The sequence below is a fragment of the Somniosus microcephalus genome, chromosome 6 (genome assembly GCF_052327205.1).
Source record: "Somniosus microcephalus isolate GS21.2 chromosome 6, FLI_Smic_1.0, whole genome shotgun sequence".
Lineage (NCBI taxonomy): Eukaryota > Metazoa > Chordata > Chondrichthyes > Squaliformes > Somniosidae > Somniosus > Somniosus microcephalus.
In genome coordinates, this window is record NC_140992.1 from 60,456,123 (window position 1) to 60,528,211 (window position 72,089).

At 49.5% G+C, this 72,089-nt stretch overlaps 1 long non-coding RNA gene across 1 annotated transcript; it reads left to right on the forward strand.

Annotated features, from left to right (window-relative positions):
• Positions 1-9,092: 9,092 nt before the first annotated feature.
• LOC147115748 (uncharacterized) lies at positions 9,093-41,115 on the forward strand. Its single transcript, XR_015078680.1, has 3 exons — positions 9,093-10,886; positions 12,823-13,010; positions 40,796-41,115. It is a non-coding gene; the product is annotated as an uncharacterized LOC147115748 (long non-coding RNA).
• The last annotated feature ends 30,974 nt before the right edge of the window (positions 41,116-72,089 follow it).

Sequence of the window (72,089 nt, forward strand, 5' to 3'; positions counted from 1 at the left end):
CAGGCGGAAGCCATGCAATGTCTTAGTGCTGTAATGCAGTCGATGCTTGGTGCCATCGATTCTCAGACTGCTCTCATGCAGTCTCAGCTTGATGCCATGCAAGCTCTGACTGCTGCCATCATGGCTGGGTCGACCACCAGCAATCTGTGCTCCAGCAGATTGGTAGTAATGCTGAGGTGCTGCCTCTGGGGAGTGGCAGTGGGTCAGTGGAGCAGGAAGCTGCTGTCCTCTCTTAGGATGACAGCATTCCTGCTCCCACCACTGGCACTCCGCCATTGCCCTTGTTGCTGCCTGTCATCCAGCCAGCCCAGACTGCTTACGCCCATGCTGAGGTGGTGCAGTGTACAGCCGGGCCTTCCAGGCCCAGAGCTGGTCAAGAGCATCCTACTAGGCCATCTGAAGTCTCCCTCAGGGACATTCAGCAGCTTTCCACCCGCCATGCTGCAGCCACTGGGCCAACACTTCATAGGAGCACTAGAATAGGCAAAGGCACTGTAACGAGGGGCATTAAGTGATTGCACAAGTGTGAATAGTTAATACTGTTATTGTAAATATGCGTTCACTGATTATTGATAAAATAATTAATTGGCTTTGGATGATTTTGTGGTGTCTCTTATTTCAGCTTTGCGCTGTGATATGGCCTGCAACAGGGATGGAATGATGGGGATGTGGTGAGCAATGGGGATCTGGGGTTTAATTTATTGGAACCACAGTCTGATGAGACGGTCACGGACCGCCCTTCCAGAAGGCCGATTGAGTGGCTGCCTCCTCCTTCGCCCCTATTCCTGCTCCTCCTCTCCCTCTTCCTCCTCCTCCTTCTCAGGTGGTCCTGCAATGCCTGGTGGCAAGGGCTGGGCCCTCATGATGGCCAAGTTGTGGAGCATGCAGCAGACCACCACAAAATGGGACACCCACTCAGCCGAGTACTGGAGGGCTCCTCCCGAGTAGTCAAGGCAGCGGAACCGTTGCTTGAGCACCCCGATGGTCTACTCGATGATGTTCCTGGTGGTGGCATGTCTCTCATTATATGAGTGCTGGGCAGGCGTGTTGGGGTTGCGGAGGCGAGTCATGAGCCAGGTGGAGAGCGAATAGTCCTTGTCTCCGACCAGCCAGCTGCGAGCTTAATGTGGTGGCTGGAAGACTGCTGGCACACGGATCTGGCACAGGATGAAAGCATCGTGGCTGCTGCCATGATAGCGGGCATTCACATTGAGGATTCGTTGTCTGTGGTCACACACCAACTGCACATTAAGTGAGTGGTAGCTTTTGCAGTTACCGTATTGTCAGGATTGTTATGTGGTGCCCGCAAAGCCACGTGGGTGCAGTCAATGGCGCCCTGCATCATGGGGAAGCCCGCTATCCTGGCAAAGCCACATGCACGTTCGTCCTGCTTCTCTCTCGTGATGGGGAAGGAAATGTAGTCCCTTCTCCTATTGTAGAGAGCCTCTGTGACCTCCCGGATGCAGCGATGGACGGCGACCTGCGAGATGTTCGCTACATCTCCTGTTGCAGACTGGATGGAACCACTGGCGAAGAAATTGAGGGCAACGGTGACCTTGATTGCCACTGAGAGAGCATGGTCGACCTGATCTGAGGCTGGAGGTCTGGTTGCAGGAGGTGGCAGAGTTTAGTGACCAGCTCCTTGCTGAAGCAGTGCCTTCTAATACACTGCTCCTCACTTAATTGAAGGTAGAAGTGCTGTCGGAATACCCTCGGAGGGTAAAGCCTCCTGTTGAGAGCCCTGATGGCACTCCTCCTCCCTCTGGCCACATGTTCCAATCTTTCTCGCTGCCTCTGCTCACTCCGCAGTAGATCCTGGAGGGCAAGGTCGACTGCCAGTACAGCCCCCATTAATGTAACAATGTGTAGCACTTGGAAATTTTGTCAGAATAAATGTATCAAATTTTTAGTAGCCACAACACTCCTGATATTATAGAACCTTTAAATGACTGAATTAAACTCTTGCACAATCTCAAACTGACAAGAAAGCAGTGAAACAGCACTAACCTGACAGCTGTGACTCATTCCTTTAAATAGCGCACCTGAAGCCGCCATCCTCCTGCTTCACACCTCCTCTTCCTGTCGTTGTTGGGACGAGACGCTAAGGCAAGAGGCGATAATCAATTTGGCAGATCGGGCACTCAGTGAGTGCTGCACACTCACTGACGTCACAATCTGCCTGACGCTAATTGTTAGTGGTGGCGCTAAGGGGTGACTGGGTTTGATGTGCTGCGCTGGATTCACCTCACCCCGGCCCTACTTCATTAGCGCCCCGTTAGCGCCCCCGCCAGGTGCTAACGGGAGGGGCTAACCAACTGAATTTCTCCCCCAAAGGGTTTTAGATCCACGTACACAATCACTAAAAGCTGGTGCTCAGATACAAATAGTAATCAAAAAGGCTATTGGAATGTTAGTTCTTATCTCAAGGGGGTTAAATTCAAAAACGAGGCAGTGATGGTTCAGTTGTACAGAGTTAATTGAAATTTTCAACATTGAGATTGATCGATTTTTGTTGGGTAGGAGTATCAAGGGATATGGAACTCCTGTTCCTATGTTCCACAAATGAACTGCATCTGCCCAGAGACCAACATTGATATTCATGTCAACTAACATTGCAGGGTCATCAGCTACTATAGGAACACAAAGATTTCAAAAAGGACTATCATTTGACTAGCTTACAGAAATTATCACCCTGTCTTAAGTGGTCTCTTACCTATTCTACTGCATCTATGAGATGCTCTCCCAATGTCTGCAGCATGGGAGCTGGAAGGCTGCTGTAGCTCAGTCTAGGACACATGAGATGTCTGTGGTCAGCAGCCTCTAGGAGCTCGGGCTTGAGGCCCTGTCTAGCAGGGCAGTCTGGCCCAGTTAACTTTCTGGCACCAGGATGGGCATTGGTTCAGGGGACCCTGAGCATCCAGACGTGCTGTCATCATGAGAGATGGCAACATGTTCCATGCTTATTGTATGACTGCTCCTGCTATGAGGCTGCAGCTCAGCACTCCCATTGATCTGTGAGAGAGTAGATTGTAGGACATCTGCAATCCAACTCAAGCCCTAAACCCATTCAGTCTCCCAGCCTGTCCAAGACTGAGGAGGTGGTTGAGCCCAGAGCCTGTATAGCCCTAGTAGGAGCATCCCTGAAAGATACTATTACTCATGTCACAGACTCCTGCAGGAAGGGCTCAGATGCAGCATCTATTGAAGTGACCTCGTGCTCCATGGCTGACTGTAGATTGTCAATGCAATGCTCCAGAACCCCAGACAGGTAGGTAGTGGACTACTCCACACTCTTTGACATGCAACCGAAGCATCCTGACAGCAGTAAAATGCAATCAGTAATTGCTGGTGCACACAAAGCATCTGTCCTTTAAGGGCTGGGCCCCTGAACTGGTATCTCTGTCCTCTTCAGCAGAGCTAGCATGTGAGCTGGCCATCCAGTGAGCTGTTTTCTGGGCCGTCCTTTCTACCTACAACTGCTCCTTCTCATTTGTGCTCAGTGAATCACCCAATGCATCTATCTCATTATCTATACCAAATGAGGTACCTATTTCTGTGCTGGTGCTTGCAATGGTGAGAACAAGTGATGGTACATCTTGTGAAGAGTTCTCCTCAGTCTGTGTAACTGCAATGCCTGAGTCATCTGATGAACCTAGAAAAAGGAGAGAGGGACAAAGATTAACATGTAATAGCAAGGGTAAGCAGTAGCAGATGAGTGGTAGCGCAATGCACCACCAGTTTGTCATGCTGAATGTGTGACTGTGAGAATGCATGAGTGAGAGAGTTAAGTAGAAAGAGAAAAGGAAGGGAAGATGCCCAAACACCCTATTGTGTCTGGCCTCCAGTATGGCCATCTCCAATGTTGTATGCCCTCTGCCAAGAATGTCGATGGCGGCATCGTCCATTGGTGTCAGTGTCTAGAGTGGCAGGATTTCCTCCTGTTCTGGTTATCTCCCTACTGCTGTGTTCCAGCTTCTCCTCATGAAAAGTGGAAGTGGGTTAATATGTGACCTGTTTAAGAGTTTTCAATATGTATGAGGCACCTTAGTATACTGTGCATCATGAGATGAAGCAGCAGCAAGTGAGGCCAAGACAGAGTAGTTTTGCGGGTGTGAGTGCAAGCAGAAAGGAGGTTCAATGAAGTGTTCCCTGCTGACTTGAGGAAACCCATGGGAAATGGGGAAGAGTAGGATTCATAGTGCTGAGGCTAAAGTAGGGTCCTGTAGGGCAGTGCAGAGAGTAGGAGAGATGTGAAAGAGAATCTCTGCAGTCCTGGTCAGATCATTACATTTTTTCCTGTACTGCAGCCAGGTCCTGGGAACAACGCTGATGGCATGCATGTTGACTGATCTGTCTCAGCATTATCACCCTTTGCAGGACCTCCTTCTTGCTGCTCACTTGTTCAACCCCATTTTGCCTGCTTCTGCGCGATCTCGCTAGTTGCTGTCCACCACAATAAAAAGCACCTCCCCATTAAGGCTCTGCTGCAGGTCTTTAAGTAGTGGCTGCCCTGCCTAATTTCCTGCCCTCATCAGTAAGCTGTCAATAGGGAGTAGTGGCAGCTCATCAAATTAATGTGAATTAGGCTCAGCCATGAAAATTGCCCTCGCCAACTCCTTCAGATGGGCAGAGTGCGCACGCTGCCCACCGCCCGCCCAATATACGCTCTACATGATAATCACCCTGTGTCCAAATTTCCTCATAAGGTGGGGATAATTTTGACTTTAGACGATAGAATAAAACATGCAATATCAGCTCAGCCACCCATTAAACATCTCACCCAGTTTTGACTTCAACTAATGTCTAAAGTCAAAATTAACCCCTGTGAGTTTGCAATCTCACTCAGACTGCCAGAGAAAATACAGAATGGAGGTAAGACATTTCATATAGGAAAGGAGTGTGGTATTTCTCTCTGGTTTTTAAATACGTTTAAGTCACTTACCTGATGGTTTACATATCGAAGTTTGACAGATGAGTGGAGGGCAAACTTGATCCTACGCAGTCTCTTGTACCACCTAGCAGCTGACTTAGCAAAGACATTGCCAGAGGCCTTGGAGCAGACTGCCTTGTAACATTAAGTAGGCCATAGAGAAGGATTTTTGCTTTTAAAATAAAGTAAATAAATAAAATTGTTAAAAAGGCACTTAGAGGGGTTTCCTAATCTTGTTGGCAAATAGGTGCTTGTGATCAAAGGGCAAATTGAATACCATTTCTTGATGTTGAAGGTATCCAGAACCAGCCATGTTAGCAGAGAGATTGCCTCAAATGTCCCATTGTAATTCCAGAGATCACACAACAACTTCTGTTGAAGCAAAACCACCAACATAGTTGTATTGTGGCAATCTATCACAATGCGTTCAACTACCTGAGCTCTTTGTCTGAGAGGAACCAGATTGTACTCCTAACCAGAAGTTTCCCCCAACATTTTATAAAATTAAAGCATGAGGGTCAAAAATGTGTATGTGCAGTGTGGCTATAGAATGGAGAAACATGAGTTTAAGCTAACTAAGCTAGTAATCCTCCACACTGACAGTTTGGCAATGTCAGTTGTACTGACTTGGTGAGGGACCAGGTAAAGTTCAGGCTCTTTGGGTGCAGCTGGTACATAACCTTGACAAAACAATTAAGGGGGCAGAGCAATAATTTTGGGGGGAAAATTAATAAACTAAGGTCCTTTGTTCAATTCAGTTTGGAATATCTGGGCCCAAAATTCCATGAGGCTTCTGCTAATCTCCTGCCGCAACTTTGTTGGGGGAAACATAAGAAATGGGAGCAGGAGTAGGCCACACAGCCCTTCAGCCAGCACCACCATTCAATAAGATCATGGCTGATCTTCAACCTCAATCTACTTTCCCGTCCGATCTCCATATCCTTTGATTAGAGTCCAAAAATCTATCGATCTCAGCCTTGAATATAATCGACAACTGAGCATCCACAGCCCTCCAGGGTAGAGAATTCCAAAGATTCACAATCCTCTGAGAGAAGAAATTTCTCCTCATCTCTTGCATTCTCATCTCAGTCCAAAATGGCCGACCTCTTAACCTGAGACTATGCCTCCTAGTTCTAAACTCTCCAGCCAGGGGAAACAGCCCCTTAGCATCTACCCTGTCAATCCCCCTCAGAATCTTATATGTTTTAATGAGGTCACCTCTCATTCTTCTAAACTCCAGGCAGTATAGGGAACAATCAACCCACCACCCACCCCCCAATCCCACCAAGGAAAAATGAAAAAGTGAAAACATATTTTATGTCAGGTCTCTGCCATTTCTGCTCCATTTGACTTGGAAGCAGAACTTCCATTCACCCCTTACAAAACAAATGACCCCACAAACTAGTGGGGTCCAGACCAGGCAAGCAGCCTGAATCCCCAAAGGAGGAAATTTAAAAAAAATCCTGGATTGGCCTTCTAGCTCAGGGGGTTGGACAACCTCCCACCCGCCCCCTTCCATTAGCATGGAGCAGGCAGGTGCCAAAGGAATGCCCAAAGTGGTACTTCTGTCGATCCAAATAAGGCAGCCTTCCCACTGACACCACAAACTCCACTAGGGGTCATGTTGGAGGGCACAATCCTAGCGCAACGCAGGGATCGTTGTCTGTGGAATTTCAGGGCCTCCAAATCTAATAAAGAATACTATTTGTAAATACTAATGTCAGAGCATGTGGAGTCAGGGGACAAGTAGCAAAATGATAATTGTCAACTGTCTACAAAACCGAAAACCAAGAGTAGTGAGTAAAGGTAGTTACTGAAACTGGGAAAGGGTAGGAAATGGTGCTCCCCAAGGATCGGTGCTGGGGCCACTGCTGTTCACCATTTACATAAATGATTTGGACTCGGGAATCGGAAGTACAATTTCAAAATTTGCAAACACCAAACTGAGGGGGTATAGTTAATATTGAGGAAGACTGACAAAATACAAGACAACATTAATAAACTTGCAGAATGGGTTTGAAATTGGCAAATGAATTTCAATATAGGTAAGTGCAAGGTGCATTTTGGTTGGAAAATAAGTTATCTAAGTGGGGTAAAGGAGCAAGGGGATCTAGGGGTACAGATACACAAATCAATAAAAGTAATTACACAGGTTAACAAGGCCATAAAAAGTGCAAACAAAACACAGGTTCACTACTAGAGGGATAGAATTGAAAAGCGGAGAAGTTATGTTAAACTTGTATAGAAGCCTGGTTAGACCACACTTGATCTGAGAGTTTATGGTTTAAATTCCAAAGGCACTTTTAATTGGCTGACTTCCTTGATAGCAGAATTGGTATCAATTATGCCCACTTAGCCTCACAAGAATGTCTGCAGGAGTTTCCACTTTATTGCTTGTAAGACAAGAGTCCTCTTTCAGGGAAGTCAGCCAATTAAAAGCATCTTTGGAATTTAAACCATAAACTCTCAGATCTATGTCAATGGTTTCAAACCGTTTAATCATAAGCCCAGAGATGAGAGTGATATTGTAAAATCTGTTTATTTTGAAATAGTGCACATAAGAACAGGTTAATCTTTGTATGCAAATATTACAAAGAGTAGTATCTGGACTATAGCTGCTAAATCCTGTGACTCAATCACTGGTCAATGGTGCTCTCTCTTGTCTTCATCCCTTTAAAGCAATTGCTGACAATTGTCAGCTGCAGCAAGACCTTGCGACACCATTAATGAGCAATAGTAGGCCCTTGCAAGTCCCAAGCACAAAGACACAGAAGAACCCACTTTTCCAAGTGTTGGGTTCATCTGAGACAAATGTTCACGACGAGACCAAAGTCTTGGACAGATTGTGTACCAACGCATTGAAAAAGAACATTAAGTTGCACTAGAAAAAACGAATTCAAACTCCTGGCGCAGGGAGGTGATTCCCAAAGGTCCCTTTGACTGAATGAAATATAGAGGCCAACTTTCGTTCATCTGACAAGGCTGGCTGTAGGAGGAAGATATAACTGAGCCCTGGCGTGTAGTATTCTGAAACAAATTCAGCGTTCATCATCTCCTACATTTGATCTTGGCGAGGTGCAAGCTAAGTTCCCCAAAAAGGGGAGGCGGGGTGCAGGGTGCAGGTCGCAAACTATTCATGCATACCATTGTGCTCCCAGCAGCAATTTACAATGTAGCATCGGCAGAGCCTCAGTATCTAGTTATCTCTCAAGTGGTAACAAGAGGTGAAGTGGTTGCTAACATGACATTGGAGACGAGACAAAATAAAAAAGGGCTTGAAAAACTACATGCTATAGATATCGCTGCTTGTTCATTCAACCATATCATTTCAGTACTGCAAATTTTACATTTGAAAGGTTTAAAGAGAGCAAGGGGAGTCTATAACGGACATGTTATATTCAGTGTTAATACTAGATTGACATTGTGCATTCAAGTGGTCGCCTTCATGTCCTGCAGCATTGGTGAATTTCTTGCCTCGCTTGACGTTAAGAAAGATTAAATTACTGCTGTGGTTTTCTTTAATGGTGTTTGCTGTCTGGCTGCAATATGTAGAGATACACAAGAGACATAAGGATGAAATAACCGGAAGGTTTTACATTATTAATCGTGGGTGGGTGCGATTGCTGGGGAAATTATCAAGAGTTTATTAAAACACGCTGCAATTTTCAAAATATAACAATTCTTTAATCTTACAACAGATTTATAAAAAAGTGTTCTCATCCCATCACTATAAAACCAACAATTTATGAAGCTCTGGTACTAGTATCTTTTACCAATTATTATAGCACATACTAAAATGGCTAGCTTCGAAAACATGTAAAAGTATCACATTTTAACAAATTGCTTTGAATCTACTAGCAAAAGCAGCAAGTTGTTTTGAAAACATATAATCACCCGAGAAGCGATCTGTTGACGGACATATGCGTTACTCTGCAATTTACCTAGATTTTCAAAAATGAGCAGCAGCCATTTCAGCTCTCAAAAAAACCCAGTCGCTATTAATTCTATTTCAAACTGATTTATGGAGACCTGGAGAAACAAGTTTTTTTTCCCCTAATTCACACATATACTCCTCAGCTGATGTATTTCAGAAGAGCGTTTAGTTCCTTTTACTTTTGGCTGCAGATGTGTCTTAAAAACAGGGTTGTATGGTTATGTTTCGCAATTTGTGTGACAAAATTATAATCATATGCTTAGACCTTCTAGAATGTTCTCTCAAACTGCCAGCTCACACAGGCAGGAAATAAATAGCCAGTAACTGTTCACGTCTGGTTGCTATTTGCACAGAGAAAGGCTTCTCTAGAAAATTTGCATAACCAGCTCTTCGCAGCAGCTTGGACTATTCCACTGGAAAGGGGCGCTGAAGGGAAAGAGACAGATTATCACGTTAATCATTAGCCAGTCGCCTCAAAAATAAACCAAAATAGCAGACAGTACACTCGACCGTTTTTGTGGCTAGGAATGACGAGAGTGTGGCGCGCGGGGGGGGGGGAAGCGAGAAAAAAAAGCTTTAAAACGCGCGAGAAAACTGGATTTTTCTCGGTGCTAATTTCCACGATTATTTATTGATAACTGCAACAATCTCCACATTTGCAGCTGGTGACATTGTGCAAGAGGCTCTCCCTGTTTTATACGCAAACAAAAAGCTTTCACCCCCACCCTCCCCAAATCGCCTACAGTACAGCTGCTACAGAGAGAAACCACCCATGAAGATAATCCGCATTATCTAAAGCAGCAGCAGCAGAAGCCATTTTGGTGCATCTATTGCGCGCCGAAATCTGCAGTTTCATCTTTAATCAATGTAATGGAATAAGATCATTTGCTGAAATTCGATACTTAGGCATTAACAATAAGAGACACTGAAAGGCTGCTGCGCACCCTCGCTGAGTAAAGTGGGATTATCAAAAAGGTATAACAACGCAGTTATGTGTATTTATGTTTGAAGGTCATATTGAAGGAATAGTCACTGCAGTCACCTTGTATGAAGAGGGCCATTTTAAAGCGATTTATAACTAGGAAAACAATGAATAAAATGGTTTCAAACTTAAACCCTTATTTCTGATTAACCAAGTTGCAATTTCCCCACCCATAACATGTCGACATTTTCTGTTCCCGGTCAATTTTCTTGGCACTGTTTGCCTATCTGCAAAAACAACGCATTTAGTATATAATCTCGCGAGAAACAGCTCAACAATAATTGATTCCTTACGGTGCCCCGTGCACTTAAAAGTCTGATATGACTGCGAATTTACATCGCAACCCTCTAAACAAAATTCAATTAATACATGCGAAATGCAAGCTTTAATTTTTGAAGAGACTTTTCTGTCGCCCACTCAACTCCTTCTCGGGGACAAGTGCTAATTCACCCCACCCGCGAAAACAAAAGCAGCAACTGGAAGAGAGCTCTCGTACAGCCCGCTCCCCTCTCTCCCATGTAAGATGATACAATCAAGTTCAACAATCCATGTAGCTATGTGCAGATAATTCATTAAGTGCAAAGGCTGTAATAGAGGCATTTCAGCACTGACTGACTGCTGATGTAAGAGTAATATTCGCTCTTGAACTGGCACTGCACCCGGTTCACGCCCTGGTATGTCAAGACTGTACTGTGAAAACTAAACAAGGACAGCAAGTCACTCCTTTGTTCTGGGAGCTTTTCTAAAGTCAGCTAAGCTGCAGCGTTTTTGCAGACGGGTCAGTGCTGGAGACATTGTGCAGCACACGAAAAGGACTCGCGTGCCCCATGTTCAGCATATTTCTGGTTTAATCATTAGCCTTCATTCCAGTTGGCAGACTTGCTGTGCCACAACACAGAAAGATCCTGACTCTGGCGCGGAACGCGGCAACATAAAGAGCCGCAAAGTCAGGAGGTGGGCTGCCATGGCAACGGGTTTCAGGTTTGATGTAACCGATAGTTTCCATAGCAATGAGCCTGGATTTCATGTCACAGCATGAGGTCAGTGTTTCCATGGCGATGTGCTGGGTGTGCGCTGATCCGACCCTTTATGTATTGTGTGCATTTTGTACGGGGGGGAGGTGAGGAGGGAGAAGGATGCATCATTAATATTTATTTTTGTAAAAACCAGATGCCTATTTTTTGTGTGTGTGAATTTAGCTTGTTTTGGAAGGAGAACTGAACTGCGCCATTCTTTGCACTGTGCGGAAGAGCCACATTTTAGTGAAGAAATAGGGGTTTGCAAAACGAACTAAAGGTTCGCCAAACAGACGCAAGATGCCGGGCTCCCCATCCGCAAACAACAAAGCTCGCCGAGCATTTCCTTCAGCGCAGCGCCGATTGTTCTCACATCTGAGGGCTTACTGTTCAAATAACATAATTTACATGAAAAAATGTTTTTAGCAATGAGGTCTTATTAGAAATGTGCGTACACAAGATATACTGAGGCAGCGAGGAGCGGGTGTTTCAGTGGGTGATTCTGAAAGTGCCATGAGAGCCTCAGTTGGCTTGATGCCACCAATTTGGCTGCTGCCCATGCACTCAAATCGCAGTGTCTCTTGGCTTTCAACTTTCTTTTCTTTGATTCTAAATTTAATCTGTTAGATTTAGACAATTTAATCTCACTGAAAACAACACCAGGAAAACATACAGAAGAAGTGTGGTTCTTTGTTGTGCTGATGGAAGCTTCGAGTATGTTCGAAATTGCCTGTGTCTGCTGCCACCTGGTGTCTTAGACACTTACATGCATTACATGCGACATGCATTACATTAATTGCCATTTTGAATGGGCTTTTACGAAGAAATAATTTGCATTTATATTGTGCCTTTAATGTTCTCAGGACATCCCAAAGGGCATTACAGTCAATTAATTACTTTTGAAGTGTAGTAATTTCTAGGCAAACACAGAAATTTGCACACAGCAACAAGATAAATAGAATCATAGAATTATTTTCTTAAATTTATTAATTCAAGGGATGTGACCATCACTGGCAAGGTCAGCATTTATTGCCCATCCCTAATTGCCCTTCAGAAAGTGGTGGTGAGCTGCCTTCTTGAACCGCTGCAGTCTGTGTGGTGATGGTACTCCCACAGTGCTGTTAGGGAGAGAGTTCCAGGATTTTGACTCAGCGACAATGAAGGAACAGCGATATATTTCCATGTCAAGATGGTGTATGACTTGGAGGGGAACTTGGAGGTGGTGGTGTTCCCATGCACCTGCTGCCTTTGTCCTTCGAGGTGGTAGAGGTTGTGGGTTTAGGAGGTGCTGCCGAAGAAACCTTGGCGAGTTGCTGCAGTGCATCTTGTAGATTGGGGTTCGCAACTGGGGGTCCGAGCCCCCCTAGTGGTCTGCAAAAAGATTTTAAGGGGTTCGGCATTAACAAAAACAGATTAAAAAAAGAAAAATAAACCGTCACGTAAAGGTGGGTCGAGCCGAGCAAACTGGCAGCTCTGGCTCCAACTCAGACCTCTGTTTCATCCCTCCCAAATGCCTGTGCGAGGACAGCGGCAGCTGCCGCTGAGCCCAGGCCCCTGCTTGCTGAGAAGGGAGAGAGGCGGCGGTGGCTGGTCACTGAGCGCAGCTCCCCCACCGCGGCTCAAACTCTCTGCCCTCCGCTCTTCCCTCGCCAGATCCCGCTGTATATTTCAGCACCCCCACATTTGTCTTAATGCCACGCTGCGCAGGTTGTTGACCCCCTCCCCTCGGGCTAATTGGGGCAGTTGCTCTTCTACTTTCACCCCTCGTTCCTTGAATCCTCTCATTGCCATCCGTCACCAGCAGCAACTGTAACCCATTCAGTTCAAGTACCCGCGACTATTGAAATCAGCCAATGGCAGCTCATGGCACACGCGTACATCGGTTCTGTTCTTTCAGATTTGAAATTGTTTTGGTCCTACTTTTGTTATTCGCATGGTCATGATTGTCAATCAAATGAAGAAGGGGCAAGGAAATAGACACAGACCGCAAGGTTCTACAGATGGTGGTGAAAGCTGCACAACATACTATAGGAATTAAACTACCTGCTGTCCAGGATATCTACCCCGAGAGGTGCCGGGGGAAGGCCCTGAGAATCATTAAAGACGCGAGCCACCCCAGCCACAACCTCTTCGCCCTGCTCCTGTCCGGTAAGAGACACCGAAGCATACGGTCTCGTACCAGCAGGTTTCGAAACAGCTTCTACCCCCAGGCCATAAGACTCATGAATGTATAATTTATTATTATTTATTACTGTTGTTTTATTTATTATTACTTTATTTCTATTAGTATTTTATTATTGTTATGCCATATTTATTCCAATGTTGGGAGGACTTGTAAAAATCAACATTTCATTGTGCAGTACACACGTCTGCTGCATATATGACAAATAAAAATTGAATTGAATTGAATTGAAATAGGCAGCAACTGCAAGGAGGATTTTGAGCTGCTGAGGTCAAACAGTGAGTCGCTGTCTTCCTGGAGGAAACTATTAGGATTGACACTTATTACCAGCAAAACTGAAACAGTTTGCAAACTCATTTAAATATTCTGCTCTGTCAAATTTTTCCCCCAATTTTTCTCCTGCTGTCTTCAAAGTGTTGACTCACATTGTAGTATAGTTACAAGGGTGCTGGCTGCCCTTTGGTGCATAACCTCATTCATACTTCACCTGCAAGCCTATACCTTGAGTGTTAGCAGTCTTATTCTACTAAGGAGGGCATCACAGACAGACCGGATTGTTCACTCCCAATGTTGGCCTCCAGCTAGGATTTGAACCTGCCAGGATTGTCCTGGAGTTGCCAGGAATAAAACATTAATCTGGACATTGCTGCCAGCAATTTGGGAGAAAAATCATACAGGCCTGAAAACAATTGTGTTTTTTTAATTTTCATTGTACACTTTTATTAGTTACTAGCTGGAGTGCCCGGCGGTGCCGAGGCTTTTTCAAGGGCATGTTGTTGTTGGAAGAGAGAGAGCGACTGGGGGGGAAGAGAGAGAGCGACTGGGGGGGAAGAGAGAGAGCGACTGGGAGGGGAAGAGAGAGAGCGACGGGGGGGGGAAGAGAGAGAGCGACTGGGGGGGGGGGAAGAGAGAGCGACGGGGGGAAGAGAGAGCGACTGGGGGGGGAAGAGAGAGAGCGACGGGGGGAAGAGAGAGAGCGACTGGGGGGGAAGAGAGAGAGCGACGGGGGGAAGAGAGAGAGCGACGGGGGGGAAGAGAGAGAGTGACTGGGGGGGAAAGAGAGAGAGCAACTGGGGGGAAGAGAGAGCGACTGGGGGGGAAGAGAGAGAGCAACTGGGGGGAAGAGAGAGCGACTGGGGGGAAGAGAGCGACGGGGGGAAGAGAGAGAGCGACTGGGGGGGAAGAGAGAGCGACTGGGGGGGAAGAGAGAGCGACTGGGGGGGAAGAGAGAGAGCGACTGGGGGGGAAGAGAGAGAGCGACTGGGGAGAAGAGAGCGACTGGGGGGGAAGAGAGAGAGCGACGGGGGGAACAGAGAGCGACGGGGGGGAAGAGAGAGAGCGACGGGGGGGAAGAGAGAGCGACTGGGGGGGAAGAGAGAGCGACTGGGGAGAAGAGAGAGCGACTGGGGAGAAGAGAGCGACTGGGGAGAAGAGAGAGCGACTGGGGGGGAAGAGAGAGCGACGGGGGGAAGAGAGAGCGACTGGGGGGAAGAGAGAGAGCGACTGGGGGGGAAGAGAGAGAGCGACTGGGGGGAAGAGAGCGACGGGAGGAAGAGAGCGCGACTGGGGGGAAGAGAGCGAGCGACTGGGGGGAAAGAGAGAGCGAGCAACTGGGGGGGAAGAGAGAGCGAGCGACGGGGGGAAGAGAGAGCGAGCGACTGGGGGGGAAGAGAGAGAGCGACTGGGGGGAAGAGAGCGCGAGCGACTGGGGGGGAAGAGAGAGAGCGAGCGACTGGGGGGAAGAGAGCGAGCGACTGGGGGGGAAGAGAGCGAGCGACTGGCGGGGAAGAGAGAGCGAGCGACTGGGGGGGAAGAGAGAGAGCGAGCGACTGGGGGGGAAGAGAGAGAGCGAGCGACTGGGGGGTAAGAGAGAGCGAGCGACTGGGGGGGAAGAGAGAGCGCGCGACTGGGGGGGAAGAGAGAGAGCAACGGGGGGAAGAGAGAGCGACGCGGGGTGAAGAGAGAGCGATGGGGAAGAGAGAGACGGGGGGAAGAGAGAGGGAAGGAGAGAGAGAGGGAAGGAGAGAGAGAGGGAAGGAGAGAGAGAGGGAAGGAGAAAGAGGGAAGGAGAGCGAGAGAGGGAAGGAGAGAGAGAGAGGGAAGGAGAGAGAGAGAGGGAAGGAGAGAGAGAGGGAAGGAGAGAGAGAGAGGGAAGGAGAGAGAGAGGGAAGGAGAGAGAGGGAAGGAGGGAGAGACGGAAGGAGAGAGATGGAAAGCAAAGGAGGGAGAGAGGGAATGAGAGAGGGAGACAGAGACGGAGGGAGAGAGAGACAGAGTGGGAAGGAGAGAAAGGGGTGGGGGAGAAATGGGTGGGGGAGGGGAGAAGGGAGGGGTGGGGGAGGGGAGAAGGGAGGGGTGGGGGAGGGGAGAAGGGTAGGGTGGGTGGGGGAGAAAGGGGTGGGTGGGGTGGGAGCAAGGGGTGGGTGGGGGGGGTGGGGGAGAAAGGGGTGGGTGGGGGGGAAGGGGGGTGGGGGTAAAAGGGGGTGTGGGGGAGGGAGGGGTGTGGGGGGGGAAGGGGGTGTGGGGGGGGAAGGGGGTGTGGGGGGGGAAGGTGGAGGGGAGGGGGGAAGGGGGTGTGGGGGAAGGAGGGGGGAAAGGGAGGTGGGGGGGAAAGGGAGGGGGGGGAGCCAGCAGACCCTCTCCCAGTGTTGATCCCTTTCTGGGCCGGAAGCCTGGGACTGGAGTTGCGCTGCTGGCCGTTGGAGAAGCCTAGGCCTCGGGCCCCTGCACTGACATGGCAAGGGGTGGGGAAACATGAAACTTAAAGTACTTATAAAACATTTTTGGTAAACCTTTCTATAACATACACTTTACAACCTCACCAATCTTTTTATTTAAAAAGGGGTCCTCACCTGTCAGTGTGTTGTATCACAAACAATGGCCGCCGCTTGCTTTTCAGTTGGAAAGATTAGGCCCCGCCCACACAGTCGATTGTCTGTCTCGGTCACCAGGACCCGATTGGGAGCACTGAAGCCCCACCCACTCTATGTTCCTGTACTAAGATGGCCACGCATGCACTCTGTTACACACTGAATCAAAATGGCGTCGCACTGAAACTTTTTGCCCTCCTTGACAAAGATGGCTGCCGTTAACCTGGGGCTGTCAGCAGAAGAAATTTCCTCAGCTGCAAACACAGGATCTTCAGATTATTATTCGGGGCTTACGACCTACCCCAGTTGCTTATGAAGCCTCCCCACCTACTGACCCCGGGAATGGAGCTGAGGCAGCACACCCTCTCCCCTCTGCCAGTGTTTGTCTCTGTCTAGGCCGGGAGCCTGGGACTAGAGTTGCGCTGCTGGCAGTTGGAGAAGCCTAGGCCCCGGGCCTGGAAAAATGGTGAAAGGTAGGAAAATTATAGAGGTTAGAGAAAAGATTTACAAATTAATTAACTTTTTTTAAAAACAATTTGTGTTTTAAAAGCAACTTTTTTTTTTGCTGGAAATGTAGATTTGAAAAGAAACACGCAGAAAGTGGGGAAAAAGAAATGAACAGTTTGTAATCAAGATGGCGGCCACTCACCTCGGTTCAGAACGATAAGGCCCGCCCACACATGCACCAATTGGTCAACCGTCATGTCACCGCAGCGTAGGATTGGTCAATCGTCCTGTCACTCGACTCTGGGAGGGCCCGCCCGCACGCGTGACGAACCCGCCCCCGCGACACAGCGATTGGTCGACCGTCGGGTCGCTCGACCGTACGATTGGTCGACCTCGACGTCACTCGATGCTAATGAGCGGAATTTTGAACGTTTTTTGGATACCGCGGGTGCAATATTTGTCCGGCCGAAACGTAAATATGCTTATAACCGTTCTGGAATCGTAAGCTTTCTTTTGATGTAACGCACGTGTAGGTACGCTCTATAACTTTAGAGTGTATAGCCGGACAGACACACCGCAGGACAGACAGACAGATCGATCCTTTTATATATATAGACTAGCTGGAGTGCCCGGCGGTGCCGAGGCTTTTTCGAGGGCATGTTGTTGTTGGAAGAGAGAGAGCGACTGGGGGGGAAGAGAGAGAGCGACTGGGGGGGAAGAGAGAGAGCGACTGGGGGGAAGAGAGAGAGCGACTGGGGGGGAAGAGAGAGAGTGACTGGGCGGGAAGTGAGAGAGCGACGGGGAGAAGAGAGAGCGACTGGGGGGGAAGAGAGAGAGTGACTGGGGGGGAAGAGAGAGAGCGACTGGGGAGGAAGAGAGAGCGACTGGGGGGGAAGAGAGAGAGCAACGGGGGGGAAGAGAGAGAGCGACTGGGGGGAAGAGAGAGAGCAACTGGGGGGAAGAGAGAGACGGGGGGAGAAGAGAGAGACGGGGAAGAGAGAGACGGGGGGGAAGTGAGAGATGGGGGAGAAGAGAGAGAGAGAGGGAAGGAAAGAGAGAGGGAAGGAGAGAGAGAGGGAAGGAGAGAGAGTGAAGGAGAGCGAGAGGGAAGGAGAGAGAGGGAAGGAGAGAGAGGGAAGGAGAGAGAGAGGGAAGGAGAGAGAGGGAAGGAGAGAGAGACGGAAGGAGAGAGATGGAAAGCAAAGGAGGGAGAGGGAATGAGAGAGGGAGACAGAGACAGGGAGGGAGAGAGAGACAGAGGGAAGGAGAGAAAGGGGTGGGGGAGCAAGGGGTGGGGGAGAAACGGGTGGGTAGGGTGGGTGGGGGAGAAACGGGTGGGTGGGGTGGGTGGGGGAGAAACGGGTGGGTGGGGTGGGTGGGGGAGGAGGGTGGGGTGGGTGGGAGAGAAAGGGGTGGGTGGGGTGGGATGGGAGGGTGGGGTGGGAGAAAGGGGTGGGTGGGTGGGTGGGGGAGAAAGGGGTGGGTGGGGGGGAAGGGGGGTGGGGGGAAAGGGGGTGTGGGGGAAGGGGGTGGGGGGGAAGGGGCTGTGGGGGGGAAGGGGGGTGTGGGGGGAAGGGTGGAAAGGGAGGGGGGAGAGGGGTGTAGAGGGAGGGGAGGGGGCAAAGGGAGGGGGGAAAGGGCGGGGAAGGGGGTGTGGGGGAAGGAGGGGGAAAGGGAGGGGGGAGCCAGCAGACCCTCTCCCAGTGTTGGTCCCTTTCTGGGCCGGAAGCCTGGGACTGGAGTTGCACTGCTGGCCATTGGAGAAGCCTAGGCCTCGGGCCCCTGCACTGACATGGCAAGGGGTGGGGGAGCAAGGGGTGGGGGAGCAAGGGGTGGGGAAACATGAAGCTTAAAGTACTTATAAAACATTTTTGGTAAATCTTTCTATAACATACACTTTACAACCTCACCAATCTTTTTATTAAAAAAGGGGTCCTCACCTGTCAGTGTGTTGTATCACAAACAATGGCCGCTGCTTGCTTTTCAGTTGGAAAGATTAGGCCCCGCCCACACAGTCGATTGTCTGTCTTGGTCACCAGGACCCGATTGGGAGCACTGAAGCCCCACCCACTCTATGTTCCTGTACTAAGATGGCCGCGTATGCACTCTGTTACACACTGAATCAAAATGGCGTCGCACTGAAACTTTTCGCCCTCCTTGACAAAGATGGCTGCCGTTAACCTGGGGCTGTCAGCAGAAGAAATTTCCTCAGCTGCAAACACAGGATCTTCAGATTATTATTCGGGGCTTACGACCTACCCCAGTTGTTTATGAAGCCTCCCCACCTACTGACCCCAGGAATGGAGCTGAGGCAGCACACCCTCTCCCCTCTGCCAGTGTTTGTCTCTGTCTAGGCCGGGAGCCTGGGACTAGAGTTGCGCTACTGGCAGTTGGAGAAGCCTAGGTCCCGGGCCTGGAAAAACGGTGAAAGGTAGGAAAATTATAGAGGTTAGAGAAGATTTACAAATTAATTAACTTTTTTAAAAAACAATTTGTGTTTTAAAAGCAACTTTTTTTTTGCTGGAAATGTAGATTTGAAAAGAAACACGCAGAAAGTGGGGAAAAAGAAATGAACAGTTTGGAATCAAGATGGCGGCCACTCGCCTCGGTTCAGAACGATAAGGCCCGCCCACACATGCAACCGACGGTCAACCGTCATGTCACTGCAGCGTAGGATTGGTCAACCGTCCTGTCACTTGACTCTAGGAGGGCCCGCACGCGTGACGAACCCGCCCCCGCGACGCAGCAATTGGTCGACCGTCGGGTCGCTCGACCGTACGATTGGTCGACCTTAATGTCACTCTATGCTAATAAGCGGATAATGAGCAGAATTTTGAACGTTTTTTGGATACCGCGGCCGCAATTTTTGTCTCGCCGAAACGTAAATACGCTTATGACCATTCCGGAATCATAAGCTTTCTTTTGATGTAACGCACGTGTAGGTACGCTCTATAACTTTAGAGTGTATAGCCGGACAGACACACCGAAGGACAGACAGACAGACAGATCTATCCTTTTATATATATAGATAAAAATTTTGGACATAAGAACAAAAGAATTAGGAGCAGGAGTAGGCCATTTGGCACCTCGAGCCTGCTCCGCCATTCAATAAGGTTATGGCTGATCTGATCTTGGCCTCACCTCCACTTCCCTGCCCGCTCCCCACAACCCTTGATTCCCTTATCGTTCAAAAATCTGTCTATCTCCACCTTAAATATATTCAATGACCCAGCCTCCTCAGCTCTCGGGTAGAGAATTCCACAGATTCACGACCCTCTGAGAGAAGAAATTCCTCCTCATCATTTTAAATGGGCGACCCCTTATTCTGAAACTATGCCCCCTAGTTCTAAATTCCCCCACAAGGGGAAACATCCTCTGTGTATCTACCTTGTCAAGCCCCCTCAGCATCTTATATGTTTCAATAAGATCACCTCTCATTCTTCTAAACTCCAATGAGTATAGGCTCAACCTTTCTTCATAAGACAACCCCTTCGCAGTACTCCAGGTGTGGTCTCACCAATACCCTGTACAGTTGTAGCAGGACTTCCCTACTTTTATTCTCCATCCCCCTTGCAATAAAGGCCAACATTCCATTTGCCTTCCTAATTACTTGCTGTACCTGCATGCTAACTTTTTGTGTTTCATGTACAAGGACCCTCAGATCCCTCTGTATTGCAGCATTTTGTAATCTCTCGCCATTTAAATAATAATTTGCTTTTTCGTTTTTCCTACCAAAGTGGATAACCTCACATTTTTCCACATTACTCCATCTGCCAAATTTTTGCCCATTCACTGAGCCTCTCTATATCCCTTTGCAGATTCTTTGTGTTCTCTTCACAACTTGCTTTCCCACCTATCTTTGTATCATCAGCAAATTTGGTTACATTACACCCGGTCCCTTAATCCAAGTCATTAATATAGATTGTAAATAGTTGAGGCCCCAGCACTGATCCCTGTGGCACCCCACTAGTTACAGTTTGCCAACCTGAAAATGATCCATTTATCTCGACTCTCTGTTTTCTGTTAGTTAGCCATTTCTCTATCCATGCTAATATATTACCTCCAACCCTGTAAGCGCTTATCTTGTGCTGACTGACAATCAAGTAGAGAACCGGGACCGGCTGATATGCCGGGAACAGTCGGTAAGCGAATTGGGGGTTGCGGGGGAAAGAGGGAGACTGGGAGTCAGGTGATTGGGGCTCGTGGAGGGAAAGAGGGAGTAGGATGGGCGTGGGGGCCAGTATTTTCTGCAGTGCCAGGATAGCAGCAGCAGTAACATGGTAAGTGGGAGTGACGCTGAGAGAATTTTTATACAGAAAAAATACTTGTGTTGTGTGACAGAGGGTCTGTGGAATTTTTAAAACATGGTTGGGGTGGTGGTGGGGGGTGGGGTGGTGGTGTGGGGGGGCCTCAGAAGCAAAAAGCTTGAGAACCCCTGTTGTAGATGGTACACACTGTAGCCACTTGCGCCGGTGGTGTAGGGAGTGAATGTTTAAGGTGGTGGATGGAGTGCTGATCAAATGGGCTGCTTTGTCCTGGATCGTGTTGAACTACTTGAGTGTTGTTGGAGCTGCACTCATCCAGGCAAGTGGAGCGTATTCCATCACACTCCTGACTTGTGCCTTGTAGATGGTGTAATAGCTTTGGGGAGTCAGGAGGTGAGACACTCGCTGCAAAATATCCAGCCTCTGACCTGCTCTTGTAGCCACGGTATTTATGTGGCTGGTCCAGTTAAGTTTGTGGTCAATGGTAACCTGTCCCCCCGCAAGATGTTGATGGTGGGGGATTCGATGATGGTAATGCCGTTGAAAGTCAAGGGGCGGTGGTTAGACTCTAGTTGGAGATAGTCATTTCCTGGCATTTGTGTGGTGTGAATGTTACTTCCCACTTATCAGCCCAAGCCTGGATGTTGTCCAGGTCTTGCTGCATGCGGGCACGGACTGCTTTATTATCTGAGGAGTTGTGAATGGAACTGAGCACTGCAATCACCAGACATCCTCACTTCTGACCTTATGATGGAGGGAGGGTAAATGCTGAAGATGGTTGGGCCTAGGACACTGCCCTGAAGAATGCCTTCAGCGATGTCCTGGGATGTCATCTTAGGATGATTGGCTTCCAACAACCACACTATCTTCCTTTGTGCTAGGTATGACTCCAGCCATTGGAGAGTTTTCCCCTGATCCCCATTTACTTCAATTTTACTAGGGCTCCTTGGTGCCACACTTGGTCAAATGCTGCCTTGATGTCAAGGGCAGTCACCCTCACCTCACCTCTGGAATTCAGCTCTTTTGTCCATATTTGGACCAAGGCTGTAATGAGATCTGGAGCCGAGTGGTCCTGGTGGACAACAAACTGAGCATCAGTGGCCAGGTTATTGGTAAGTAAGTGCTGCTTGATAACACCGTTGATGACACCTTCCATCACTTTGCTGATGATTGAGAGTAGGCTGATGGGACAGTAATTGGCCGGATTGGATTTGTCCTGTTTTTTCTGGACAGGACATACCTGGACAATTTTCCACTTTGTCGGGTAGGTGCCAGTATTGTAGATGCACTGGAACAGCTTGGCTAGAGACATGGCTAGTTCTGGAGCATAAGTCTTCACCACTACAGCTGGGATGTTGTCAGGGCCCATCACCTTTGCTGTATCCTTTGCACTCAGCCATTTCTTCATATCATGTGGAGTGAATCGAATTGGCTGAAGATTTGCACCTGTGATGGTGGGAACCTCAGGAGAAGGCCAAGGTGGATCATCCACTCAGCACTTCTGGCTGAGGATGGTTGCGAACACTTCAGCCTTGTCTTTTGCACTTAGGTGCTGGGCTCTGCCATCATTGAGGATGGGGATGTCCATGGAGCCTCCTCCTCCTGTTAGTTGTTTAATTGTCCACCATCATTCATGACTGGATGTGATAGGACTGCAGAGCTTTGATTAGATCCATTGGTTGTGGCATCGCTTAGTTCTATCTATAGCATGCTGCTTCCGCTATTTCGCATGCCTGGTGCTGCTGGCATTCTCTTTTACACTCATTGAACCAGGGTTGGTCGCTTGACTTGATAGTAAAGGTAGAATGAGAGCTATGCCAGGATATGAGGTTACAGATTGCGGTGGAATACAATTCCGCTGCTGCTGATAGCGCAAGCATCTCATGGATACCCAGTTTTGAGCTGCTAAATCTGTTCTCAATTTAGCACGGTCTTATTGCCTACACAACATGATGGAGGGTGTCCTCAGTGTGAAGACCGAACTTTGTCTCCGCAAGGACTGTGCAGTGGTCACTCTTACCAATACTGTCATGGACAGATGCATCTGCAACAGGTAAATTAGTGAGGATGAGGTCAAGCAGGTTTTCCCTTGTGTTCGACCTGCCGCAAGCCCAGTCTGGCAGCTATGTACTTCAGGACGCAGACAGCTCGATCAGTGCTACCGTACCCGATACAGCATATAAAGAGACCATTTGGGCTATTGTGGCTGTGCCTGCTCTTTGAAAGAGCTATCCAATAAGTCCCATTCCCCTGCCCTTTCACCGTAGCCCTGCAAATTTTTCTCCTTCAAATATTTATCTAATTCCCTTTTGAAAATTATTATTGTATCTGCTTCCAACACCCTATCAGGCAGTGCATCCTAGATCATAACAACTTGCTGATCCCGTTCTTTTGTCAATTACCATAAATCTGTGTCCTCTGGTTACCGACCCTTCTGCCACTGGAAACAGTTTCTCCTTACTCTATTAAAACTCTTCTTGATTTTGAACACCTCTATTAAATCTACCCTTAACCTTCTCTGCTCTAAGGAGAACAATCCCAGCTTCTCTAGTCTCTCCACTGAAGTCCCACATCCCTGGTACCATTCTAGTAAATCTTCTCTGTACCCTCTCTAAGGCCTCGACATCCTTCCTTAAAGTGTGGTGCTATACTCCAGCTGAGGCCTAACCAATGATTTATAAAGGTTTAGTGTAACTTCCTTGCTTTTGTACTCTATGCCTCTGTTTATAAGGCCAAGGATCCCGTCTGCTTTTTTAACAGCCTTCTGAACTTGTCCTGCCACCTTCAAAGATTTGTGTAAGTACACCCTGCACTCCCTTTAAAATTGTACCATTTAGTTTATTTTGCCTCTCATCATTCTTCCTACCAAAATGCATCACTTCACATTTCTCTGCGTTAAATTGCATCTGCCATGTGTCTGCCCATTTCACCAGTCTGTCTATGTCCTCCTGAAGTCTGTTACTATCCTCCTCACTGTTTACTACATTTCCGAGTTTCGTGTCATCTGCAAACTTTGAAATTATGCCCTGTATACTCAAGTCCTTGTCATTAATATATAGCAAAAAGAGCAGTGGTCCCAATACCAATGTCCCTGGGGGACACCACTGTATACTTCCTGCCAGTCTGAAAAACAACCGTTCACCACTATTCTCTGCTTTCTGTCCCTTAGCCAATTTCGTATCCATAAGAACATAAGAACATAAGAAGTAGGAGCAGGAGTAGGCCATACAGCCCCTCGGGCCTGCTCCGCCATTCAATAGGATCATGGCTGATCCGAACCTAGACTCACGTCCACTTCCCTGCCCTCTCCCCATAACCCTTAATTCCCTTATCAGCTAGGAAACTGTCCGTTTTAAATTTATTTAATGTTGCAGCTTCCACAGCTCTCTGAGGTAGCAAATTCCATAGATTTACTACCCTCTGAGTGAAGAAGTTTCTCCTCATCTCAGTTTTGAAAGGGCAGCCCCTTATTCTAAGATTATGCCCCCTAGTTCTAGTCTCACCCATCAGTGGAAACATCCTCCCCGCATCCACCCGATCAAGCCCCCTCACAATCTTATATGTTTCGATAAGATCGCCTCTCATTCTTCTTAATTCCAATAAGTAGAGGCCCAACCTACTCAACCTTTCCTCATAAGTCAACCCCATCATCTCCGGAATCAACCAAGTGAACCTTCTCTGAACTGCCTCGAGAGCAAGTATATCTTTTCTTAAATATGGAAACCAAAACTGTACGCAGTATTCCAGGTGTGGCCTCACCGGTACCCTGTATAACTGACCTGGGTTCGGAATGGTCATGGCCCTGTGGGTAGTGGAGCGGGCCCAGGGGCCGTGTAGCCTTGTTCTGCTCCTACTGTGTTCTAATTCTGTTAGATTTCAGGAGATGGTTTTATTCCTGTTCCTGGCTGGGGTGGAGATCGCCTTTACAGAAGGTAAGTACTGTAGAAAATATAGGGACAGAGTGATCTCCTGGAAGAATTTCGATCGCCTAGATGGGTCGGAGAGGAATTTCCCAGATTTTTTTCTCCCAAATTGGCCATTGGGTCTTTATCTGGTTTTTCGCCTCTCCCGGGAGATCACATGGGTTCGGGTGGATGCAGAGTGATAGAAGATTTGAGGTTAGGATCAGATCAGCCATGATCTTATTGAATGGTGGAGCAGGCTCGAGGGGCCGATTGGCCTACTCCTGCTCCTATTTCTTATGTTCTTATGTTCTTATGAAGCAAGACTTCCCTGCTTTTATACTCCATCCCCCTTGCAATAAAAGCTAAGATTCCATTGGCCTTCCTGATCACCTGCTGTACCTGCATACTAACCTTCTGTGTTTCATGCACCAAGACCCCCAGATCCCTTTGTACTGTAGCACTTTGTAGTTTCTTTCCATTTAGATAATAACTTGCTCTTTGATTTTTTCTGCCAAAGTGCATAGCCTCACACTTTCCAACATTATATTCCATCTGCCAAATTTCTGCCCACTCACTTAGCCTGTCTATGTCCTTTTGCAGGTTTTTTATGTCCTCCTCACTCACTGCTTTCCCTCCCATCTTTGCATCGTCGGCAAACTTGGATACGTTGCACTTGGTCCCCTCCTCCAAATCGTTAATATAGATTGTAAAGAGTTGGGGTCCCAGCACTGACCCCTGCGGAACACCACTAGTTACTGATTGCCAACCCGAGAATGAACCATTTATCCCAACTCTCTGTTTTCTGTTAGATAGCCAATCTTCCACCCATGCCAGTATATTACCCCCAATCCTGTGATTTTTTATCTTGTGCAGTAATCTTTTGTGTGGCACCTTGTCAAATCCAAGCTTCCACAGCCCTTTTAATCCCATGGGCTTCAGTTTTGCTAACAAGTCTTATGTGGTACTTTATCAAACGCCTTTTGAAAGTCCTTATGCACAACATCAACCACACCACCTCCATCAACCCTCTCCATTACTTCAGCAAAGAACTCAAGTTAGTCAGAGACGATTTGCCGTTAACAAATCCATGCTGGCTGTCATTTATTAACCCATATTTTTCCAAGTGACAATTAATTTTGTCTCAGATTATTGTCTCTAAAAGATCCCCCACCACCGATATTAGGCTGACTGGCTTGTAGTTGCTGTTTAAATGAGGTAAAGTGGCATTAGGCAGGGTAGCTGGCCAGCACTGGCATTGTGTGACCATGCTCTTACCATTATGAGCACCACAGTCAAACCAACTGAGCTAACCAGTTAAACTGTTTTGATGCTGTTGGTTGACAGATAAATGTTGAGCAGGACAGCAGGAGAACTCCCCTGCTCTTTGCTGAATACTGCCATGGGTCTTTTATTTTCACATGAACAGACAGAAGGGGTCTCGATTAATTGTCTTGTCCAAAAGGTGGCACCTCTGAAAATGCAGCACTCCCTCAGTACTGCACTGAAGTGTCATAATAGAGTGGGAGTGGGACCTGAACCCTAGACCTTCTCACTCAGGCAAAATCTGATCTAAGCTGACACAAGTAGTGGAGAAAATCAGACACCCTTCAAACTCAGCAGAAGCAATCATGTCAAGTGGTTTTTGCATGAAATATAGAGCCAAGGAAGTCTATTCAGCCTATCTTAGTTCATCCATCCCAGAAGAAACTGCAGTCTTCAGTGCTTCAGTAACTGTAACAGAATCTTAGAAATTACAAAACAGGTAGCAATTTGTGACATCACCCCTATGCTGGTGCTACTCTTTAAATCCCATACTCCACATGCCCTGACTTTTGTCACGACTCTCTTATGTGGCACATTATCAAAGATCTTCTGAAGGCCCCTGCAAACCACATCCACAGCATTGCCCTTGTCTACTTTTTCTGTTATTTATTCAAATAATTCAATAACATTGGTTTAGAAATCCATACTGACTATTTTTTATTATATTCTCAGTTCTAGATGTTTTGTTATTGATCTTTTAGCAAAGGTTCCAGTATCTTTCCTACCACTGACATTTAGCTAACGGGTCCATAGTTCCCTGGATTAGTTCTATCTCCCTTTTTGAAGATAGAGATTACATTTTCTTTTCACCAGTTCTCTGACACTATTCCTTTTTCTATTGAATTTTTATATATGGATATGGTTCAAATCCGGCCTCGGGTGACTGTCTGTGTGGAGTTTGCACATTCTCCCCGTGTTTGCGTGGGTTTCCTCCGGGTGCTCCGGTTTCCTCCCACAGTCCAAAGATGTGCGGGTTAGGTTGATTGGCCATGATAAAAATTGGCCCTTAGTGTTAGGGGGGATTAAATACGTGGGGTTACGGGGATAGGGCTTGGGTGGGATGGCTGTCGGTGTAGGGACCGGGTGCTAGGGTTTGGATGATCAGCCATGATCTCGTTGAATGGCGGAGCAGGCTCGAAGGGCCGAATGGCCTACTCCTGCTCCTATCTTCTATGTTTCTATGTTTCTATGTTTCTATGATATCTCTTCCATAGTTTATTTTAGTATTTGCAAGTGCAATCCATCTGGACCCGGGGATTTATCCTCATTAAGTTTGACGAGTTTGTTTCCTTTTTTCTATCTTAACTGTTATAATATCCCTCTTAACTTGTACTGTTGTCATGTCCTCTTTGATAGCCTCTTCAGTGGAGACAAATTATCTATTCAGTATCCCTGCTATTTCAGTATCATCTTCTGTGAGTTTATCTTCATAGAATCATAGAAATTTACAGCACAGTAAAGCGCCGGCCGACAAAGAACTATCCACCCTAATCCCACTTTCCAGCACTTGGTCCGTAGCCTTGTAGGTTATGGCACTTCAAGTGCATATCCAAGTACTTTTTAAATGTGATGAGGGTTTCTGCCTCTACCATCCTTTCAGGCAGTGAGTTCCAGACCCCCACGACTCTCTGGGTGAAAACATTTCTCCTCAACTCCCCTCTAATCCTTCTACCAATTACTTTAAATCTACACCCCCTGGCTATTGACCCTCCTGCTAAGGGAAATAGGTCCTTCCTATCCACTCTATCTAGGCCCCTCATAATTTTATACACCTCAATTAGGTCTCCAGTCAGCCTCCTCCATTCCAATGAAAACAACTCCAGCCTATCCAATCTTTCCTCATAGCTAAAATTCCCCAGCCCAGGCAAAATCCTCGTAAATCTCCTCTGCACCCACTTTAGTGCAGTCACGTCCTTCCTGTAATATGGTGACCAGAACTGCACGCAGTAATCTAGCTGCGGCCTAACTAGTGTTTTATATAGTTAAAGCATAACCTCCCTGTTCTTATATACTATGCCTTGGCTAATAAAGGCAAGTATCCCATATGTCTTCTTAACCACCTTATCTAACTGTCCTGCTACCTTCAGGGATCTGTGGACATGCACTCCAAGGTACCTCTGATCTTCTGCATTTCTCAGTGTCCGACCATTTATAGTGTATTCCCTTGCCTTGTTAGCCCTCCCCAAATGCATTACCTCACACTTCTCCAGATTGAATTCCATTTGACACTGTTCTGCCCACCTGACCAGTCCATTGATATCTTCCTGCAGTCTGCAGCCTTCTTCTTCGTTATCAACCACACAGCCAATTTTTGTATCATCTGCAAACTTCTTAATCATACTTCCTACATTCAAGTCCAAATCATTGATATATACTACAAAAAGCAGAGGGCCCACTACTGAGCCTTGCAGAACCCCACTGGAAACAGCCTTCCAGTCAAAAAACACCATTCGACCATTACCCTTTGTTTCCTGCCTCTGAGCCAATTTTGGATCCAACTTGCCACTTTGTCTTGGATCCCATGGGCTTTTACTTTCGTGACCAGTTTGCCATGCGGGACCTTATCAAAAGCCTTGCTAAAATCCATATAGACTACATCAAATACACTACCCTCATCGACCCTCCTTGTTGCCTCCTCAAAAAATTCAATCAAGTTCGTCAGACATGACCTTCCCTTGACAAATCCATGCTGACTGTCCCTGATTAATTCGTGTCTTTCTAAATGAAGATTTATCCTGTCCCTCAGAATTTTTTCCAATAACTTTCCCACCACCGAGGTTAGGCTGACTGGCCTATAATTACTCGGTCTATCCCTTTCTCCCTTTTTAAACAATGGTACCATGTTAGCAGTCCTCCAGTCCTCTGGCACCACACCTGTAGCCAGAGAGGATTGGAAAATGATGGTCAGAGCCGCTGCTATTTCCTCTCTTACTTCCCTTAACAGTCTGGGATACATTTCATCTGGGCCTAGGGATTTATCCACTTTCAAAGATGATAAACCCCTTAATACTTCCTCTTCCACTATGTTTATTTCATCCAATATTTCACACTCCTCCTCCCTGATTGCAATGTCTGCATCGTCCCTCTCTTTTGTGAAAACAGACGCAAAGTATTCATTAAGAACCATGCCCATGTCTTCCGCCTCCACACACAGGTTACCTTTGTGGTTCCTAATAGGCCCTACTCTTACTTTAGTTATCCTCTTGCTCTTAATGTATTTATAAAACATCTTTGGGTTTTCCTTGATTTTACTTGCCAATATTTTTCATGCCCTCGCTTTGCTTTCCTAATTTCCTTTTTAATTTCACCCCTGCACTTTCTATACTCTCAGCTTTCTGCAGTATTGAGTCTTCAGTATCTGTCATAAGCTTCCGTTTTTTCCTTTATCCTACCCTGTATGCCCCTTGACATCCAGGGAGCTCTAGATTTGTTAGTCCCACCCCTTTTCTTTAAGGGAACATACTTGCTCTGAACCCTCACTATCTCCTGCTTGAATGCCTCTCACTGCTCCGACACTGATTTACCTTCAAGTTTCTGTTTCCAGTCCAATTTGGCTAAATCACCTCTCAGCTTAGTAAGATTAACTTTTCCCCAATTGAGAACTTTTATTCCTGGTCTGTCCTTGTCCTCTTCCATAACTAAATCTAACTGAATTATGATCACTACCACCAATACGCTCTCCCACTGATACCCTTTCCAGCTGCCCAGCTTCATTCCCTAAAATTAGGTCCAGAACCGCTCCCTCTCTTGTTGGGCTTGCTATGTACTAGCTAAAAATATTCTCCTGAATGCATTTTAAGAATTCTACTCCCTCTATACCTTTCACAATAATTTTATCCCAGTTAATTGGCCAGATATTCCGATCTCTACGGGTGTGTACACGCTGTGTACACACCCGTAGGAACATCGGAAATGCCGGTTTCAGGCATGCGAAGCGCATGTGCTTAAAACCGGCATTTCTGATCTGTCAAGAAAGCTCTTGACAGATTGAACGCCTGCCCTAGAAAAGGGCCTCTGCAGGCGGTTGGTTCCGCTTTCTGGAGCACCTCCGCCCGCAGAAAACCCTTAGAATTCTTATGCCTGGTAAAAGCAAGCATAAGGCCTGCTTTTACCAGCATAAGATTTGAAAAAAGTAAAAAAAAATGTTTTCACTCATTTAAAAATACTTTCAAAAAAGTAAGTTTATTTTTAGCCCCGTAAAAAACTTTAATAATTTTTTTCAAAAAATAAAATTTTTGTTTAAAATATTTAACTTATTGTAATTTCAACTAATTTTAAAAATGTGATGTTTTTTAAATGTTATTTAATGTTTTAAAGTGTTTTTGGGGTGATCTCCATTCATATATTTGACAGGTCTATCTGTCAAGTGTATGAAGGGAGATTCCCTTCTCCTATTGGCTCCCCATGGCCCACGTGATCCCAGGGACGTTTGCGAACCGCATGCGCCTCTGGGATACGTGGATCCTGCACATTTCGAGTTGGAGAGGCCCAGGAGCGGAAGTGTCCGGACCTCGAGAGCCCTCAGGTAAGTACGTAGATTCTTTCCAGATCGGAGGCCTCCGCACGCAGGAAGCCTCCGATCGGAAAATACGGCCCAATATTAGGGAAGTTGAAATCCCCTACTATTACTGCCCTATTTTTGCACGTCTCAGAAATTTGCCTACATATTTGCTCTTCTATCTCCCTCTGACTGTTCAGAGGTCTATAGTACATACGAACATACATATTAGGACACTCCCAGCAGTGTGATTGTCCCTTTTTTGTTTTTCAGTTCAACCCATAGGGCCTCATTTGATGATCCTTCTAAGATATCCTCCTTCCTCACAGCTGTAATTGATTCTTTAATCAATATTGCAACCCCCTCCTTTTTTATCCCCCTCTCTATCTTGTCTGAAAACCCTGTAACCAGGAATATTGAGCTGCCATTCCTGCCCTTCTTTAGCCATGTCTTAGTAATAGTTATGTCATACTCCCACGTGTCTATCTGTGCCCTCAGCTCATCTGCTTTATTCCCTGGACACCTTGGCCTAGAAATTCAGTTGGTTGCGCCAGCCGGTAGCGCCTTAGGAGGAGTAGATGTCGGGCACTAGGCGGCTAGCGGCCGGCCGCAGCGTGATCTGCGCCTCGCCCCAACTTCACTCAAGATTTAGCGGCGGCGCAAAGTCTTTGCGCGCGCTCAGCTGCGCGCGCAGATCCTGACGTCATTTCCTCGTGCAACGCCCTTTGTGCGCCCCAAACCGGAAATTCAGTCGCTTCGCCCCATTGTACGCTTGGCGCCCCTAGCGTCTGTTACAGTGGAATGGTGCTCAGTCGATGCGGGGCACGGGGGGCGCAAATTAAAGGGCACTCCTCCTGAACTATAAAAGGCTGCCATTTCGCAGCACTCCTTCTTGAGAGACGGATCTTTGCAGAGAGACCAAGGTAGAGAGCTTTCTGCTTTGGCTCATCACTCGGACCGGTACTTGTGGCTTCAAGCCACAGCTTTCCACTTGTCTTTGCCTTCATTGACATCTCATTGTTTGCCAGCATATTATGAGGGCTGCAATGGGTGTAAACGCTGGCTTTCTCAATTACATCCAAAGGGCTCACAGACGTCATGAGAGAGTGGCAGCCCTGGCTAGATGGAGAGGGGGCAACAGGCGTCGGCAAAGGAGGCCTTACCCACCCAGGGTATACCGCCAGCAGTTCTCCTATCTCAACATGTCTGAAGAGCAGTGTGTTCGGAGGCTGCAATTCCGAAGGGAGGTGGTCACAGAGATCTGCCACCTGCTTGGCGGTGATCTGCAGCCACAGCTGAGGTGCAGGACGTCTCTGTCGGTGGCAGTGAAGGTGACGGTGGCTCTCAACTTCTATGCCACCGGCTCCTTCCAATCCACTGCTGGGGACATTGCCAACATCTCCCAGTTCGCCGTGCATTGCTGCATCCGCCAGGTCACCAATGCCCTTTTCCAAAGGAGACGTCAGTTCATCTCCTTCTCCATGGCCCTTGCCAAGCAGCAACAGCGTGCAATGGGCTTTGCAGCATTCGCGGGCTTCCCCATGGTGCAGGGCGCCATTGACTGCACGCATGTGGCTTTGCGGGCACCTCTGGAGAATGCCGAGGATTACCGCAACCGGAAGGGCTACCATTCGCTGAACGTCCAGCTGGTGTGTGACCACAGGCAGCTCAACCTAGCTGTCAATGCCCGCTTTCCAGGCAGCAGCCACGATGCCTTCATCCTGCGACAGACTTCTGTGGCAGACATGTTCCAGGCACAGCCTCACCCACGAGGATGGCTTATCGGGGACAAAGGCTATCCTTTGTGTACCTGGCTGATGACCCCGCTCTGTGCGCCCAGCACCCCTGCTGAAGAGGGATACAACGATAGCCATCAAGCGACCAGGAACATCATCGAACAAACAATCGGCGTCCTGAAGCAACGGTTCCGCTGTCTGGATCGTTCCGGTGGAGCCCTACAATATTCGCCGGAGCGAGTCTCCCATTTCGTGGTCGTTTGCTGCATGCTGCACAACCTGGCTATCCGCAGGACTCAGCCACTGCCACCAGAGATTGGAGGACCACCTCAGGAGGAGGAGGAGGACCAGCACAGGAGGGAGGCAGAAAGTGCAAGGGCCGCCCGTCGCCGGCTTATTGAACGTCAGTTCTAGGCCCCCTCTCAGGGAATGGCTTGTGCCAATGTCAGCAGATGAATGTAGCCGCTCCACAAGCCCTCAGCCGAGCAGGCCAACCAGGACTTAACCAAAAAACCATGCACAGTGCAATTTAACAACAATAATTTATTGCAAACCTCTGCCCTTCCCACATTACATCCTCATGTGGAGAAGCCCCCTCCAAAAACACAAAACTACCAGTCTCGGCCTTACAAAAAGAAAGAAAGACACCAGTCTCGGCCTTACAAAAACACAACAGGCATTTGAGCATACCTTCTACTTTTTGCCCTGCAAGGGCGATGCCTTTCGCATCCTTGCCTGGCCCCTGCCCGCCCTGCAGCTCCTCCTCAATGGGAGCCCAGTGGCTGCAGCAAGGCTGGGGGAAGGCTGCTGAGGGGCAGATGGCGTGACGGCAGATGCCCTTGGGGGTCGGCCTGCACCAGCTCTGGCCTTGGAGTGGCTGGCTGCTGACTGCTCCAACTCTGGCTGGGCGGCAGCAGTCTGCCCAGCGGCTCGTGGCAGCTGCAATGGCGGAGTGGCGGTGTCGGCTGCAGGAATGGTGCCAACCTGGCAGATCGCAGGTGCTCGCTGGTCGCCTGATACAGTGGCACTCGCACGGGCCAGCACTGCAGCATGTGCAGCAAACAGCTGAAGGACAGACTGCTGGGCTGCTGCTGCGCGGCGGGTGCCGTGGCGATGCCTGGCTGATCCAGCGAGGGTGGCAGCAGTTAGTGCCCGTGTGGCCCTGGTCTGTGTCCGCATGACAGCAGCCAGTGAATGGACGGCACGACTGAGCACTTGGCTCGAAGCCGCCTGTGCTGCCGCGAAGTCCTGCAGACTCCTGGCCTGTGCTGCTCCAAATTGCTGCACACTCCTTGACAAAGACTCAATGGAGTCAGGCATCCTTGCCACTGCAGCCATGAGCTCATTGTGCCTGCGCTCAGCCTGGACGGCCATTTCCTCCAGGAGCCGCACCTCCTCTGCGCTCACCGTCGCAGGACTGGAGGCCGCACTCACCCTCTGGGGAGAAGTCCGCCGAGCTTCCCCACCCCTCCGCCGTTGCTGCAGGCCGCTGGGCCCCGGAGCTTCACTCTCCTCCGACCCTTCCCCCCGGCTCCCCTCCAGGGAAGACGTGTCCCCTACATCACCATGGGCTGGCGCGGCTGAGGGTGGCACTGATGGGCCGGCTTCCTCTTCCTCCTCCTCGTCTTCCGAAGGGCTGACAGTGGCAGCTTGAGGGCCTGCCTCCTCACCTGACGATTTACCATCTGAAAGCAGGAAGGCACAAGAGTAGCTTTAGAGTGAGGACAGGGCGGCAGCGAGGGAGGCATGAGTGCTGCCATTCACCGCATTGGTCGGACAGTGGCAAAGGATGCTGATCTCATGCGCAAGTGGAACGAGAGAGGTCCAAAAGGTGATGCCCTTACCATTGGTGCCCAGAACAGGGTCGGCATCTCCACTGGCGACGGGGCCAATCAGCCGGCCTGCCATAATGCGCTCCACATGCTGGTCGAGGTCGGAGAGCTCTTTGAGGTCAGGACGGCCTCCCCCGGTCTCAGTTCGGTTGCGCTGGTTGTGCGCCACCTTGGCCTGCAAGAGAAAGGACGGCCTCTAAGTACAGTGTGAAGCCCTGATCTTGTCTGCACTGCCTCCCATGGTCGAATAGCTTGTACAGTGTGTAGCCCTGATCTTGTCTGCAATGCCTCCCATGGTCGAATAGCTTGTACAGTGTGTAAAGTGCTGAATGTGCAAGTGATTTTCATGCCAGTCCCATAGCTGCTGGATGAGGGCTGGCCATTAGGGCTTTCATGTCCCTTTGCCCATAAAGTGAGGTGCACATGCAAGGATGAGGAGGACACTGGAAAGGGTACTCACCCTGACAACCCGAGTGAGGTCGTTGAACTTCTTCCGGCATTGCACAGGAGTCCTGGCAACCACGCTGTTGGAAGACACCCTGTTGGAGACCTCCCTCCAGGCTTTCCGGTAGGCGCTGGGCAGCGGCCTCTTGCCACCTTCTGGGAACAGAACATGGCGCCTGCGCTCCACTCCGCCAACCAGCAGCCTCAGGTCACCATCGCTGAAGCGCTGCGCTCTCTCCCTGGCCTTCTCCATAGCCCTGGGCATTGTGCAGGTGAAGCTGAAGTGGTCAGGCCTAGGTTGAGGGCTGCAGTGTGCAGGGCGTGGCAGGCAAACAAATCGACCCTCCCCCTTTAAGAGCTGACCGGCGCCAGAGTGTCTGCCGTCAATCAAGAACTCGCCGCACCGGCGCTGCGCCAGCCTCGGGGGTATCGCTCAGCAACGCCGGCTTAGCACCTAAAGATAGTCGTGCATCGCCTGTTTTAGCGCAGCAGCAACCTCTTGGGGCGATGCGACTGAATATCGGCGAAGGGGGCGCGACTTTGCGCCGGGCGCAAACTTTAGCGGCCGCCCGACTTTAGCGCCCCAAAAGTGGCTATACTGAATTTCTAGGCCCTTGTGTTGAAGTATATACCATTTAGCACTGCCAAACTCCCTTGTTGTCTATTTTCTAGCCTTTGTTTCCTCTGTCTTCCAAACTCGCTTACTAATTTTCTGCCTACCATTTCCAGCTTTACTTTTCTCTCTTCTGAATCCACTCTCAGGTTCCCATCCCCCTGCCAGGCTATGTTAAACCCTCCCCAACAGCACTAGCAAACCCCGCCATGAGGATATTGGTCCCAATCCTGTTGAGGTGCAACTTGTCCAGCTTGTACAGGTCCCACCTCCCCCAGAAACAGTCTCAATGCCTCAGGAATCTAAAGCCCTCCCTCCTGCACCATCTCTCCAGCCACTCATTCATCTGCTCTATCCTCCTGTTTCTGTACTCACTAGCACGTGGCACTGGGAGTAATCCTGAGATTACTACCTTTGAGGTCCTGCTTTTTAATCTCTTTCCTAGCTCCCTAAAATCTGCCTGCAGGACCTCATCCCTCTTTCTACCTATGTCGTTGGTACCGATGTGAACCATGACCTCTGGCTGTTCACCCTCCCCCCTCAGAATGTCCTGCAGCCGTTCAGTGACATCCTTGACCCTGGCACCATGGAGTCAACATACCATACTGAAGTCACGTCTGCGGCTGCAGAAATGCCTGTCTATTCCCCTAACTATCGAATCCCCTACCACTATTGCTCTTCCACTCTTCTTCCTCCCCACCTGTGCAGCTGAGCCACCCATGGTGCCGTGGACTTGGCTCTGGCTGCACTCCCCAGAGGAACCATTGCCCTCACCAGTATCCAGAACTGAATACTGGTTAGCGAGCGAGATGCACTCAGGGGACTCCTGCACTACCTGCCCGGCCCTCCTCTTCTGTCTGGCAGTCACCCATTCTCTCTCTGCCTGCACACTCTTAAGCTGTGGGGTGACCACTTCCAGAAACATGCTATCCACGTAACTCCCAGCCTCGTGGATGCACTGCAGAGACTCCAGCCACCGCTCAAGCTCCAAAACCCGGAGCTCGAGCTGCTGTAGCTGACGACACTTCCCACACACATGGTCATCCAGGCCACAAGATGTGTCCAGGACTTCCCACATGGCACAGGATGTGCATTCCATGGGACTGAGCTGCCCTGCCATGCCTTTACTTTATAGACTACTAGCTGGGGGTGCCCGGCGTTGCCAGGGCTTTTTTGGGCCTGGTCGATGTCTGGGCCGGGAGCCTGGGACTGCATTTGGCCTGTCGGCAGTTGGAGAAGCCTAGGCCCCGGGGCCTCGGGTATTTTCCACTGTTTTTTAACCTAAACATTTCTAGCTTTTAATAACTTCAAAGATGAAAGTTAAAGTACTTATAAAACATTTTTGGTAAATCTTATTTTTTTTGAAAAAGATACTGACCTCGATTACCATATTTTTAGCTTCATGCCCAGCTGGTGTGTAATGGCTGCCAGATCCCTGAGCTGAGAATGATTAGTCGTGCCCACACATGCACCGATTGGTCAACCATCAGGTGACTGAACTGTAGGATTGGTCAATCATGATGTCACAGGATTGGTCAACCTTCACGTCACTGAATGCTAATGAGTGGATAATGAGTGGAATTTTGAAGGTTTTTGAAGGGTTTTTGTATACTGCCTGAACAATTTTTGTCTGAGCAAAAAGTAAATATGCTTATGAGGTTTCGATAATCATAAGCTTTCTTTTGATATAACACATGTGTTGGTACGCTCTATAACTTTTGATTGTATAGCCGGACAGACAGAAAGACAGACAGAAAGACAGACAGAAAGAAAGACTGTTTTATATATATATATAGATTAACTATTAACTAGAAACACTTACCAACTACTTACCAATCAGCTCCTTCCCTTGTGTCGAAGTCACTTTTTAATTCTGACCACACTCTTTCCAATTCTGCCTTTGCTGAGTCGCTCCCGCTCAGGTCCACTGCCTCCGCTCCTCTCACGCTGTTTATAGCGCTGCTGAGCCCGCTCCTCTCGTGCTGTTTATAACGCTGCTGCCTCCGCTCCTCTCTCTGCTCCTCTCGTGATGTTTATAGTGCCGCTGCCTCTGCTCTGCTCACCGCTCCTCCCCTCACGCTGTTTATAGCGCAGCTGAGCCTGCTCATCTCTTAGTGGCCCTATCCCCATTTTAACTCTCATTTTGTTACTTAGATGCCCATAGAATACTTTACTATTTCTTTTTATATTTGTTGATATTTTTATTTCATATTCCCTCTTTGCCTTGCTAATTGTGTTTTTAACCTCTTTCCTAATATCATCATATTCTCTTTTGTCATCCTTTCCTTTATTGATTATATACTTTGCGTATGCCTTTTTCTTCAGATTCAATTTTATCCTACTTCTGTTTATCCATAGCATTTCATTCTTGGCTAGTTTGCTCTTTTTTTAGTGGAACACATTCTTCGCCACCAAATCACAAGGGAACTCTCTAACACCTCTCCTTTTTATTCCAAACACAGTCAGCTTTTGTTTGCTGCCTTCACAGCAGGTACCAACAGCATTCTGTTCTCATGGTAGCAATTGCAAAACAAGGAAGTCCTCTGATAATTCCTTTCTTACTTCACACTTCAACCACTTGCTTTCCATTGAACACTGCCTTGTCCTGCTTGCAACTTGTAACTTCTCACTCTCAGCATATGCACTACATGAAGAAGTCCCACAAGTACATATTCCTCTTCAATAGCACTCAGCAACACTCTCCCTCTCTTTCTGCAGGAAAAAAATGGCTCACACTAGGGAGAGGAGCAAGAGTGAGGGAGGACCATTGAACATCCAGGCCCTAAGCGAAATGGAGCAGATAGCCTGGAGATTGTTCAACCAGCTTCACAACATTATGCTGCATAGTGAAGTCTCTCAACTCCTACTGTACAGCCTCTCAGTGCCATGCTAAGGCAATCTTTGAGCCTGTACAACCTATGGGCTGAGTAAAGTGAAAGGAATGTTGAGAAGAACTATACTCACACTTGCTGCTTTTGTGAGGTTGTTGAACCTCTTCCGTCCTGGGGGTGATGCTGCTGGCACTAATCCACTCAGCCAGCTCTGTCCAGTCCTGCTAGATAGTTGCCCTGGGGATGCTCCTGCAGGTGCTGGGAAACAGTACCTTTCTTCTTGACCTGACCTCCTCCATGAGGATCTCTGAGCAGACATTGGAAAACCTGGGGCCAGCTCTGTGAATTGTTACAGCAACAACAATTCTGTCCACATTGTTGAAAACAGAAATCTGCATCAGGAAATGAAATCTCACCTTAAGAGGTGCATTCCTTTTCAAGATTGAAGATATCAATGGACAGGTCAGGTAGGCAGAAAACTGCAACTGGAATTCAATCTGGAGAAGTGTGAGGTAATGCATTTGGGGAGGGCTAACAAGGCAAGGAAATACACAATAAATGGTAGGATACTGAGAAATGTAGAGGAACAGAGGGACCTTGGAGTGCATGTCCACAGATCCCTGAAGGTAGCAGGACAGGTGGTTAAGAAAGCATACGGGATACTTTCCTTTATTAGCTGAGGCATAGAATATAAGAGCAGAGAAGTTATGCTAGAACTGTATAAAATATTTGTTAGGCCACAGCTAGAGTACTGTGTACAGTTCTGGTCACCACATTACAGGAAAGATGTGATTGCACTAGAGAGGGCACAGAGGAGATTTACGAGGATGTTGACAGGACTGGAGAATTTTAGCTATGAGGAAAGATTGGATAGGCTGGGGTTGTTTTCTTTGGAACAGAGGAGGCCGAGTGGAGACTTAATTGAGGTGTATAAAATTGAGGGGCCTAGATAGAAAGGATGTATTTCCCTTAGCAGAGAGGTCAATAACCAGGGGGCATAGATTTAAAGTAATTGGAAGAAGGATTAGAGGGGAGTTGAAGAGAACCTTTTTCACCCAGAGGGTGATGGGGATCTGGAACTCACTGCCTGAAAGAATGGTAGAGGCAGAAACCCTCATCACATTTAAAAAGTACTTGGATATGCACTTGAAGTGCCATAAACTGCAAGGCTACGAACCAAGAGCAGGAAAGTGGGATTAGGCGGGATAGCTCTTTTGAACGGTGCAGACAAGATGGGCCAAATGGCCTACTTCTCTGCTTTAAATGTCTATGATTCCCGCTTTAAATAGGCGTTGGGTGATCCACCAGCAATTGCACCGTGACAATGAGCGGGCTGCCTGTCTTGTGAGCAAGGAGGCAGCCTATAAATCCTATCACAATGACAATTGGGAATTAAAATAACCCAGGACTCACACTGGCAACATCATGGGAGCTTGCCACTCTTCCCGCTCTCCGCCTGCTCAATTCCTACCCTGAATTAAAATTGAGCCTCTACCCTGTAGGATTCTCAAATTTCCCACACCTCCCAAGTTATTAATAAGGGACCCTGAAGGACAAGTTATTAGTAAGGGTACCCTAAAGGGAATGGCTTTTGGTCTTCATGGAAAAACCTGCAAGGTTAAAGCAGGACCCTGCAAACAGCATGTCAAGTTCAAAACCTTAAAACCTGACATGCCTGGGCCTGTGGGAGACAGCTTTGATTTGTTATTTCAAACCAGACAGCTAAAGGAGACAGAACATGCATTCTCCCCTTTAAAACAAATCAACTCAGGAAATGACTTAATCTTGCACAAACCTAAAGCCCATCAAGACTATGCATATATAATCGCTTACAGTTTGAACTAGCTACCAAGCCAGGAAGATACAGATTTACATTATGCATAACAAACACCGAGACATTAAAAACCATTAAGCAACGGGACAACCGCCCAAAAATCAGTTATGGTGAACGACTATAATCACCTTAACAACAAAGAACTAGCCCTGATTTGGCGCGCAGATAACAAACTCAAAACCAGTATAATTGTAGGCCCACCAGTAACCAAAAGAAAGAAAAGGCATCACACAGAGGCAGAAGCTTGCAGGACACAGGGGCATTCAACTGGAAGGCTCGTGGAACATCACAGCGAGGGGATATGGTGGGGCAGGCTCAACTGAAAACAACAAGGCCGCAGCCGCAGCCCGACACGAGGACCGACCACGAGCACCGCGGTAACAAAGGGCCATGTAAACCATACCTTCAGATCATTACCACTACACAGGTAATGATCTAGGCCACCGCGACCGAGCCGACACTGAAGACCGCCAACCGAACCCCAGCCACAACAAAACTCGACGACCAGACCACCACCAGAAGAACAAAACCCGAAGTTTTCCACTCTACAAGCTAAAGTACCCAATAAAAACTTTATTCCCTATTTCTAACTGTTCTGGACATTTTACATGCAGATAGCACCCTCTGGTGGTAGCTATTGTATAGCAGTGATGTTCTGGACTGATGAACCATTTTATATGCAGATAGCACCCTCTGGTGGTGGTTATCATGTTTGCAGTTTGTATGAAGCAGAGGTCATTTGACCTTTCTACCTTTCTTCCTGTGAGAGGTCATTTGACCTCTCTACCTTTCTTCCTGTGTGACCCAGGAAGTGAAATCCCAGGAAGTGGAATTCCAGGAAGAACCTGAACTGAGTAATGGAGAATTCCATGAGGGTTTCACAATCCAATGTAATCTGATTTCATATGTTAGGCCAAGCGCAATATCTGTGAGTATCTTTGTTTGTTAGCATAATAGCAACGTTGTCAGAGTAGTATTTTGATAACACTATGTTTATAAAAGGTTAATATTTGATAGTTACAGAAGTGAGTCCAAATGTTAGTTAGTTATACAATTAGTCTATTCTACTGTTGTAAATATGTTTATATCTTATGTAATATCGAATGTATAGTACTCAGTTTATGTGCAAAACATACTTTTTCTTTGTTTACAGTTTCACAAATTTGTTCAAGTAAAGCTTCAAACAGCAAACGGCTTCACAAAGAATTAGTTTGAATAAGTGTTTAACTTGCTGGATAACTAGATAGGAGCACGTCTAGCGCGGCCAGTACACTAATGAAGGAAAGAAGGTACTTACCCAGACAAATCCACAACCGCGCCCTTACCGCATCTGCGGACTCCACCCAACTGAAGAACCTTTGCAGATTCTAAGACTGGGACCATGTGGCGACGGCAGGCCCCAAAGGACACAAAGAGCAAACCCCAAAAACGCAACCGGCTTAACTGACAGGATTCGAACTGTCAAGAAACCCCTATTGGTGAGCATAATCCCTGGCCCCTTTTAGTACAATTTAGTTAGGTATTGGGGGTGGGACAAGGGTAGGGGGATTATTAATGTGATTTTCCCTCATTGTGCCGTGTGTTCCCCATTCTTAATTAAGTGTACTCTTGAATGTCTGTAACTACTCCAATAATCTAAGTGTGTAATTTTATTGTGACTCTAATAAACACAGTGTTCTTGTACCAAACCAGTTGTCTACTCCAATTTTGTATCGCAGCCTGTACCTAAGTCCGGAGTCTAGAACCCAGGGGTGTGGGAGCAATTCGAACCGCTCAAAACAGTCAGGGGAAAAGCTGACTCCACACACCACCCCCTACAGAATGGTGACCGCGGCAGGACTCCGGCATCAGGGGTGCGATACAGTAGACACTGATTCGGAAGAGCAAACTGTAATGGAAGATAGGATTTCAAATTATGTCTTCAGTAAGGTGAATATCACTAAGAAGTGGATCACTAATCTGTTAAAAGCTGGGCGTCCAGTAGATGCTGCAGCTAAATGGATAGAAGGGAAGGATCATAAGAAATCCATAGAAAAGGCAGTCTGGCTGATGTGCTTCAAGAAACAGATCCAGCTTTTGGACAGGCTCGTTGAAACACAGGCAGCCGAGATACGGGAGTCAGCCCTGGAAGTCCAAACAAGAACTCTAGCAGGGGAGAAGGTACCGGCAGGATTGCAGGCTCTGAACCAGGAAAGGGTGCAGTTAATGGGGGAGCATAAGGCCAGGCAGGAATATTTACAGTGTCAGGTCACTGAGGCCAAGAACAATGAGCTGAGGTTGCGGGAAAAGAATGCCCGCCTAGCAAGACAAGTAAGAGAGCAGGAGGAGAAAGTAAGAGACATAAAGGCAGCCTGTAAGATAGCGAGCGCACAGGGGTTTGAAGATGCAGATCATGGCCCCTGTCAGGAACAGATAGAGAATCTGAGCCTTGCTCTAAGGAAGGCAAAAAGGCCTCATAAGCCCGAGTGCAGCCCAGGTCGACTTTACAGGGAACGAGAAGAGAATGGTTCAGACACCACGGGTAGTGCCAAGGGACGACCCGGTTGAGCAGTAGGAGGACCCACGACCACCACCCATAGCGCCAGGTTTCAGCGAGATTTGGCAGCAAGGGGGGGGGGTGGAGTTAGGGGTAGAAGCTGAGGTGGAAAAACCCCCGCAAGAGAAGCTGGGACCGGGGCCAATGTGCCCGGCCCGGCAGCGAAGGTTTGGCCCACCCGCTGATGAAGGAGAGGAGGGACCCCTCCAAAACCAGTTCGTAGTTCCCTACGGCACCCAACAGCCTAGGGCCATGGTAAGCCATATACCAAAACTCACAGAGAATGGGGACCCCTTGGTCCACTTCAGGGAAGTGGAACAGGCAGCCAGCATCAACAAGTGCGATGATGCCGAACAGGCCAAAATGCTGCTATTCTCCCTGGAGAGTAAGCTCCTCCAGTCCCTCTCTGACCAGTATAAGAGGGGACAGTGCGAGTATGGGGAGCTCAGGGAGGAAGTTCTTGAGGCCATGGGGATGAATGAGGGAAGTCCTTTCTCCCGAGTGGTGAAGACAGTGCAGCTTGCAGGGGAAACCCCGCAGGCTTTCGCAGACAGGTTGTGGCCGGTGTATAGGAGTGCCTGTACTGGGGCACCTAACCGGGCTAACCTGGACAGGATCAGCTGGCCCACTGGCTTCGTTGCCTGGTGGCAAACAGCTTGCCACAGGTCAGGGCCAAGGCAGGAATGTGGTTTAACCCAAAGCATCCCCTGACTACCGAACTGATGGTGATCAGACAATTGACCCTAGCTTACTGGAATGGTAAGGGAACCGATGCACACCCACCCAAGGGGAAGGTGCATGAAATGAAACCTGGCCAGGGTAGGAAGGAGTGGCATCAGGAAGGGAATAACCCCTCCAACACAAAGCTTAACTGTTATGGGTGTGGGAAGGATGGACACTGGAGGAAGGAGAGTAGAAATCCCTGGAAGGATAACAAGGGAAAGAATTCCTCAGCCCCAGCCCAAAAGACAGAGACAGGAATCCCTGCCGCCACGGTCGAGTCCTTTTTGGACGCAATGAGGACCCTATTGACTGGCCCAGGGAAGGTAGCAGCCACTACTGGTGCTCTGACCCCATCCGCCCCATCCAACCCACAGCCCTGACTAGAGCCAGTGCATCCTGTTTACCTGTGTTCCCTTAAGTACGACTTATGGAAGAGACCCCTCATTGAGATGAAGGTAGAAGAGGTGAAAGGGACCTATCTGTTGGACATGGGGGCATCATGCACCGTGATCCATTCAGCTAACCCCACCACCTCACCTCTATCTAACGGGGTCCCATACAGTCTGTCGGGATTCACAGGTAAGGAACAGGCAGGCTCCTTTTCCATCCCGCTGTCCATTCGCTTGGGAACACTCCGCTTGAAAGGATTCGCAAATTTCATGTCTCCCCCGAGGATTTACTTTTGGTTTATTAAAGGAACCCTGGTTGGACTGAGTTTAAAATCCAGGGCACAACAAGATGGCTGCAGTCAGCCTCATGGCCAAAGCCTGTAAGTTTCAGTTTGGACTGACAGCTTGTATTCTGATGACTGTGAGAAGGAACTTTCCAGAACTTGAATGCAGACAGACCTTCTGCATTTATGCATTAGAAGCAAACCCAGTGGCATTCGGGCCTCTGATTAAAAGCCATCAAGGTTGTTTGCACAAACAATCAAAAGCAGACAGGGTCTATTGAATATGTAGTGGGACAAGCTCAGCTGCATTCAGGCCTTCATTTAGAGAACGTCAACATTGTTTACCTAAGTACTTCAAAACGATCAACGGGGCATTCAGACTGGAATAGCCCCATCACGAAACCAGTTAGACAAAGGGGAACACTGATGAGACCAGTAAAACCGATTACCGGCCATCCAGGTCGATGGGCCCAGATCGGTACCTTTTGTATGAGTTTCAATACTTCCAGATTAGACAAAAGAAATTAGCTGATCTGGTGAGAGATAAGGGCTACTGGGAAGGGTATAACTAGTCCCTCGGGAGGCCATTTCTCTCTCTCTCTCCCGCCTCACCTCTGGTGCCCTGCCTTACCATCAACCCAGCAAGAGGATTGTTGACGAAGAGCCCGTCCAGGGAAGTAGAATACCCGCAGTTACGTTTAAATTACTGGGGTATCTCTGCTGTGGGCGGTGAAAACCTAAGACATTGGCAGGCAACAGGGCACGGAGCAGGCGTATCAACATCCTAGACTGGTGAGCATCAATTTTCTGGCCTATCACAAGATAATCTAGATAGGTGTAAAGGGTGGGAGTTAAGGGGAATTGCTAAAGTGTCATTTTAGTCATTTTCCCTCGATGTGTCCGTTTCTCCTCCCCCCATTAAGTGTAATTGTGCTGCATCGATAGTGATTTTCTCTGTATAGTAATTGTTCTCTATTTTAATAAACATTGGTTTTCTTTGCACCGAACCACTGGTCTTGTTTGTCTATATCGCTACTTGTAAATAAGTCCGGTGGTCAGAACCAAAGGGGAAGTGATTCAAACCGCACGGGGCTGGAACAGCTCAGACACACGACTGACTGACCAGACACAAACCCCAAACCAAAACCCCCTACAGAAATGGCGACTGCGGCAGGACCATCGGCGACAGTATGCTATACGACAGACAGTGGTGCAGAGGGAGAAACCGCAATGGAAGAGAGGTTGTCCACTTACGTGTGCAGAAAGGTCAATATCGCCAAGAAATGGGTGGGCGCTATGTTAAAGGCCGAGCGTCCCATAGACGCCGCCGCCCAGTGGACGGCGAGTAAACAGCATAAGAGGGCAATTGAAAAGGCAGTCTGGTTAATGTGTTACAAGAAACAAGTCCTAGTGCTGGACAGTGTTGTAGCAGCACAGGCTGCCAGGCTCAAGAAATTGGCCCTAGAAATGCAGGATAAGGTTTTAGCGGAAGAGAAAGTGCTAGTGGCGCTTCAGGCGTTAAGCCAAGAAAGAGCGCAGATGGCAAAGGAACACCAGGCAAAGGTAGAGCGCCTGGAGGCCCGAGCCGTCGAAATGCAACGGGAACATCAGGCAAGGGTAGAGCGCCTGGAATACCAGACCGCTGAAATTAAAGCCAGCGCTAGGCGCAAGATGGAGCTCTTGGAATACCAGGTCAGAGAGGCGAGGGGCAGCGAGATAAGGCTGCAGGACACGATTTGCGACCTCACCCAAGAATTAAAAGAGCAGGAGGAGAAAGTAAGGGAGGTAAAGGCAGCATACAAGCTAGCCTGCGACCGGGGGTTCGAGGAGGCAGATCACGGGCCCTGTAGGGAGGAGATAGAAAGCTTGGGCATGGCCTTATCGAGGGCGAAGGGCATGGTATGCCTCATCAGCCCGAAGGCGGGCCAGTCGAACTTTACCGGCAACCCAAACAGAACCGTCCCACAGGCAGCACCCAGAACAAAGTTGGCTAGGGAATCAGAGGTCCCATGGCCGCCACCCATATCTCCGAGTTTTCAGGAGTTCTGGCAGCAAGGGGGTTGGAGGATGAAGTGGTAGGGGAAGCACAGCGGGCCCCGCTAGATAGGCCGGGACCAGGACCAGTGTACACCCTCCGACAACGGAGGTACGGCCCGCCCGTTGATGACGAGGACCCAGGGCCCATCCAAAATCAGTTTGTGGTGCCGCATGGCACCCAACAGCTCAGGGCCATGGTTAGTCACACCCCCAAGCTCACCAAAAAGGGAGACCCCTCTCTGCACTTCAGGGAGATAGAACAGGCAGCGTGCATTAATGACTGCGATGACGCAGAGCAAGCTAAGATGCTGCTGTTTCCTCTGGGGAGTGATCTCTTCCAGACCCTATCTGATGAATGTAAAAAGGGGCAGAAAGATTATGAGGATTTGAGGAACGAGATATTGGAGGCCATGGGACTCAATGATGGTAGTCCGTTCGCCCGGGCGGAAAAAACGGTACAGCTCCCAGGGGAGTCCCCGCAGGCGTTCGCAGACAGGCTGTGGCCAGTCTACCGGAGCGCATGCCCGGGAATGCCAGCGCGGACATTACTGAACCAAGTCCAATTGACCCACTGGCTCTGTTGTCTAATGACAAACTGCCTGCCCCAAATCCGAGCCCAGGCTGCGGCCTGGTTTGACCCCCGAAGCCCCCAGACCACCGAAGAAATGGTGATCCACCAGCTCACGGTAGCATTTAGGAATATGAGGGGTATCGAGACGCCCCAACCCAAGGGAAAAGTCCATGAGGTTAAACCTGGGGGCCAGAATAAGAAAGAGTGGCACCAGTAGGGGAACCGTCCCTCCCAGACTAAGTTAAACTGTTACGGGTGCGGGAAAGACGGCCACTGGCGCAAGGATTGTAAAAATCCATGGAAAGACAATAAAGTAAAGAACTCCACAGCCCCAGCCCAGAAGGCAGAGACGGAAATTGCTCCCGCGGCGATCGAGTCATTTTTAGAGACCATGCGGGTTCACCAGTAAGGAACAGGCGGGAGCATTCTCCAAGCTGCTCTCAATCCACCTGGGCACGCTCCGGACCAAGTGGACGTGCATTCTGGTGAGGTGGGAAGCGGAGGGAGGAAAGGGGATCCTAGGGGCCAACTTCATCGTGGGCCACGGGATCCTCGTGGATCTCCGCAGTCATTGCCTTTGGGGAACCAACACGGGTAAAGAGGGAGGTGTAGTAGTCATCCCGAGCAAGGAAGGGAAGGGGACCCTGTGTACTGTGAAGCCGGAAGAGGGTTACAACCTCGGGCTCATGGTCGACGGTGTCCAGGGGAATTTCAGGCATTCGTGCAGGCTAACCTAGCTGCATTTGCCACGCACAAACACGACTGCGGGAGGGTCACCGGGTTTGAGGTCAGAGTGGACGGGGACCCCATGGCCCGGCCCCAGAAGCAGTATAACTTCCCCAGAGAAGCAGAGCCCGACATGGAGGCAGCCATGTCCTCTTTAGTACAGCAGGGAGTGTTGAGGCCCATAGCCACCCATGTTAACTCTCCGCTTTGGCTGGTCAGAAAACCGGACAATTCATGGAGAGTCACGGTGGACTATCGGGTGCTCAACAGCAATATCCCCACGTGCGCCCCCACAGTGGCAGCAGTGGGCAACCTCTTCGGGAGTATTCCAGCATCCGCGACCACGTTCACGGTGCTGGATATTTCAAATGGGTTTTGGTCCATCCCCTTGAGGAGGGAGGACCAGTATAAGTTCGCTTTTACTTTTAAAGGGCAACAGTATACTTGGAACTGCTTGCCACAAGGCTTCCATAACAGCCCCAGCATCTTCCACCAGTGTATGGCGGATAGCTTAAAGGAATTTAGTCAGCCCACCCAGTTGCTGCAGTATGTGGATGACCTGCTCTTGTTTACCGACTCAATCGGGGAGCATGGCCCGCTACTGGCCGAACTGCTGGAGCTGCTACAGAGTAAGGGGTTCAACGTCAACCCGAAAAAGGTGCAGATCGGCCAGTGGGAAGTTAAATTCCTGGGCCTAACCGTCCGCGCAGGAGAGAGAGCCATAGACAATGCTAGGAGGGAAGCGGTCCAAGAGTTGCTGGTCCCCAACACAGTGAGAGGTGTGAGGTCGTTCCTAGGGTTAACGGGGTACTGCAGGGACTTCATTGAAGACTATGCAGCCACAGCAGCCTCTTTGCTCCGACTCCTACACAGAGGAGTGGAGTGGTCTTGGGATGAGGGTTGCCAGGCAGCATTTGTCAAGCTCAAGGGAGACTTGCAGACCGCACCAGCCCTAGGAGCTATAGATGGGGGGAAAGAGTTCTTTCTGGAGGCAGCGGCTAGCAGGGATAGCCTGAGTGCTGTGCTGCTCCAAGAGCTCCTCCAGAGTACTCACTGATGTGGAGAGGAGCTACTCAATTTGCGAATGGCACCTTTTAGCCACGTATTGGGCTGTGAAAAGATCCTTGATCTTCACAGGCACCTCTCCCATCGCCCTCCTCACACACCACACACCCACCCAGATGCTTCTGGATGGGAGGATTAAAGATGGGACAGTCAGCAGTGCACGCATTGCACGCTGGACCCTCCTCCTCTCGCAGATGGACCTGAAGGTGAGGGGCCTTTGCGAGCCAAAGCTCGCGGCCAATATGGTATATCCTGGAACAGCCCATCGGTGTTCCATAGAAGGGGTATGGGAGGTGAACGTAGGTTTACGGGCCGGGATACATCCCTCAGGCCGCGAAATCTATGTAGACGGTTCCAGCATGGTATCTGCTGGCGAACGACTCACGGGTTGTGGAGTTTATGGCCCAACGGCAAACATTGCCCTGGCGATCAAGCTCCCCAGCACCATGAGTGCCCAACAGGCTGAACTGTCCGCGGTGGTGTATGTGATTACCCACCCCAAAATCTTCCCCACCCCATACACGATTTGCTCGGACAGCATGTTCACTTGCAACTCGTGTATGGAATACCTGGCCATCTGGTCCCGTCGTGGGTATACCTCCGCCGATGGGAGGCCCTTAACAGTAAAGCCCCTGCTGGAGAAAATCCTGGCAGTCGTGGGGGAGGAAGGCGAGGTCTTCATTCACAAAGTGAAGGCCCATTCCTCCACAGAATCCCACAGCCAGGGTTACCAGCCAGCCGACATGCTGGCCAAGGAGGGTGCACGCGCAGGCACTTTCTGGGACCCGTATGAGTCCGGGCCCGTGGCGGCAGTTAGAGGCAGGGATGGGACCCAAGGGAGCTTAGGAGTAGTGTTAGCCCCAGACCTTAAAACGTTCCAAGCCCAGGATCCTGTACTGAAAACCATCATTAGCGCAGTAGTGGAGGGCAGGAAGGTAGAAGGCCCTTACGGCGCAATGGCCCTCTCCATAAGGGAAGGCATGCTGTTCAAAGGAGAACAGTGGGTAGTACCCCAGCAACACCGGAGGGAGTTCCTTCAACTGGCCCATGAGGGTTTGGGAGCGGGACACCCCGGGCCTGAGACCACCTGGCAACGGGTGGAACAGGCGAGATGGTGGCCAGGACTCCGGGAAGGCGTCCGCGAGTTCTGTGCTAGCTGTCTTGTGTGCGCTGCAAACAACCCCGACCCCCACAGAAGGAAGGTGCCCATGGGACACGTTAGGAGGGTAGAGGGACCATGGCAGTCGATCCAGATCGACTACATCGGGCCCCTGCCCACCGCCCAGGGAGGCTACAAATACTGCCTCGTCCTGGTAGACGTGTTTTCCAAATGGGTGGAAGCCTTCCCCTGCAAAATGGCCACAGCATTGGGGACTGCAAGGATCTTGGTGCGAGAGGTGTTCTTGCGGTGGGGACTACCCCAGTTTGTGGAGTCCGACCAGGGAAGCCACTTCACCGGCCAGGTCATGCAGAACACCCTTATGATGCTCGGCATCAAGGGGAAGTGGCACGTAGCCCACAAACCACAGTCCTCAGGGATTGTGGAGCGCATGAACCGCACTGTTAAAGAAAGGTTGAGGAAGGAGACAGTGGGCTCGCCCCAAAAATGGGCGGAGGTCCTCCCTCTAGTCCTCATGGGGATCCGGGCCAGCCAGTCTAAGAGTACAGGGTATTCCCTGCACAAACTCATGGCCGGTAGGGTTATGAGGACCCTCACCCATGTCCTAGCCCTAGTTCTTACTGAAGGGCAGCTTCGGGAGGTAAATCGGGATAAGTTCGCCCGAACACTCCTCGAGCGCCTGAAACAGATTTATGAACAGGCAGCAGGTAGCATGGGGAAGCAGCATCGGAATAACCGGTTGCTGTTCGAGCCTAGCGAGAGTCACCAGTGGGAGATAGGGGACCAAGTGATGGTTAGGAACTACGCCCGAGTGGGGAGTTTAGAGCCACTGTACATGGGACCCTGTAGCATAGTCGATAAAGCCAGCCCCATGGTTTATGCAGTAAAAATGCCCCGGCGCACAAAATGGTTCCATGTGAATCAATGTAAGTGTTTAAGCCGGAGGCAGGGAAACAGGCAGCTGGGATTCAACCCGAGGTTAGAAATCCTCAGCCCGCAGCAGGTACGCGCACGCAGGCTGCACACGCAGGCGCAGTCGCGTGCGTCAAGGGAAAAGTTCCCCAGCATTTTGTCCAGACCACTCCCCCTCTCTTATGGGATTCCGACGAGGAGGAGCCCGAACCAGATGGCCCCGCCCCCGAACCAGGTTTTGAACCTGGAGGGGAAGACCCTCAGCCACCGGCAGCCGGTGGCGAGGGATTGCCCGTCCCCAGTTCAGGTTTGGGAGGGGAGGGACCCGAGGGAGAAGGCCCCCAGCCAGCGAGGACTGTGACCCGAGCCAAGGGCCCGCTCACCAGGGTAGCCCCACCAGTAGCCCTCCCTAGGAGGTCTCCTCGGCTACCCCAGCCCAGAAAAGTATGGTCACCGGCTCTTCAGTTCAAAAGGGCGGCCTCCCGAGTCAGGGAGAAGCTGAAAGACAGAGGTCCCCAGCCAGCAGCCATAAGCTGCAAGGGACCAGAAGTGGAGATCAGTCCAGCTTCGCCGCAGGTAGTAGCCTGCAATAGTCCTAACAGTGATTAGGCTGGCCGCTCGGAGACGGGCGGCAGATGTACATAGCTTTGTTTAAGTTTAGTAATGTGTATAAGGTTAAGTTAGGGTGTTTTAATTTAATTCTATGTAAGGAACCGGTAGTCTTTAAGTATGGAACCGTTCCAGAGTGCTGTCTACGTGAGCCGAGGTCGCGGGACCCGATCACACTTCCCCCGAGCCAGGGAGCCTCCAGGGAACCTGGCTAGATGCTTTTATGTCTTTTTCAGAATTTCAAAATGTGCGGAGGCATAATCCTGCTCGCCCTGTTCGGGCTGAGCCTCGCGAGAAGGGGCGATGTCGAGGACCATCATATCTTCGGATGCTCGGGGAAGAGAGCGCCCCTAGCACACGACGGAAGTGGTCTATGGGAGGCGGATGAAATCACCTCGTATGTCCACGAGGGGAGCTGGCCAGGATGGCTGGGATCCAATTCGACCCAGTATTCGAATGAGACCGGCTTCACGTATGTGGAGGCCTCCCTCCAGTGCCCGAGGATACGAATCGTCACCCCAAGGATTAGCGTCACCGTGGGCAAAAGAATATGTTTGACGTATAAAGGGAACGTTCCCCTGGATAGGTGGTGGTCGCTCAGAAAGTTAAACAAAGACATGGGGAACCCCAGGGTAGAGTGGGAAAGGTTAGGGAATGACACTCACAGGACCATTACAGGGACCCAGGGAGGGTTAAGTGTGTGCTGGGATAAATGGTGGGAACCGGATCAGGGGATCTACGTCTGTATGTGGGGATCAGAGAAAGTCTGCCCCACAGGCATTTCCATCATTTTCCACAGCCAGTGGCAAAATAACGGGAGGGGGATGGACTGGGAGTCCTGCCTGGATGCATGCGCGATCCCGTACTCCCCAATCTCGGTTAATGCCACTGAACTAGTGACCCACCCCCGACGGCCCCATCCCACGACCCTGACGTCACGGACAGTAGCAGAGGGATGCCCCGCCACCACCAAGGGACCAGGGAACGGCCAGGTGCTAGTACCCACAGACCAGATGCTGTATCAAGGGGTGCATTACGCGGTGGCCTCGGTGATTTTAAACCTCACTGAGGTACACTTACCCACGTGGTGCCCCGCAGAGACTGCCAAATTGTATCAAGCCCTATTAACAGAGATGTTTAGAAAATTCCGTGAATTTGACTTTTCGGAGGTCGATAAGACCGAATTGTATACTCACCACGAGATTTGGGACAGGATTGGGAGGCAAAGAAGGGGTGTTTTTAATGATGTTTTAACTGGTTTTAACACGGGGTCCTCGGTCATCAACAGTTTAGATGACATCGAGCTGCAGACCCAGATTAATGGTCTAAAAACTCAATTAAAGGGTATTTTAACTGATGAGAATAAGGTAGTAAGTTCTGAGTTGCATGAAGACCAGGCCATGACTCCATTTGAAGGAGATCATCGCAGAGCTGGAAAAACATGCAAAGACGGTAAATGCTCTCATCAGGGAGGACAGAAACGCTTCTGACCAGGCTGTGCAGAACGAGGTGTGCGTGCTGTACGGGGCATGGTTGCTGGGCGAGGGCCGCAGTAATCTGGAGGATTTAAAACAAGGTTTAGTCCCCTCCTGGATCAGCAACAAACACCTCGCAGCCCTCCACCCTTTTGAGAATGCATTAAGCCCATGCCAGCTCCGGCTAGCTTCTGAGGCCTACCCAGTCCCAGTGGACTGTGGGTGGTCCAACCACACCGTCATGGGGATAGTTGTAAGAATGCCGGTCATGGGCGGGACGGCCCGACCCGCACCGGTATACAGGGTGAAGAACATTGGAGTCATTCAAGGGGGTGCACACATTCATTTTACAGCGGTCCCGCCCTATGTCATAAAGTGGGAGCACGCTATGATGGGTACTGACCTCTCGGGGTGCCGTAGCCGGGGAGCACACATCATCCTGTGTCCCCAGCACTTGAATGCCTATTCGAAACCATAATGCGGGTTCAGAGCTGCTGACGCGAAACCTATAAATTGTACCATGGAAGCCATGGCACAAGGCCATGCTCCCCCACAGGTAGCATATATAGGAGGTGGGACATATTGCGTCACCACAGGAGCGTCTCACTACCAGCACGGACAGCACAGCTGGTGCGCGGTGAGTGACAGCAGTTTCTGCTTCAAACCCGAGGCAGAAGTTCAAGTGGCACAGATACGAATTGTCCCCATTCCTGAACCGTCCACTGTTCACCTCACTGTGGAGGAGAGTTTTACCCACCTCCAGAAATATGTTGCCCACTTCGGTTACCCGAGTCCCCCTCTCCCAGAGCACCTTACCAAATTATTAAAAGCCGTTCTAGTATCACAAAAGCACTTCTACACTTTGGAACAGAAGACTGTACAGATAGGGGCCGACATTTTAGATATTATGACCCCGCCCTGGTGGAACGTTTTTGAAAGTATAGAGGTCCCCTCCTGGATTCGAATGGCATCCCACATCTTAGTAGTCTGTCAGCTAGGGATCGTCCTCTACCTGGTTTGTGTCCAGTGTAGGAGAAAGGGTCCCGGGGTAGAATTTAAAGCGAAAAGGTTGTGGAAGGACCGGGATGCCCGGTTGGAAGAAGAAACACCCGTGTGAGCTTTGTGTCGTATCACTACCGAGTGATGGCAGATTCGTTTCTTATTTTTAATAAAGCTCGTTCCTTCCGTTTGTTATTTTTAATAAATATGGTTTTGGCCTGATGTTAATTTTATTAAAGTTTGTGTCCTTTTTGGATGCAATGAGAACCCTATTGACTGGCCCAGGGAAGGTAGCAGCCACTACTGGTGCTCTGACCCCATCCGCCCCATCCAACCCACAGCCCTGACTAGAGCCAGCGCAGCCTGTTTACCAGTGTTCCCTTAAGTACGACTTATGGAAGAGACCCCTCGTTGAGATGGAGGTAAAAGAGGTGAAAGGGACCTATCTGTTGGACACGGGGGCATCATGCACCGTGATCCATTCAGCTAACCCCACCACCTCACCTCTATCTAACGGGGTCCCATACAGTCTGTCGGGATTCACAGGTAAGGAACAGGCAGGCTCATTTTCCATCCCGCTGTCCATTCACTTAGGAACACTCCGCTTGAAAGGATTCGCAAATTTCATGTCTCCCCCGAGGATTTACTTTTGGTTTATTAAAGAAACCCTGGTTGGACTGAGTTTAAAATCCAGGGCACAACAAGATGGCTGCGGTCAGCCTCATGGCCAACGCCTGTAAGTTTCAGTTTGGACTGACAGCTTGTATTCTGATGACTGTGAGAAGGAACTTTCCAGAACTTGAATGCAGACAGACCTTCTGCATTTATGCATTAGAAGCAAACCCAGTGGCATTCGGGCCTCTGATTAAAAGCCATCAAGGTTGTTTGCACAAACAATCAAAAGCAGACAGGGCCTATTGAATATGTAGTGGAACAAGCTCAGCTGCATTCAGGCCTTCATTTAGAGAACGTCAACATTGTTTACCTAAGTACTTCAAAACGATCAACGGGGCATTCAGACTGGAATGGCCCCATCACGAAACCAGTTGGACAAAGGGGAACACTGATGAGACCAGTAAAACTGATTACCAGCCATCCAGGTCGATGGGCCCAGATCGGTATCTTTTGTATGAGTTTCAATACATCCAGATTAGACAAAAGAAATGAGCTGATCTGGCGGGAGATAAGGGCTGCCGGGAAGGGTATAACTAGTCCCTCGGGAGGCCATTTCTCTCTCTCTCTCCCGCCTCGCCTCCGGTGCCCTGCCTTACCATCAACCCAGCAAGAGGATTGTCGACGAAGAGCCCGTCCAGGGAAGTAGAATACCCGCAGTTACGTTTAAATTACTGGGGTATCTCTGCTGTGGGCGGTGAAAACCTAAGACATCGGCAGGCAACAGGGCACGGAGCAGGCGTTTCAACATCCGAAACTGGTGAGCATCAATTTTCTGGCCCATCACAAGATAATCTAGATAGGTGTAAAGGATGGGAGTTAAGGGGAATTGCTAAAGTGTCATTTTAGTCATTTTCCCTCGATGTGTCCGTTTCTCCTCCCCTATTAAGTGTAATTGTGCTGCATCCATAGTGATTTTCTCTGTATAGTAATTGTTCTCTATTTTAATAAACATTGATTTTCTTTGCACCGAACCACTGGTCTCGTTTGTCTATATCGCTATTTGTAAATAAGTCCGGTGGTCAGAACCAAAGGGGAAGCGATTCGAACCGCACGGGGCTGGAACAGCTCAGACACACGACTGACTGACCAGACACAAACCCCAAACCAAAACCCCCTGCACGCTCTAAGTGGACCTGTATCCTAATGAAGTGGGAAGTGGAGGGTGGAAAGGGGATCCTGGGAGCCGACTTTATTGTAGGCCACGGGATCCTGGTGGATTTAAGGAATCACTGCCTATGAGGGGCAAACACAGGAAAGGATGGCGGTGTAGTAGTCATCCCAGGGAAACAGGGGAAGGGGACCCTGTGCACCATGAAGCCTAAAGAGGGGTATAACCTTGAGCTCATGGTCAGTAATACCCCAAGGGAGTTCCAGGCATTTGTGCGAGCCCACCTAGCCACATTTGCCACACACAAGCACGATTGTGGGAGGGTCAATGGGTTCAAGGTCAGTGTAGATGGGGACCCTATGGCCCGACCACAAAAGCAGTATAACTTCCCCAGGGAAGCGGAGCCAGACATGGAAGCAGCCATGTCCTCCTTAGTGCAACAGGGGGTCCTGAGACCGATAGCCACTCACGTGAACTCTCCACCGGACAACTCCTGGAGGGCCACAGTGGACTATCGGGTGCTCAACAGTAACATCCCAGCCTGTGCACCCACGGTAGCAGCAGTTGCCGACCTGATAGGAAGTATCCCAGCATCTGCAACCACTTTCACGGTGCTGGATATTTCCAACGGGTTTTGGTCCATCCCTTTAAGGAGAGAGGATCAATACAAGTTTGTCTTTACTTTTAAAGGGCAACAGTACACCTGGAACTGTTTGCCTCAGGGTTTCCACAATAGCCCTAGCATTTTCCACCAATGCATGGCAAACAGTTTAAAGGGCTTCAGCCAGCCCAGGCAGCTGGTACAGTATGTGGATGACCTGCTCCTATTCACTGATTCGAGAGAGGAGCATGGCCCGCTACTGGCTGAACTGTTGGAACTGCTCAGGCAGGAAGGCTTTAAAGTGAACCCAAAGAAAGCGCAGATCGGCCAGCAGGAGGTGAAATTCCTGGGCCTGACCGTAAGCGCTGGGGAAAGGGCCATAGATAAAGCTAGAAGGGAAGCAGGAGTTACCAGTCCCCAACACAGTCACGGGAGTGAGATCTTTTCTAGGGCTAACTGGGTACTGCAGAGACTTTATTGAGGACTATGCAGCCACAGCAACCCCCCTGCTCCGACTCCTACATAAGGGAGTGGAGTGGGTTTGGGATGAGGGTTGCCAGGCAGCATTTGTCAGGCTCAAGAAAGATCTGCAGACCGCACCAGCTCTAGGGGCCATAGATGGGGGGAAAGAGTTCTTCCTGGAGGTAGCAGCCAGCGGGGACAGCCTGAGTGCTGTGCTGCTCCAAGAGCGGCATGGCAGGCTGAGACCGGTGGTCTACTTCTCCAGGATACTCAAGGATGTGGAGAAGAGCTACTCCAATTGTGAGAGGCACCTCTTGGCCCACCCAGATGCTCCTGGATGGGAGAATCAAGGATGGGACAGTGAGCAGTACCCGCATTACTCGCTGGACCCTGCTTCTCTCACAGATGGACCTGAAAGTAAAAGGGCTCTGCGAGACAAAGCTCGCAGCTAACTTGGTATATCCTGGAACAGCCCAGGTGTTCCATAGAAGGGGTTTGGGAAGTGGACATAGGTTTGCGGGCCGGGATACACCCCACAGGCCGCGAAATCTATGTGGCTGGCTCTAGCACGGTATCTGCTGGTGAGCGACTCACAGAATGTGAAGTTTATGACCCAGCGGCAAACATTGCCCTGGCAATTAAGCTCCCCAGCACCATGAGTGCCCAGCAGGCTGAACTGTCCGCAGTAGTGTATGTTGTTACACACACCAAAATCTTCCCCACCCCATACATGATTTGCTCGGACAGCATGTTCACATGCAATTCGTGTACGGAGTACCTGGCCATCTGGTCCCGCCGCGGATACACCTCCGCTGACGGGAGACCCCTCATAGTGAAACCCCTGCTGGAGAAAATCTTAGCAGCAGTGGGGGAGGAAGGGGAGGTTTTCATCCATAAGGTGAAAGCCCATTCCTCCACAGAACCCCGAAGTAAGGGCAACCAGCAGGCTGACATGCTAGCTAAGGAGGGTGCCCGCACAGGCACTTTCTGGGACCCATATGGGTCCAGTCCTATAGCAGCAGTCAGGGGTCGGAATGGGACACAAGGGAGTGCAGGGGTAGCTTTAACCCTGGACCTTAAGACAGTCCAAACCCAAGACCCCGTCCTCAAGGCAGTCCTCAATGCAGTGGCTGAGGGGAAAAGGGTAGAGGGCCCTTACGGCACAGCAGCCCTCTCTGTGAAGGAAGGCATGCTGTTTAGGGGCGAACAATGGGTAGTACCACCGCAGCACAGGAGGGAATTCCTTCAACTGGCCCATGAGGGTCCAGGAGCGGGGCATCCCGGGCCTCAGAACACCTGGCAGCGGGTGGAACAGGCGGGATGGTGGCCAGGACTCAGGGAAGATGTCCGCGAGTTCTATGCCAGCTGTCTGGTGTGTGCTGCTAACAACCCTGACCCCCACAAAAGGAAGGTACCTATGGGACACATCAGGAGGGTAGAGGGACCATGGCAGTCGAACCAGGTCGACTACATCGGGCCCCTACCCACCGCCCAGGGAGGCTATAAGTACTGCCTAGTCCTGGTAGATGTGTTCACAAAGTGGGTAGAAGCCTTCCCCTGCCGAACAGCCACAGCTCTGGGTACAGCCAGGATCCTGGTCAGGGAGGTGTTCTCGCGATGGGGGCTACCACAGTAGGTGGAGTCCGACCAAGGGAGCCACTTTACCGGGCAGGTCATGCAGAATGCCCTTATGGTACTCGGCATTGAGGGGAAGTGGCACGTTGCACACAACCCACAGTCCTCAGGGATTGTGGAGAGGATGAACAGGACCTTGAAAGAAAGACTGAGGAAAGAGACGGTAGACTCACCAAGAAAGTGAGTGGAGGTCCTACCGTTGGTCCTGATGGGGATCCGAGCCAGCCAGTAAAAAAGCACGGGGTATTCCCCACACGAGCTGATGACTGGCAGAGTTATGCGGACCCCCACCCATGTACTAGCCCCGGTGCTTACAGAAGGTCAGCTCAGGGAGGTGAACCGGGACAGGTTCGCCAGGAACCTATTTGAGCACCTTAAACAGGTCCATGGGCAGACGGCTGGGAACATGGGAAAGCAGCATCGGAGTAACCGATTGCTGTTAGAACCCCGAACACACCACGAGTGGGAGATAGGGGATCAGGTTATGAACATAACATAAGAACATAAGAAGTAGGAGCAGGAGTAGGCCATACGGCCCCTCGGGCCTGCTCCGCCATTCAATAGGATCATGGCTGATCCGAATCTAGACTCACGTCCACTTCCCTGCCCTCTCCCTGTAACCCCTAATTCCCTTATCTGCTTGGAAACTGTCTATCTCCATTTTAAATTTATTTAATGTTGCAGCTTCCGCAGCTCTCTGGGGTAGCAAATTCCATAGATTTACTACCCTCTGAGTGAAGAAGTTTCTCCTCATCTCAGTTTTGAAAGGGCAGCCCCTTATTCTTAGATTATGCCCCCTAGTTCTAGTCTCACCCATCAGTGGAAACATCCTCACCGCATCCACCCGATCAAGCCCCCTCACAATCTTATATGTTTCTATAAGATCGCCTCTCATTCTTCTGAACTCCAATGAGTAGAGTCTGTGATGAAATATGTCATTCATCAGACTCTGTAGTTAACTGTATATATTGTATTGCCTGCTCCGGTGTTTGTACCTTGTATTGTGTATAGGGCACCGCCCCCTTTGTGTGTCGGCTCCGCCCATACCTGGCCCTACTTAAGACAAGTCCAGGCTTGTCCTGCAGTAGAACAGCAGCACGCCAGGTGAAGCTAGGTGCAGCCACCGGCATCTTTTCTTTGCTAATAAAAGCCTTGCTTTATTCTGCTAACTTCGAGTCTTGAAGTTATTGAGGCACGTCAATTTTATTAGCAAACTTTTAACGATGGATCAACATTTGAAACCGGAGCGCTTGGATTTGGACCCGCATGCTTCGGATGCATCGGCACGGTTTGGACACTGGTTCCAGTGCTTGGAATTCTTTATGGCCAACTCCGAAGCCGTCACAGCCTCTACAGCCACCAGAGATGTGAAACTCGGGATCCTACAGAATCGGGTAAGCCACCGGGTTTTCCCACTCATACAAGACGCCGCCAGCTACCTGGATGCCTGCAACATTCTAAAGGCCCACTATCAGCGGCCTACCAACGAAGTGTACGCCAGGCACCTGCTTGCTACCTGCACACAGCGACCCGGAGAGTCGCTAGAGGACTTTCTAGTCACCCTAAAAGTGCTTGGCAAAGACTGCAAATGCAAAGACGTGAAAGCCACGGTATACACAGACGAGCTGATTCGGGATGCCTTTATCGCAGGACTTAGCTCTAATTACATCCGGCAGAGACTGCTAGAGAAAGCGGGCCTAGATCTGACACAGGCTGTGGACACAGCGCGATCGTTGGATGTGGCTCAGAAGAACTCTGACTCCTACTCGGCAGGCCGCGTGGCCCACGCCGCCTCTGTTTCCCAGCCCGGTAGCCCAACACCGTCGGGGCCCTGCTCTCCCCCCAGAAGCCCTACGACCGCTGCGACGCATCGGGGCCCCAAATGCTACTTCTGCGGGCAGCCGAAGCACACCAGGAACCTGTGCCCGGCGAAAGGCACCACCTGCTTTAAGTGCGGTAAGAAGGGGCACTTCGGGAAGGTGTGCAGAGGGAACCCCGCAGGCAAAACCGCCACCGCCGCGTGCGCGTCGTGGGAGCGGCCATCTTGGACGCCATCTTGTCCGACCTCGTGGGGTCCGCCATCTCGCGAGCAGACAGCGTGGACGCCATCTTACCCGGCCTCGTGTGGCCCACCATCTTGTCCCGATCAGGGCCCTACAGTGGCCTCGATCACAGTGGACCAGTCCAGACCACACCCACTATCCAAATCGATGGTGGACATTGAGGTAAACGGGTGCAAGGTTAAATGTTTAATTGACAGCGGGAGCACAGAGAGCTTCATTCACCCTGATCTGGTACAACGACTCTCTCTAACTATAGTCCCTACTCAGGGCAGGATCTCTATGGCCGACAAAACCCAGATATCGGCTATTGCGGGTTACTGCGCGGTACGATTGTCCGTTAAAGACACTGTATATAATAATTTTAAACTGTTAATTATGAAGGATTTATGTGTGAGCTTGATCTTGGGCCTGGATTTTCAGTGCCACCACCAAAGCATCACGCTCAATTTCGGTGGGACCCAGCCGCCCCTCACAATGTGCGGCCTGGCTACCCTGAAGGTAAAGCCGCCTTCGCTATTCGCGAACCTTACCCCTAACTGCCGGCCAATAGCGACCAAAAGCAGGAGGTACAGCTGGGAGGACAGGCGGTTTATCGCGACCGAGGTAGACAGGCTCCTGAAGGAGCGCATTATTGAACGCAGCAACAGCCCGTGGCGCGCCCAAGTGGTGGTGGTGAGGGGTAGCGAGAAGAAGCGGATGGTGATTGACTATAGTCAAACAGTCAACATCTATACCCAACTAGACGCCTACCCGCTACCCCGCATATCCAAGATGGTGAACCAAATCGCCCAATACCGGGTGTTCTCCACCATCGACCTCAAGTCAGCGTACCACCAGCTCCCTATCAGACAAGAGGACCGTTCGTACACCGCCTTCGAGGCAAACGGACGCCTCTACCAGTTCCTCAGAGTCCCCTTTGGGGTGACGAATGGGGTCTCGGTCTTTCAGAGGGAGATGGACCGCATGGTCGATGACCACCACTTGCAGGCAACCTTTCCCTTTCTCGACAACGTCACCATCTGCGGCCACAACCAACAGGACCACGACTCAAACCTCGCGAGGTTTCTGAAAACCGCACAAAAACTCAACCTCACCTACAACGAGGACAAGTGCGTTTTCAACACCACGCGCCTCTGCATACTAGGCAGCGTGGTGGAGAATGGGGAAATCGGACCAGACCCGACCGATTGCGCCCCCTACGGGAGCTGCCCCTGCCCAACACTCCCAAAGCCCTGAAAAGGTGCCTGGGGTTATTCTCGTATTATGCCCAATGGGTCCCTAACTACTCCGATAAAGCCGGTCCCCTCTTGAAAGCATCCTCTTTCCCGCTCTCTGCTGAGGCCCATGCTGCCTTCAAAAGCATTAAGCAGGATATTGAGCGGGCCACGCTACAGGCAGTGGACGAGAACACTCCCTTTCAAGTGGAAAGTGATGCGTCTGACTTTGCCTTGGCGGCCACCCTCAACCAGGCAGGGCGGCCCGTAGCTTTCTTCTCGAGGACCCTCCAGGGGCCCGAGATCAGACACTCCTCCGTGGAAAAGGAGGCCCAAGCCATCGTGGACGCAGTGCGCCACTGGCGGCACTACCTAGCCGGCAAACGCTTCAACCTACTTACCGACCAGCGGTCGGTAGCGTTTATGTTCAATAATAAACAGAGGGGGAAGATTAAAAATGATAAGATTCTTAGGTGGCGGATCGAGCTCTCCACCTTCGAGTACGACATCATATACCGGCCGGGGGCCCTTAACGAATCCCCCGACGCCCTCTCACGAGGGATGTGTGCCAACGCCACCGGGGATCGGCTACAGACCCTCCACAACGACCTCTGCCACCCAGGGGTCACACGGCTGTTCCACTTCATAAAGTCCCGCAACTTACCCTACTCGATTGAGGAAGTTCGGTCTCTGACCAGGAACTGCCGCACTTGCGCTGAGTGCAAGCCTTGGTTCTACCGCCCGGATAGAGCCCACCTAATCAAAGCTACACGGCCCTTTGAGCGGCTTAGCTTAGGTTTCAAGGGCCCCCTCCCGTCCGTCGACCGCAATGTTTACTTCCTGAACATTGTGGACGAATACTCCCGTTTCCCATTCGCCTTCCCCTGCCCAGACATGACCAGCGCCACGGTCATTAAATGCCTCAACAGCCTGTTCTGCCTGTTCGGTATGCCAAGCTATATCCACACGGATAGGGGGGCGGCCTTCATGAGTGAAGAGCTACGCCAGTACATGCTGTCCAAGGGGATTGACACGAGCCGTATCACCAGCTACAACCCCCAGGGTAACGGTCAGGTGGAGCGAGAGAACGGGACAGTATGGAGGGCAGTCACCCTAACTCTAAGGACCAAGGGCCTCCCTATCTCCCGCTGGCAGGAAGTCCTCCCAGATGTGCTCCACTCAATACGGTCACTATTGTGCACCGCCACTAATGCCACGCCTCATGAGCTAATGTTTGTGTTTCGCCGGAAATCCACCTCAGGCGTATCCATACCGTCATGGCTCTCCACCCCAGGTCCGGTACTTCTGCGAAAGCATGTGAGGGGTCACAAGACGGACCCTCTCGTGGAGCCAGTGCACCTGCTCCATGCCAACCCACAATATGCGTATGTCCGGCACGCCGACGGACGGGAGGACACTGTGTCCATAAAAGACCTCGCCCCCAGCCGGTAACAACAGCAACAATGACAATGACTACAACAACAACAACAACAACCACAACAACTATTACCCACCCACTCCACCCACTAATTTTTCATCACCCCCGGAAGAACACCAGCCAACGGTACACACACCACCTACTCCCCCACCACCTACTCCGTCAACAACCCCGGTGGCGCCCCCGGCAGAGGCCCAGGAGACCACCCGGGACACCCAGCCAGCACCCGCGGCACCGCAACCATTACGTCGGTCACAGAGGACTATCACACCCCCGGACAGACTAAATCTGTAGAAGGGGTGAATGTGATGAAATATGTCATTCATCAGACTCTGTAGTTAACTGTATATATTGTATTGCCTGCTCCGGTGTTTGTACCTTGTATTGTGTATAGGGCACCGCCCCCTTTGTGTGTCGGCTCCGCCCATACCTGGCCCTACTTAAGACAAGTCCAGGCTTGTCCTGCAGTAGAACAGCAGCACGCCAGGTGAAGCTAGGTGCAGCCACCGGCATCTTTTCTTTGCTAATAAAAGCCTTGCTTTATTCTGCTAACTTCGAGTCTTGAAGTTATTGAGGCACGTCAGAGTCCCAACCTACTCAACCTTTCCTCATACGTCAACCCCCTCATCTCCGGAATCAACCGAGTGAACCTTCTCTGAACCACCTCGAGAGCAAGTATATCTTTTCTTAAATATGGAAACCAAAACTGCATGCAGTATTCCAGGTGTGGCCTCACCAATACCCTGTATAACTGCAGCAAGACTTCCCTGTTTTTATACTCCATCCCCCTTGCAATAAAAGCCAAGATTCCATTGGCCTTCCTGATCACCTGCTGCACCTGCATACTAACTTTTTGTGTTTCATGCACCAGGACCCCCAGATCCCTTTGTACTGTAGCACTTTGCAGTTAGGAATTTTGCTCGGGTAGGAAGTCTAGAACCGTTATACATGGGGCCCTACAGCATTGTAGACAAGGCAAGCCCCATGGTATACACCATAAAGATGCCTCGGCACATCAAATGGTTCCACATTAACCAATTGTTTAAGCCCGAGAGAAGGGAACAGCCAGTTAGGGCAAGGTCTGAGGATAGAAATCCTCAGTCTGCAGCAGGAGCAAACTCACAGACTGCACAGGCAGGTGCAGTGGCTTGTTTTAAGGGAGGGGCCATCCCACCCACCATTTCGGACCCTCCCCCACTCATCTGGGACTTAGACGAGGTGGGACCTGGGGGCGAGGACCCTCAGCCTGCAGCATTAGGCTGCAGAAAGTTACCTGCCCCTAACCCAGGTTTAGGAGAGGTGGGATGTGAGGGCGAGGACCCGCAGCCGGCAGCATGAGGCGCCGTAGAGTTGTCTGCCCCTAGCACAGGTTTAGGAGAGGAAAAACCTGAGGATAAAAATCCCCAGCCAGCGGTAGTGGAAAGTTCACGGACCACACAGGAGGGGGCAGTGGCTTGTGTTAAAGAACCACCAGCCAGAAAACCCCCACCAGCCAAAGTCCCTAGAAGGTCCCCACAAACGCCACGGCCAAAGAAACCGTGATCACCGGTTCCCCAGTTTAAAAGGGCAGCCTCTCGAGTCAGGAATCAGTCTGAGGACAGAGATTCCCAGCCAGCAGCTGCAGGCTGCGAGGGACCAAAGGGACAGGACAAGACAGCCACACCGAAGGGAGTAGTGTGCTGCAGCCCGAACAGGGATTAGCCTGGCTGCCCGGAGACGGGCGGCGGATGTACATAGCTTCTGTAATGTAATTTTGGGATTGTTAAGTTTGGGTGTTTTAGTTTAATTTTAAACAAGGTGATTGGTAGTTTAAGTGTTATTGTTTTAAGAGTGTTTGTATTGAGTCGAGGTCGCAAGACTCGACTATGTTTTACCCAAGCCAGAGAATCTCCTCAGGACCTGGCTATATGCTCTTGTGTCTCTTTACAGAAGGGATTTCGAAATGAAGGGGGGCATACTCCTACTTGCCCTGATAGGAATGAGCACTGGGAAGCGAGGTGACGTGGAGGACTCCCACATCTATGGGTGCTGAGGAGAGAGAGCACCGGTTGTGACTGCTGGGGGCGGCGAACGAGGCGTGGAGGAGCTCGCCATCTATTCCCATGAGGGAAGATGGCCAAGGTGGCTGGGATCGAACTCCACCCGGTACTCCAGCCAGACCGGGTTCATCTACGGGGAGGCCTCCCTCCCCTGCCCCAGCATACAGGTTGTGGCCACACGGATCGGGGTCACTGAGGGGAAACGCGTATGCCTGACCTGCAGAGGACAGATTCCCCTGGGAAGGTGGTGGTGGCTCAGGAAGCTGAGCAGAGACATGGGGGACCGTACAGCTGACTGGGAATGGCTAGGGAACGACACCTACCGGACGATCACAGGGACCCAAGGGGGAGCTAGTGTGTGCTGGGATAAGTGGTGGGAGTCGGAACAGGGAATTTATGTCTGCATGTGGGGGTCGCAAATGGCCTGCCCCACGGGCATATTCATCATCTTCTCCGCATCATTGCAGGATAAGGGGAAGGGGGTGGAATGGGATTCCCACCTACACACCTGCATAGTCCCACGCTCCCCAGCCCCAGTTAAAGCCACTGAACTCGTGGCACGCGCCCGAAAGCCCCTGCTCACGACTCAGACAGAAAAGACACACATAGAGGGGTGCCCTGCCACCACCAAGGGACCAGGGAATGGGCTGGTACTAGTGCCGACAGAAAAGGTGCTATACCAGGGGGTACACTATGCGGTAGGTTCCGTGATTCTAAACCTTACCGAGGTACACTTACCTGAGTGGTGCCCCAAAGAGACAGAACAGCTATACCAGGCCCTGTTAAGAGAAATGTTCAGGAAATTCTACGAGTTCGATTTTGCCGATGCAGACACAACAGAACTGTACACTACACACACTGAGTACTTTAGCAATGCGGGGAGACAAAGAAGGGGAACCTGGAATTATGTTTTCACGGCATATAATACAGGATCCTCTGTTATAAACAGCCTGGATGACATAGAATTGCAGACACAGATTAACGGTTTAAAAACACAATTATGAAAAATCTTAATGGATGAAAATACAGTAGTAGGCTCAGAGTTACACGAGGACCAAGGTATGAGGTCCATTTTGTTATGTTCATAAATAAATAGACATTATCATTATGAACAGCTAGCTTGAGCTCGTCACTTTATTCAGCCATGTGGACTTTGTGTACAGGCATCCAACTTGACTACTGCCTTGTGGGTAGCCTAGTGCACTGTGGGTAGCCCACTCTTATATACATACAGCTCCACCTAGTGTACCATTCTAGAATGAAATGTTACTGATCATTACATCCCCCTTTCTTTGAGGTTAAACAAAATCAGTATCAATCAATATCAATCAATCATAATGACATAAACATCTTCACAACAGTCAATACATTTTCAATATAGTTTTCTTTGTATTCAAAGATTAAGTCTATCAGGCTTTTTTACTTCACGTGTGGATCTTCTCAGCACGGGTAAGTCTGATGTGTTTTCATGAGAGCCTGTATGTGTGTTTGTGTTAGATTGTTCTGGTGGTGAGTGACAAGATTCAGTTGCGGCATTGTCATCGATTTGCTCTTGGATAGTCTCTTGTGTTTTTAGGAGGGAACGGCGGTTCCTCCTGAGAATCTGTCCTTCCTCAGTTCTAACTGTGTATGACCTTGGTCCTACTTCCTCAAGAACTGTAGCTTTCCTGTTCCATCCATCTGGATCCTCAATCCTGACAACATCATCCCTTGTCAATGGTTTCAGAGTTTTGGAAGACTTGTCATAGTTTGATTTCTGTTTCAGCTTTAACTGTTGAAGTCTCTGTCTGTTCCTTACTCTGCTTTTCTTTTGCACAGCAGGGTAGCGTGGTACACAACTTGCGACCCATTAGGAGTTCAGCAGGTGAAGAACCAGAGTCTAAAGGTGAGGCTCAGTAGCTCAGCAGGGCGAGATAAGGATCAGACTTGCTTTCTGTCGCTTTCTTCAGTAGCTGTTTGAGAACTTGAACACCTTTTTCTGCCTTACCATTCGACTGAGCATACAAAGGACTGGATGTGATGTGCTGAAAGTCATACTGTGCTGCAAACTGTTGCCACTCCTTACAGTTGAAGCACGGACCATTGTCGCTAACGGCAATCCTGGGGATTCCATGTCTGGCGAAGATGGATTTCACATGCATTATGACACTGCTTGCTGTGGTGCTTGAGAGCAGCGCCATCTCAGGATAGTTAGAATAGTAGTCAATCACTAATAGATATTCTTTACCATTCAAATGAAAAAGGTCCATACCAACCTTTTGCCATGGAGCTGTTGGTAAGTCAGCTACTATCATTGGTTCCTTTGCTTGTTTGTTTTGGTGTTTCTGACATGTCTCACATTTGCCTATCATGTTCTCAATGTCCTTATTTATGCCAGGCCAATAAACAGTGTCTCTTGCTCTCCTTTTGCATTTTTCAATTCCGAGGTGTCCCTCATGAATTCTTTTGAGCATGTCTTGACGTAGAGCCTGTGGAATGACTATTCTGTTCTGTTTTAGTAATAGTCCACTTGCGACACTCAATTCTGACCTTATGTGATAGTACTTTGGACTGGAACCTTTTGGCCAACCATGATGAATGTTCTCTATTACTGTTTGTAACACTGTATCTTTGACTGTTTCTTCTGTTATTTGCTTTGATTTTGTGTCTGACACGAGCAGCGCAGCAGTGACCATACTCACATGAACATCCACGTCTTCTTCAGTAGAGCTCACATGACTCATTGTGGGTGCTCGGGATAGTGCATCTGCTAACACTATGTGTTTGCCTGGTGTGTAGATCAGTTCAAAGTCATATCTTTGCAGCTTCATCATGAGTCGTTGAATCCTTGGAGACATCTCATTCAGGTTTTTTTTTATGATGGCAACCAGTGGGCAGTGGTCTGTCTCAACTGTGAAGGTGGGAAGTCCAAATATGTAGCCATGGAACTTTTCTAGTCCAACTACCAAGCCTAGACATTCCTTTTCAATCTGGGTGTATCGACACTCAGAGTCAGTCATGGACCTAGAGGCATAGGCAACAGGCTTCCAATCTTCACCCTCTGCTTGTAGCAAGACCGCGCCTAGGCCATCTTTTGATGCATCCATTGACACTTTGATTCTCTTTGTTGGGTCAAAGAAGGTGAGTACAGGTGTGGTTGTCAGCACTGTTTTGAGGTTCATCCACTCTTGTTCATGTCTTTCTGTCCATGTGAACTCATTTGTTTTACGTAGCAGGTCTCGCAGACAGGCTGTCCTGGCTGACAAGTTAGGAATGAACTTTCCAATGAAGTTTATCATCCCCATGATGCGTCGCACTCCTTTTTTGTCAGTGGGTCGGGGCATGTTGAGTATGGCGTTTACTTTTTCCATATCTGGCTCTATTCCTTTACCAGATAGATTATCTCCTAGGAAAGTGACTTCCTGGACGCCAAACTGACACTTGGCTTTGTTGAGCTTAGAACATAAGAACATAAGAACATAAGAAATAGGAGCAGGAGTAGGCCAATCGGCCCCTCGAGCCTGCTCCGTCATTCAATAAGATCATGGCTGATCTGATCCTAACCGCCAATCTACTATCACAGAACCATCTCCTGAATCTAACAGAATTAGACACACGAAATAGGAGCAGGATCAGGCTACACGGCCCCTGGGCCCGCTCCGCTACCCACAGGGCCATGTCCGATCCGAACCTAGCCAGATGATGTAGGCGGGGTTTTAAATGAATTTTTTGCATCTTTGCTCACTATGGAGAAAGACGATGCAGACATAGAAATCGGGCAAGGGGACTGTGACATACTTGAACATATTAGCATCGAGAGGGAGGAGGTACTAGCGGTTTTAGCAGGCCAAAAAGTGGATAAATCCCCAGGCCCGGACGAGATGTATCCCAGGCTGTTGCATGAGGCAAAGGAGGAGATTGCAGGGGCTCTGACACAAATTTTCAGAACCTCTCTGGCCACAGGGGATGTACCAGAGGACTGGAGAACAGCTAACGTAGTACCATTATTCAAGAAGGGTAGCAGGGATAAACCAGGGAATTACAGGCCAGTGAGCCTAACATCTGTGGTAGGGAAATTATTGGAAAAAATTCTGAGGGACAAAATTAGTCTCCACTTGGAGAGGCAAGGATTAATCGGGGATAGTCAGCATGGCTTTGTCAAGGGAAGATCATGTCTGACCAATCTGATTGAATTTTTCGAGGGGGTGACTAGGTGTGTGGATGAGGGAAATGCTGTGGATGTGGTTTACATGGATTTCAGTAAAGCTTTTGACAAAGTCCCGCATAGGAGACTGGTCAAGAAGGTAAGAGCCCATGGGATCCAGGGTGCCTTGGCGCGTTGGATCCTAAACTGGCTGAGTGGCAGGAGGCAGAGGGTGATGGTCGAAGGTTGCTTTTGTGACTGGAAGCCTGTGTCCAGTGGGGTACCTCAGGGATCGGTGCTGGGACCCTTGCTGTTTGTGATCTACATAAATGATTTGGATGAGAATGTAAAAGGTATGATCAGTAAGTTTGCAGATGACACGAAAATTGGTGGGGTGGTAAATTGCGAGGAGGAAAGCCTCAGGCTACAGGACGATATAAACGGGTTGGTCAGATGGGCGGAAAAGTGGCAAATGGAATTTAACCCTGAAAAGTGCGAGGTGATGCATTTTGGACGGACAAATAAGGCAAGGGAATACACAATGAGTGGTAGGACCCTAGGAAGTACAGCGGGTCAGAGGGACCTTGGTGTACATGTACATAGATCCCTGAAGGCAGCGGAACAGGTAGATAAGGTGGTTAAGAAGGCATATGGGATACTTGCCTTCATTAGCCGAGGCATAGAATATAAGAGCAGGGAGGTTATGATGGAGCTGTACAAAACGCTGGTGAGGCCACAGCTGGAGTACTGTGTGCAGTTCTGGTCGCCTCACTATAGGAAGGATGTGATTGCTTTGGAGAGGGTGCAGAGAAGATTCACCAGGATGTTACCTGGGATGGAGCGCCTCAGCTATGAAGAAAGACTAAGCAGGCTGGGGTTGTTTTCCTTGGAGCAAAGAAGGCTGAGGGGGGACCTGATTGAGGTGTACAAAATGATGAGGGGCATAGATAGGGTAGATAAAGAGGAACTTTTCCCCTTAGTAGGGGGGTCAATAACAAGGGGGCATAGATTCAAGGTAAGGGGCAGGAGGTTTGGAGGGGATTTGAGGAGGAACTTTTTCACCCAGAGGGTGGTTGGAATCTGGAATTCACTGCCTGAAAGGGTGGTAGAGGCAGGAGCCCTCATAACATTCAAGAAGCATTTGGATGAGCACTTGAAATGCCATTGCATACAAGGCTATGGACCAAATGCTGGAAAATGGGATTAGACTGGACAGGGATTGATGGTCGGCGCAGACACGATGGGCCGAAGGGCCTCTTTCTGTGCTGTATAACTCTATGACTCTATGACTCATGTCTAAATTCCTGCCCGCTCCCTGTAACCCTTAATTCCCTTTACTTCTAGGAAACTGTCTATTTCTGTTTTAAATTTATGTAATGATGTAGCTTCTACAGCTTTTTGGGGCAGCATATTTCATGGACTTACCACCCTCTGAGTGAAGTAGTTCCTCCTCATCTCAGTTTTGAAAGAGCAGCCCCTTATTCTAAGACTATGCCCCCTAGTTCTAGTTTCACCCATCATCGGGAACATCCTCCCCGCATCCACCCAATCCAACCCCTTCACAATCTTATATGTTTCAATAAGATCGCCTCTCATTCTTCTGAACTCCAATGAGTAGAGTCCCAATCTACTCAACCTCTCCTCATATGTCCATCCCCTCATCCCCGGGATTAACTGAGTGAACCTTCTTTGTACTGACTCGAGAGCAAGTATGTCTTTTCTTAAGTATGGACACCAAAACTGTATGCAGTATTCCAGGTGCGGTCTCACCAATACCTTGTACAACTGAAGCAATACCTCCCTATTTTTATATTCTAACCCCTAGCAATGAAAGCCAACATTCCATTGGCCTTCTTAATCACTTGCTGCACCTGCATACTAACCTTTTGAGTTTCGTGCACCAGGACCCCAGATCCCTTTGTACTTCAGTACTTTCACCTTTCTTGCCATTAAGATAATGGGGCAGTAATTCCTCCCCAAATGCGTGAGTACGGAAGGGGTACTCACGCGTCTGGCCAGAGGAAATGCCGGTTTTCAGCATGCACAGCGCATGCGCTGAAAACCGGCATTTCCTCTCCTCTAACCCAAGAGGTGAAGAGGCTAGCGCGTGCGCTGTAGGGGGCAGCACGTGCGTCTTAGATTTCCTCTGTTTTGGGGGATTTGCGCATGTGTAAAGGCCTCCGGTCTTTACGCTTGTAAAAAGCACACGTAAGTATTTATTTTTACAGGTAAGTGGTGTTTTAGTGCAATTTAGAAAAAAAATTTCCACAGGTTTATTATTTTAAAGAATCTACAATAAGGTAAGTTTAGTTTTAGACCATTTTTATTCAAAATTTATTTTTTTCAAAAAAAAAAATTATTGTTTAAATTATTTTTTTTAACTTAGTTATACTTAATTTAATGATTGGGATGTTTTTTAAAATTTTATTTAAAGTTTAAGTAGTGTTTTGGGGTGCAGTACTTCTCATGAGTTTGACAGTTCTTACTCTCAAACTTATGAATGAAGTTTCCCCTCCCCTGATTGGCTGAACAGTGCTCACCTGATCCCAGCCGGCACATCGCACTAACTACGCCGTTGGGTCAGGTTAGCACAGCGCGCCGACATCAGAACCGGGCCACTGACAGGAAATCCACTGCGGGCCAGGTTTCAGATGTCGGCGCGCAGGGTGAGTGCACATCGGGGGCTTGCACGCGCGGCAAGCCCCCGACACCAAGTTCTGGGCCAATAACTTGCTGTACGATTTTTCCTGCCAAAGTGCATAACCTCACACTTTCCAGTATTGTATTCCATCTGCCAAATCTCTGCCCACTTACTTAGCCTGTCTATGTCCCCTTGCAGGTTTTTTATGTCCTCCTCACTCACTACTTTCCCTCCCATCTTATTATCACCTGCAAACTTTGATATGTTACACTCGGTCCCCTCCTCCAAATCGCTAATATAGATTGTAAAGAGTTGGGGACCCAGCACTGACCCCTGCGGAACACCACTAGTTACTGATTGCCAGTCTGAGAATGAACCATTTATCCCAACTCTCTGCCTTCTGTTAGATAGCCAATCCACTATCCATGCCAGAATATTACCCCCAATCCCGTGATTTTTTATCTTAAGCAATAATCTTTTGTGTGGCACCTTGTCAAATGCCTTTTGGAAGTCTAAATACACTACGTCCACTGGTTCCCCTTTATCCACCCTATATGTTACTTCCTCAAAGAACTCCAGCAAATTTGTCAAACATGACTTCCCCTTCATAAAACCATGCTGACTTTGTCCTATTAAATTATGATTATCCAAATGTCCTGTTACTGTCTCCTTAATAATGGACTCCAAAATTCTACCTACCACAGATGTTAGGCTAACCGGTCTATAGTTTCCAGCCTTCTGTCTACTGCCCTTTTTAAATAAGGGTGTTACATTAGCAGTTTTCCAGTCTGCCGGGACCTTTGCTGAGTCCAGGGAGTTTTGGAAAATTATTACTAATGCATCCACAATCCCTACTGCCACTTCCCTCAAGACTCTAGGATGTAAGCCATCAGGTCCAGGTGATTTATCCGCCTTGAGTCCCATTATTTTACCGAGTACCACTTCCTTAGTGATTTTGATCGTGTTTAGCTCCTCCCCCCCTATAGCCCCCTGTTTGTCCAG